Source organism: Salvelinus namaycush, unplaced genomic scaffold (genome assembly GCF_016432855.1).
Source record: "Salvelinus namaycush isolate Seneca unplaced genomic scaffold, SaNama_1.0 Scaffold724, whole genome shotgun sequence".
Taxonomy (NCBI): Eukaryota; Metazoa; Chordata; class Actinopteri; order Salmoniformes; family Salmonidae; genus Salvelinus; species Salvelinus namaycush.
Window position 1 is genome coordinate 33,356 of NW_024061447.1, and position 72,089 is coordinate 105,444.

General features: G+C 43.5%; 3 long non-coding RNA genes across 4 annotated transcripts; all 3 read right to left on the bottom strand.

Moving 5' to 3' along the window:
• Nucleotides 1-9,313: 9,313 nt before the first annotated feature.
• Nucleotides 9,314-24,478, bottom strand: LOC120042590. The gene is made up of 3 exons (XR_005476170.1): nucleotides 23,744-24,478; nucleotides 22,168-22,322; nucleotides 9,314-9,435 (listed from the first exon to the last, which is right to left on the bottom strand). It is a non-coding gene; the product is annotated as an uncharacterized LOC120042590 (long non-coding RNA).
• Nucleotides 24,479-29,586: 5,108 nt separating this feature from the next.
• LOC120042589 lies at nucleotides 29,587-35,577 on the bottom strand. The gene is made up of 3 exons (XR_005476169.1): nucleotides 35,557-35,577; nucleotides 35,153-35,431; nucleotides 29,587-29,766 (listed from the first exon to the last, which is right to left on the bottom strand). It is a non-coding gene; the product is annotated as an uncharacterized LOC120042589 (long non-coding RNA).
• Nucleotides 35,578-37,611: 2,034 nt separating this feature from the next.
• On the bottom strand, nucleotides 37,612-38,317 carry LOC120042591. Of its 2 annotated transcripts, none has more exons than XR_005476172.1 (2): nucleotides 37,930-38,317; nucleotides 37,612-37,832 (listed from the first exon to the last, which is right to left on the bottom strand). It is a non-coding gene; the product is annotated as an uncharacterized LOC120042591 (long non-coding RNA). The 2 variants fall into 2 exon arrangements; XR_005476171.1 differs by having other exon boundaries at nucleotides 37,612-37,896.
• Nucleotides 38,318-72,089: the final 33,772 nt, after the last annotated feature.

Sequence of the window (72,089 nt, forward strand, 5' to 3'; positions counted from 1 at the left end):
TGTGTGTTGTGATAATTGTGTTGTTTCTCTGTAACCTGTTAGTTTATAATATTACATCCTGTGTGTTGTGATAATTGTGTTGTTTCTCTGTAACCTGTTAGTTTATAATATTACATCCTGTGTGTTGTGATAATTGTGTTGTTTCTCTGTAACCTGTTAGTTTATAATATTACATCCTGTGTGTTGTGATAATTGTGTTGTTTGCTCTGTAACCTGTTAGTTTATAATATTACATCCTGTATGTTGTGATAATTGTGTTGTTGCTCTGTAACCTGTTAGTTTATAATATTACATCCTGTGTGTTGTGATAATTGTGTTGTTTCTCTGTAACCTGTTAGTTTATAATATTACATCCTGTGTGTTGTGATAATTGTGTTGTTTCTCTGTAACCTGTTAGTTTATATGCCTTGACACTGTGATATAGAAGTCTAAAACTGAGATTGTAAGAAGACACAGTGGCAGAATATATTCAACCATATTTTTGTTTCATCACAAAACCAGAGAGCAACATCTATCCTGTAAAGTCCACAAAACATATTACATGTAACAAACAGTTACATGACCTGCAGCATGGTCAAGCAAGGTCATGTTTCTGACATTTTCTGACTACTAAAAAACTATTGATTTAGAACCACAGAGTTACAGCAAGTCACAAAGACAACAGGAGCTGCCTCCACTATTCCAGCACCATTTCAACTTCAACATTTCAACATCATCAAATCACCTCTGCTTAGTCTAATACAGTTTGTGTGTGTGTGTGTGTGTGTGTGTGTGTGTGTGTGTGTGTGTGTGTGTGTGTGTGTGTGTGTGTGTGTGTGTGTGTGTGTGTGTGTGTGTGTGTGTGTGTGTGTGTGTGTGTGACTGTGTGTGTGCGTGTGTGTGTGTGTGTGTGTGTGCGCGCGAGTGCTTGTGTGTGTGTGTGTGTGTGTGTGTGTGTGTGTGTGTGTGTGTGTGTGTGTGTGTGTGTGTGTGTGTGTGTGTGTGTGTGTGTGTGTGTGTGTGTGTGTGTTTGCAAGTAGAAAACACATGTTGACTCACCCTACCTGTAGAGAAACACCAATGCCAACCTCCTCTTTTATGGATCTTACACATCTATGACTCTGTCATACAGGACACCATTTTAGTTTTTTTTCTCCTAAGGTACCTGGATAAAATGCTTGCTGGCTAGCTTAACTTCCTGACATGGGCAACGATGCGCCAGGCCAGCTAGTTAACATTAACCTACTACATCTAGCTACAGTACATGTTGAACTTCCATCCTCTCAGGCCAGCTAGTTAACATTAGCCTGCTACATCTAGCTACAGTACATGTTGAACTTCCATCCTCTCAGGTCAGCTAGTTAACATTAGCCTACTACATCTAGCTACATGTTGAACTTCCATCCTCTCAGGCCAGCTAGTTAACATTAGCCTACTACATCTAGCTACAGTACATGTTGAACTTCCATCCTCTCAGGCCAGCTAGTTAACATTAGCCTACTACATCTAGCTACAGTACATGTTGAACTTCCATCCTCTCAGGTCAGCTAGTTAACATTAGCCTACTACATCTAGCTACAGTACATGTTGAACTTCCATCCTCTCAGGTCAGCTAGTTAACATTAGCCTACTACATCTAGCTACAGTACATGTTGAACTTCCATCCTCTCAGGCCAGCTAGTTAACATTAGCCTGCTACATCTAGCTACAGTACATGTTGAACTTCCATCCTCTCAGGTCAGCTAGTTAACATTAGCCTACTACATCTAGCTACATGTTGAACTTCCATCCTCTCAGGCCAGCTAGTTAACATTAGCCTACTACATCTAGCTACAGTACATGTTGAACTTCCATCCTCTCAGGCCAGCTAGTTAACATTAGCCTACTACATCTAGCTACAGTACATGTTGAACTTCCATCCTCTCAGGTCAGCTAGTTAACATTAGCCTACTACATCTAGCTACAGTACATGTTGAACTTCCATCCTCTCAGGCCAGCTAGTTAACATTAGCCTGCTACATCTAGCTACAGTACATGTTGAACTTCCATCCTCTCAGGCCAGCTAGTTAACATTAGCCTGCTACATCTAGCTACAGTACATGTTGAACTTCCATCCTCTCAGGCCAGCTAGTTAACATTAGCCTACTACATCTAGCTACAGTACATGTTGAACTTCCACCCTCTCAGGTCAGCTAGTTAACATTAGCTTGCTACATCTAGCTACAGTACATGTTGAACTTCCATCCTCTCAGGCCAGCTAGTTAACATTAGCCTGCTACATCTAGCTACAGTACATGTTGAACTTCCACCCTCTCAGGTCAGCTACTTAACATTAGCCTACTACATGTAGCTACAGTATATGTTGAACTTCCATCCTCTCAGGTCAGGGGCACAATGTATGAATTTATGGTTGGATCAGAATCACCGTTATAATCATTGTCCAGTACCGAGAATTAAAACCACAAGTCCAAATCCCTCCATCCATGGCTAATATAGTAAAGGGACTATTTTAGCTAGCTGGACAACAACACAATGAGATGCATTCATGTTTTTTTTCTGTCAATTATGACGTCTGGCTTGTGATGTGATTGGTCTGAAGCCAAATCCAACATGGCTTCCCTTTACACTTTTATTTGGTGCGCCAGGACCAATCACAGCTGAGCGCACTCAGTTTAGCTCAACGCTGATGGACTATTAATTAATAAAACATTTATCAAGGGAGGCCAAATGCTCGCTGGCTTCCCTTTCATTCAATGCTGTGGGTGACAATATAATAAACCCACACAGTATCTAGAACTACACAATTATTAAATATTTACTGACTATAAATATAATAAACCCACACAACTATAAAATCTCAAAGTGAATTTAAATGCTGTTTGGCCCTAAACAGACAGTAAACGACTATCTGACCACTGTGACTGATAGAAAACAGAGAAAAAAAATGGACAATGTAGAGACAATGCGAGCATTGTGGGCCCTAGTGGAGCAGGCTGGCTGAGAGGGCCCTAGTGGAGCAGGCTGGCTGAGAGGGCCCTAGTGGAGCAGGCTGGTTGAGAGGGTCCTAGTGGAGCAGGCTGGCTGAGAGGGCCCTAGTTGAGCAGGCTGGCTGAGAGGGCCCTAGTGGAGCAGGCTGGCTGAGAGGGCCCTAGTGGAGCAGGCTGGCTGAGAGGGACCTAGTGGAGCAGGCTGGCTGAGAGGGCCCTAGTGGAGCAGGCTGGCTGAGAGGGCCCTAGTGGAGCAGGCTGGCTGAGAGGGACCTAGTGGAGCAGGCTGGCTGAGAGGGCCCTAGTGGAGCAGGCTGGCTGAGAGGGCCCTAGTGGAGCAGGCTGGCTGAGAGGGCCCTAGTGGAGCCGGCTGGCTGGCTGAGAGGGCCCTAGTGGAGCAGGCTGGCTGAGAGGGCCCTAGTGGAGCAGGCTGGCTGAGAGGGCCCTAGTGGAGCAGGCTGGCTGAGAGGGCCCTAATGGAGCAGGCTGGCTGAGAGGGCCCTAGTGAAGCAGGCTGGCTGAGAGGGCCCTATTGGAGCAGGCTGGCTGAGAGGGCCCTAGTGGAGCAGGCTGGCTGAGAGGTTCCTAGTGGACCAGGCTGGCTGAGAGGGCCCTAGTGGAGCAGGCTGGCTGAGAGGGCCCTAGTGGAGCAGGCTGGCTGAGAGGGCCCTAGTGGAGCAGGCTGGCTGAGATGGCCCTAGTGGAGCAGGCTGGCTGAGAGGGCCCTAGTGGAGCAGGCTGGCTGAGAGGGACCTAGTGGAGCAGGCTGGCTGAGAGGGCCCTAGTGGAGCAGGCTGGCTGAGAGGGCCCTAGTGGAGCAGGCTGGCTGAGAGGGCCCTAGTAGAGCAGGCTGGCTGAGAGGGTCCTAGTGGAGCAGGCTGGCTGAGAGGGCCCTAGTGGAGCAGGCTGGCTGAGAGGACCCTAGTGTAGCAGGCTGGCTGAGAGGGCCCTAGTGGAGCCGGCTGGCTGGCTGAGAGGGCCCTAGTGGAGGAGGCTGGCTGAGAGGGCCCTAGTGGAGCAGGCTGGCTGAGAGGGCCCCTGGTGGAGCAGGCTGGCTGAGAGGGCCCTAATGGAGCAGGCTGGCTGAGAGGGCCCTGGTGAAGCAGGCTGGCTGAGAGGGCCCTATTGGAGCAGGCTGGCTGAGAGGGCCCGAGTGGAGCAGGCTGGCTGAGAGGGCCCTAGTGGAGCAGGCTGGCTGAGAGGGTCCTAGTGGAGCAGGCTGGCTGAGAGGGCCCTAGTGGAGCAGGCTGGCTGAGAGGGCCCTAGTGGAGCAGGCTGGCTGAGAGGACCCTAGTGGAGCAGGCTGGCTGAGAGGACCCTAGTGGAGTCAGCTGGCTGAGAGGGCCCTAGTGGAGCAGGCTGGCTGAGAGGGCCCTAGTGGAGCCGGCTGGCTGAGAGGGCCCTAGTGTATTAGGCTGGCTGAGAGGGCCCTAGTGGATCAGGCTGGCTGAGAAGGCCTTAGTGGAGCAGGCTGGCTGAGAGGGCCCTGGTGAAGCAGGCTGGCTGAGAGGACCCTAGTGGAGTCAGCTGGCTGAGAGGGCCCTAGTGGAGCAGGCTGGCTGAGAGGGCCCTAGTGGAGCAGGCTGGCTGAGAGGGCCCTAGTGGAGCCGGCTGGCTGAGAGGGCCCTAGTGGAGCCGGCTGGCTGAGAGGGCCCTAGTGGAGCAGGCTGGCTGAGAGGGCCCTAGTGGAGCAGGCTGGCTGAGAGGGCCTTAGTGGAGCAGGCTGGCTGAGAGGGCCCTAGTGGAGCAGGCTGGCTGAGAGGGCCCTAGTGGAGCAGGCTGGCTGAGAGGGCCCTAGTGGAGCAGGCTGGCTGAGAAGGCCTTAGTGGAGCAGGCTGTCTGAGAGGGCCCTAGTGTAGCAGGCTGGCTGAGAGGGCCCTAGTGGATCAGGCTGGCTGAGAAGGCCTTAGTGGAGCAGGCTGGCTGAGAGGGCCCTAGTGGAGCAGGCTGGCTGAGAGGGCCCTAGTGGAGCAGGCTGGCTGAGAGGGCCCTAGTGGAGCAGGCTGGCTGAGAAGGCCTTAGTGGAGCCCTTCCCTTACTCTTTCTCTCTTCTCCACAAATCTATCTCCCCCCTCTCTTCCCTCCCTCTCTCTTCCCTTCCCTTCTCTCTCTTTCTCTCCCCTCCCCCCTCTCTTCCCTCCCTCTCTCTTCCCTCCCCTTCTCTCTCATTCTCTCTCCTCCACAATTCTCTCTCTCCCCTCTCCTTTTCTCTCCCTTACCCTCCTCCCTCCTCTACCTCCTCTCTCCCCTACCCTCCTCTGTCCCCTCCCGTCCTCTGCTCTCCCCACCCTTCCTCTCTCCTCCCTCTCGTTCTGCTCATCTCTCTCTCTAACTCTCTCTTTTCTTGACATATAGTGTTGGACTTGATGATCTTGACTCAGCTCATAGACATCTAGCATCTACATCCCTCCCTTCTCCTACTCCACCTTAAGACCTATCTAATATATTGTACATAATATATACTCTCATTCATTTACATAGAGACAGATACAATCAATCATTGACACACTGAATATACAACAGTCAGATGCATGACACCATCACAACTTAACTGACATTAGTGCCTGTCCCCAGATGGACAGTTAGGCTACAGTAAAGTACATTTACAGGTGATCACATCATTGTCCTGCTTTGAGACACATTTTTACTGTCTGCTTCCAGTTGCATGTTATTTTACTAGCCCTGCAAATTATGATATATCTTACAATATCAAAACATATCTCAGTAACTGTCACAAGTGTATATCAATATAACAGCCTCCTACCTGTGCTCTAGAACAGGGTCATCAGTATCACTGCAGGTATCATATCTGTCTCTAACTGGGGCCCCACTGACATATACAAGTCACTGTCATAAGGTTTGGACTGAAGAGTGGAACATACTGCTCGGCTATATGACTTCTATGTCATTAGTTCGTTAGGTCTTAGGCTACAGTAAAGTACATTTACAGGTGATCACAGGTCTTAGGCTACAGTAAAGTACATTTACAGGTGATCACATCATTGTCCTGCTTTGAGACACATTCTAACTGGGGTTACTGTCATGAAGAGTGGACTGAAGTGTGTAACATACTGCTAGGCTTTATGACTTCTATCTCATTACTTCCTTATTTCAATGATGTGAGATAAACTTCTTAGCAACTTATCTTGGATCAGTGGTTGAACACACTACAGCAAACTGAAAAACTCCACAGGAAACTGCTGACAGAGCAGCAAAGTTACACATAGTGTGTCCTATAATATCAGCTCTAACTTTCTACTGCTTGAGTTCACCTCTTATAGAATATTGGCTTAATGTTCCAGCACCTCAATATAAACAGTACCAGCACCCAAAATGAGTACTGATGAGGTCTCATGTTAGAGCAGGAGAAGGGGGGATGTGGTGTAGAAGCTAGAGGTCTGTTACCCAAGTCAACTCAACAGGCCTGATGCTATATGTCAGTGAGTATGAACTATCTCTCTCTCCTATCTCTCTCTCTCTCTCTCCCTCCTACCCTGTCTCCTCCTCAGTCTGTCAGTGGGTAAGAACTATCTCTCTCTCCTATCTCTCTCTCTCCCTCCTCCCCTATCTCCTCCTCAGTCTGTCAGTTAGTAAGAACTATCTCTCTCTCCTATCTCTCTCTCTCTCTCTCCCTCCTCCCCTGTCTCCTCCTCAGTCTGTCAGTGAGTAAGAACTATCTCTCTCCTATCTCTCTCTCTCTCCCTCCTCCCCTGTCTCCTCCTCGGTCTGTCAGTGAGTAAGAACTATCTCTCTCTCCGATCTCTCTCTCTCTCCCTCCTCCCCTGTCTCCTCCTCAGTCTGTCAGTGAGTAAAAACTATCTCTCTCTCCTATCTCTCTCTCTCTCCCTCCTCCCCTGTCTCCTCCTCAGTCTGTCAGTGAGTAAAAACTATCTCTCTCTCCTATCTCTCTCTCTCTCCCTCCTCCCCTGTCTCCTCCTCAGTCTGTCAGTGAGTGAGAACTATCTCTCTCTCCTATCTCTCTCTCTCCCTCCTCCCCTGTCTCCTCCTCAGTCTGTTAGTGAGTAAGAACTATCTCTCTCTCCCTCCTCCCCTGTCTCCTCCTCAGTCTGTCAGTGAGTAAGAACTATCTCTCTCTCCCAGCCTTCTGGTTGATTAAAGACCCCCCCCCCCCCCCTCCACAAAAGGGGGCATATTTGCGTATGTTGTGGTCTTGTGAATTCTGGCTGAATTCTGGTAAAGAGGATGCTCTTTAATCTCAGCATGTCTACAGATTCTCTTTTCTCTCTGTATTTGTTGGCTTGGAAATGTTGATACCGGAGACTGTTATCAGAAGAAACTGTGTAACCAAGCATTTATAGAGGCTGAGAAATGCATTATAATTAATTGGAAGGTTGGTTATCCTCCAACAATGTCACAATGGACGGCAGAAATGTCTCGTTATGTATCACTAGATTTGATTTACTGGTCAACGTTCATGAGGTCAGGATGCCTTATATGGAAAACTGTAGGACAAAAGGAGTCTGTATAAAAAACATGACCACTTCATGTTTTCAACAGCTGCTGGGTTGTTCAGTCCTGGTGGTCTGCTGTCCTGTGGGTTGTCACTCTGGCCTTGACCTAACACACCTGAAACCAACAATGAATGTTTCACTAAGATCCTAAAGCTGAGTGGGATGTGTTGGGTTGGGGTGGTGGAGGACGGGCCGACCCAGCTACACCTTACAGTAAATACAAAAGTATGTGGACACCCCTTCAAATTAGTGGATTCGGCTATTTCAGCCACACCCGTTCCTGACCTGTGAATAAAATCGAGCACACAGCCATGCAATCTCCATAGACAAACATTGGCTGTACAATGGCCTTACTGAAGAACTCAGTGACAATCAACATCATAGTATGCTACCTTTCCAACAAGTCAGTTCATCAAATGTCTACCCTGCTGGAGCTGCCCCGGTCAACTGTAAGTGCTGTTATTGTGAAGTGGAAACATCTAGGAGCAGCAGTGGCTTAGCCTCGAAGTGGTAGCTCACACAAGCTCACAGAACGGGACCGCGAGTGCTGAAGTTTGTCGCGTGTAAAAATCATCTGTCCTCGGTTGCAACACTCACTTCCGAGTTCCAAACTTCCTCTGGAAGCAACTTCAGCACAAGAACTGTTTGTCTGGAGCTTCATGAAATGGGTTTCTACAGCCGAGCAGCAGCACACAAGCCTAAGATCAACATGTGCAATGCCAAGCGTCTGCTGGAGTGGAAACACTTTCTCTGGAGTGATGAATCACGTTTCCCCATCTGGCAGTCAGAACCACAAACCTGGGTTTGGCAGATGCCAGGAGAACGCTACCTGGCCCAAAGCATAATGCCAACTGTAAAGTTTGGTGGAGGAGGAATAATGGTCTGGGGTTGTTTTTAATGGATCGTGTTAGGCCCCTTAGTTTCATTGAAGGGAAATCTAATCGCTACAGCATACAATGACATTATAGACTATTCTGTGCTTCCAACTTTGTGGCAACAGTTTGGGGAAGGCCCTTTCCTGTTTCAGCATGACAATGCCCCTGTACACAAAGCGAGGTCCATACAGAAATAGTTTGTTGAGATCGATGTGGAAGAACTTTACTGGCCTGCACAGGGCCCTGACCTAAACCCTATTGAATACCTTTAGGGATGAATTGAAACGCCGACTGTGAGCCAGGCCTAATCGCCTAACCTCACTAATGCTGTTGTGGCTGAATGGAAGCAAGTCCCTGCAGCAATGTTCCAACATCTAGTGGAAACCTTCCCAGAAGACTGGAGGCTGTTATAGCAGCAAAGGGGCACCAACTCCATATTAATACCCATGATTTTGGAATGAGATGTTAGATGAGCAGGTGTCCACATACTTTTGGTCATGTAGTGTACATTCCCCTTCCATGCAAATGTGTAACTCTCTTTGCAGATGAGATTAAATCTAATTACATTTTTTTAAATCATTTTTTAAATCATTAATTTCAGAGGTCAGGGTCAAGCTGAGCCGGACCAAGATTCGAAAAGGTTACTGGTTATGATGACATCACTGGTGAGAAGTCAGTAATGACAAGATATTCAGTTGGCTGCATGTTAGTCTGTCAGCCCCATCTCTGTTGACATCTCACTTTCTCCCCTCCTTCTAGCTCTCCTTATCTCTGTTGACATCTCTCTTTCTCTCCACGCCTTCTCTCTCTCTCTCCTTCCTCTCTCTCTGTTCCTCTCTCTCTCTTCCTGACAGATAGCATCAGACCTGTTGACTTGGGTAACAGACCTCTAGCATCTACACCCCCCCTTCTCCTACTCTAACATCAGACCAATATAATATATAATATGTAAAGTATTAGTAGTTCCATAAAACACTACTTGTTATTGGGTTTTAGAATGGTTTGTATGAACACATGACTTTCTTCATGTGGTATAATAAAGTTGACTAATATTGAACTGCTATAATCACTGTAGATTTATACTCTACCTACCTGGTGGACTGACGCTTTGAGCCTGGAGATCTGAGGAGAAAGAGAGAGACAGAGGAGAAAGAGAGAGAGAGAGACAGAAAGATAGAGAGAAAGGGAGGAGTCAGAGGAAGAGAGAGGCAGAGATTAAATCAACATAACATGACCTTTCATGATGTGATGGGGAAGATAGGCGTATCGTTGGTATGGTGCAACAACACCCATGTGTAAACACATTCCCCATCTCTCCTCCACCCTCCTCTCTCCTCTACCCTCCTCTCTCCTCCACCCTCCTCTCCCCTCCCCTCCTCTCTCCTCCACCCTCCTCTCTCCTCTACCCTCCTCTCTCCTCTACCCTCCTCTCTCCTCCACCCTCCTCTCTCCTCCACCCTCCTCTCTCCCCCCCCCTCCCCTCCTCTCTCCTCCAACCTCCTCTTTCCCCCCCTCTCCTCTCTCCCCTACCCTCCTCTCTCCCCTACCCTCCTCTCTCCTCCACTCTTTTCTCTCCTCCACTCTCCTCTCTCCTCCACCCTCCTCTCCCCTCCCCTACTCTCTCCCCCCCCCTCCTCTCTCCCCTCCCCTCCTCTCTCCTCCACCCTCCTCTCTCCTCCACCCTCCTCTCTCCTCCAACCTCCTCTCTCCCCCCCTCTCCTCTCTCCCCTACCCTCCTCTCTCCCCTACCCTCCTCTCTCCTCCACCCTCCTCTCTCCTCCACCCTCCTCTCTCCCCTCCCCTCCTCTCTCCTCCAACCTCCTCTCTCCCCTCCCCTCCTCTCTCCCCTACCCTCCTCTCTCCCCTACCCTCCTCTCTCCTCCACCCTCCTCTCTCCTCTCCCCTCCTCTCTCCTCCAACCTCCTCGCTCCCCTCCCCTCCTCTCTCCTCCACCCTCCTCTCTCCCCTCCCCTCTCCTCCACCCTCCTCTCTCCCCTACCCTCCTCTCTCCTCCGCAAATCTCTCTATCCCCTCCCCTCCCATCCTCTCTACTCTACCCTTCTCTCCTACCCTCCACTCTCCCCTTCCCTCCTTTCTCCCCTCCCCTTCTCTCTACCCTACCTTCTATCCCCTACCCTCCTCTCTCCTCTACCGTTCTCTCGTATCTACCCTCCTCTCTCCTCTACCCTTCCCTCTCTCCTACCCTCCTCTACCCTTCCCTCTCTCCTACCCTGCTCTCCCCAACCCTCTTTTCTCCTTCTCAAATCTCTCTCCCCAACCCTCCTCTCTCTCTCTCTCTCTCTCTCTCTCTCTCTCTCTCTCTCTCTCTCTCTCTCTCTCTCTCTCTCTCTCTCTCTCTCTCTCTCTCTCTCTCTCTCTCTCTCTCTCTCTCTCTCTCTCTCTCTCTCTCTCTCTCTCTCTCTCTCTCTCTCTCTCTCTCTCTCTCTCTCTCTCTCTCTCTCCCTCCTCAAATCTCTCTCCCCACCCCTTCTCATCTCTCTCTCTTTCTCTCTCTCTTCTTGACGTATAGTGTTGGACCTGTTGATCTTGACTCGGCTCATAGACCTCTATCATCTACACCCTCCCTTCTCCTACTCTAACATAACACCAATATAATATATACTCTCATTCATTTACATAGAGACAGATACAATCAATCATTGACACACTGAATATACAACAGTCAGATGCATGACACCATCACATCTTAACTGACATTAGTGCCTGTCCCCAGGTGGACAGTTAGGCTACAGTAAAGTACATTTACAGGTGATCACATCATTGTCCTGCTTTGAGACACATTTTTACTGTCTAATTCCAGTTGCATGTTATTTTACTAGCCCTGCAAATGGTAATATATCTTACAATATCAAAACATATCTCAGTAACTGTCACAAGTGTATATCAACATAACAGCCTCCTACCTGTGCTCCACAACAGGGTCATCAGTATCACGGCATATATCATATCTGTCTCTAACTGGGGCTCCACTGAGCGAAACAAGACTACTGTCATGAAGAGAGGACTGAAGAGTGAGAAATACTGCTAGGCTATATGACTTCTATCTCATTACTTCCTGACTTCTATGACGTGACAAACCTTTAAGCAGATAAGATCAGTTAAACCCACCTACCTACAGGAAACACTGACATTAGAAAAACTCCACAGGAAACTGCTGGCAGAGCAGCAAAGTTACACATAGCGTCTGCTATACTATCAACTCTAACTTTCTACTGCTTGAGTTCACCTTTTATAAAGGTATACTGGACAACATGAATAAGGTCTGGATGTCTTATATTGAAAACAGTACAACAAAAGGAGTCTGTATTGAAAAGATGCCCACTTCAAGTTTTCAACAGCTGCTGGGTTGTTCAGTCCTGCCCTGGGGGTCTGCTGTCCTGTGGGTTGTCCCTCTGGCCTTGACCTAATATACCTGAAACCAATAATGAATGTTTCACTAAGACCCTAAAGCTGAGTGGGATGTGTTGGGTTGGGGCTCTGCAGGGCAGTGGACACATAGGGACAGGACAGGGAGACCCAGCTATATTGTGTGGATGTTAAAGAGCTCTACAGTACTACTAGGTCATATGAGATTAATTGTGCTGTTTCTGTGTTAATGTACGTTTAGGTGTTTCCAATCCTTTCCCTTGGGATGAATACGTAATAAAAAAGTAGGAATGAAATTGTGTTGGAGAGAGAGTTGAGTTATGTACTAGACTGGTGGGGGTCGATGAGAAAATTGAGTTGTGTACTAGACTGGTGGGTCTCGGGGAGAGAATTGAGTTGTGTACTAGACTGGTGGGTCTCGGGGAGAGAATTGAGTTATGTACTAGACTGGTGGGTGTCGGGGAGAGAATTGAGTTGTGAACTAGACAGGTGTGGGTCGGGGAGAGAGTTGAGTTATTGACTAGACTGGTAGGGGTTGGAGGAAGAGTTGAGTTGTGTACAAGACTGGATGGGGTCGGGGAGAGAGTTGAATTATGTACTAGACTGGTGGTGTCAGATCAAGAGTTCAGTTAAGTACTAGACTGGATGGGGTCGGGGAGAGAGATTAGTTATATACTGGTCTGGTGGGGGTCGGGGAGAGAGTTGAATTATGTACGAGACTGGATGAGGTCAGGGAGGGAGTTGAATTATGTACTAGACTGGTGGTGTCAGATTAAGAGTTCAGTTAAGTACTAGACTGGATGGGGTCGGGGAGAGAGATGAGTTATATACTGGTCTGGTGGGGGTCAGGGAGAGAGTTGAATTATGTACTAGACAGGCAGGGCACGGGGAGAGAAATTAGTAATATGCTAGAATGGTGTGGGTCAGGGAGAGAGTTGAGTAATGTACTAGACTGGTGGGGGTCAGGGAGAGAGTTGAGTTATGTACTAGACTGGTGGGGGTCAGGGTGAGAGATGAGTAGTATACTAGACTGGTGGGGGTCAGGGAGAGAGTTGAGTTATGTACTAGACTGGTGGGGGTCGGGAGAGAATTGAGTTATGTACTAGACTGGTGGGGGTCAGGGAGAGAATTGAGTTATGTACTAGACTGGTGGGGGTCAGGGTGAGAGATGAGTAGTATACTAGACTGGTGGGGGTCAGGGAGAGAGTTGAGTTATGTACTAGACTGATGGGGGTCAGGGAGAGAGTTGAGTTATGTACTAGACTGATGGGGGTCAGGGAGAGAGTTGAGTTATGTACTAGACTGGTTGGGGTCGGGGAGAGAGTTGAGTTATGTACTAGACTGGTGGGGGTCAGTGAGAGAGTTGAGTTATATACTAGACTGGTGGGGGTCGGGGAGAGAGTTGAGTTATGTACTAGACTGGTGGGGGTCGGGGAGAGAGTTGAGTTATGAACTAGACTGGTGGGGGTCGTGGATAGAATTGAGTTATGTACTAGACTGGTGGGGGTCTGGGAGAGAATTGAGTTGTGTACTAGACTGGAGGGGGTCGGGAGAGAGTTGAGTTAGATACAATACTTTTGGGTGTCAGGGAGAGAGTTGAGTTGGGTTCAAGACTGGTGTGGGTCGGGGAGATAATTTAATTCTGTTCTAGACTAGTGGGGGTCGGAGAGAGAGTTGAGTTATGTACTAGAATGGTGGGGGTCAGGGAGAGAGTTGAGTTATGTACTAGACTGGTGGGGGTCAGGAGGGATATGAGTTATGTACTAGAATGGTGGGGGTCAGGAGGGATATGAGTTATGTACTAGACTGGTGGAGGTCAGGGAGGGATCTGAGTTATGTACTAGACTTTTAGGGATGATGGACAGAATGTAGTTATGTACTAGACTGGTGGGGATGATGGACAGAATGTAGTTATGTACTAGACTGGTGGGGATGATGGACAGAATGTAGTTATGTACTAGACTGGTGGGGATGATGGACAGAATGTAGTTATGTACTAGACTGGTAGGGATGATGGACAGAATGTAGTTATGTACTAGACTGGTGGGGGTCGGGGAGAGAGGACATAAGAGTGGAACATACTGCTAGGCAATATGACTTTAATCTCATTAGTTCCTTACTTCAATGATGAAAGATAAACTTCTCAGCATCTTATCTTTGATCAGTGGTTGAACCCAGCTACCAACAGCAAACTCATGTGTTTTGAAAACCCCCACAGGAAACTGCTCACATGGCAGCAACGTTTCACATAGCGTCTGCTATACTATCAACTCTAACTTTCTACTGCTGGAGTTCACCTTTTAGAAAGGTCTACTGGACATCTTGAATAGGGTCTGGATGCCTTATATTGAAAACAGTACAACAAAAGGAGTCTGTATTGAAAAGATGCCCACTTCATGTTTTCAACAGCTGTTGGGTTGTTCAGTCCTGTCCTGGGGGTCTGCTGTCCTGTCCAGTTATGTACTAGACTGGTGGTGTCAGATTAAGAGTTCAGTTAAGTACTAGACTGGATGGGGTCAGGGAGAGAGATGAGTTATATACTGGTCTGGTGGGGGTCAGGGAGAGAGTTGAGTTATGTACTAGACAGGCAGGGCCCGGGGAGAGAGTTGAGTTATGTACTAGACTGGTGGGGGTAAGGGAGAGATTTGAGTGATTGACGACTGGTGGTGGTCAGGGAGAGAGTTGAGTTATGTACTAGACTGGTGGGGGTTGGGGAGAGTTGAGTTATATACTAGACTGGTGGGGGTCAGGGAGAGAGTTGAGTTATATATTAGACTGGTGGGGGTCGGGGAGAGAGTTGAGTTATAAAATGGACTGGTGGTGGTCAGGGAGAGAGTTGAGTTATGTACTAAACTGGTGGGGGTCAGGGAGAAAGTTGAGTTATGTACGAGACTGGTGGGGGTCAGGGAGAGAGTTGAGTTATGTACTAGACTGGTGGGGGTCGGGAGAGAATTGAGTTGTGTACTAGACTGGTGGTGGTCGGGAGAGAGTGTTGAGGTTTATACTAGACAGGTGGTGCTCAGGTAGAGAGTTGAGTTATGTACTAGACTGGTGGGGGTCAGGGAGAGAGTTGAGTTATGTACTAGACTGGTGGGGGTCGGGAGATAATTGAGTTGTGTTCTAGACTGATGGAGTTCGTAGAGAGGGTTGAGTTGTGTACTAAACAAGAGGGGCTCAGAGCGAGGGTTGATTTGTGTACTATACAGGTGGGGGTCAGGGAGAGTTGAATTATGTACTGGACTCATGGGGGTCAGGGAGAGGGTTGATTTATAAACTAGACTGGTGGGGGTCAGGGAGAGAGTTGAGTATTTTTCTTGACTGGTGGGGGTCAGTTAGTGAGTTGAGTTATATACTAGACCGGTGGGGGTCAGGGAGAGAGTTGAAGTATGTACTATACAGGTGGGGGTCGGGGAGAGAATTTAGTTTTGTACTAGACTGTTGGGGGTTGGAGAGAGAGTTGAGTTATGTACTAGACTGGTTGGTGTCAAGGAGAGAGTTGAGTTATGTACTAGACTGGTTGTGGTCAGGGAGAGAGTTGAGTTATGTGCTAGACTGGTGGGGGTTGGAGAGAGAGTTGAGTTATGTACTAGAATGGTGGGGGTCAGGGAGAGAGTTGAGTTATGTACTAGACTGGTGGGGGTTGGAGAGAGAGTTGAGATATGTACTAGAATGGTGGGGGTCAGGGAGAGAGTTGAGTTATGTACTAGACTGTTGTGGGTCAGGGAGAGAGTTGAGTTATGTACTAGACTGGTGGGGGTTGGAGAGAGAGTTGAGTTATGTACTAGAATGGTGGGGGTCAGGGAGAGAGTTGAGTTATGTACTAGACTGATGGGGGTCAGGGAGAGAGTTGAGTTATGTACTAGACTGGTGGGGGTCAGGGAGAGAGTTGAGTTATGTACTAGATTGGTGGGGGTCAGGGAGAGAGTTCAGTTATGTACTAGACTGGTGGGGGTCAGGCAGAGAGTTGAGTTATGTACTAGAATGGTGGGGGTCAGGGAGAGAGTTGAGTTATGTATTTGACTGGGGGGGTTTGGGAGAGAATTGAGTTATGTACTAGACTGGTGGGGGTCAGGGAGAGAGTTCAGTTATGTATTAGACTGGTTGGGGTCGGGGAGAGAGTTGAGTTATGTACTAGACTGGTGGGGGTCGGGGAGAGAGTTGAGTTATGTACTAGACTGGTGGGGGTCAGGGAGAGAGTTGAGTTATATACTATACCGGTGGGGGTCAGGGAGAGAGTTGAGTTATGTACTAGACTGATGGGGGTCAGGGAGAGAGTTGAGTTATGTACTAGACTGGTGGAGATCTGGCGTCCAGGCGACCCTGGCAGAAGCAGTGGGTTCTGGGTAAATCACTGGGGAAGCCAGTCCAGAAAAAAGCCACATTACAACCTATGTGTTGTGATAATTGTGTTGTTTCTCTGTAACCTGTTAGTTTATATGCCTTGACACTGTGATATAGAAGTCTAAAACTGAGATTGTAAGAAGACACAGTGGCAGAATATATTCAACCATATTTTTGTTTCATCACAAAACCATAGAGCAACATCTGTCCGGTGAAGTCCACAAAGCATATTACATGTAACAAACAGTTACATGACCTACAGCATGGTCAAGCAAGGTCATGTTTCTGACATCTTCTTACTACTAAACAACTATTGATTTAGAACCACAGAGTTACAGCAAGTCACAAAGACAACAGGAGCTGCCTCCACTATTCCAGCACCATTTCAACTTCAACATTTCAACATCATCAAATCACCTCTGCTTAGTCTAATACAGTGTGTGTGTGTGTGTGTGTGTGTGTGTGTGTGTGTGTGTGTGTGTGTGTGTGTGTGTGTGTGTGTGTGTGTGTGTGTGTGTGTGTGTGTGTGTGTGTGTGTGTGTGTGTGTGTGTGTGTGTGTGTGTAAGTAGGAAACACATGTTGACTCACCCTACTTGTACAGAAACACCAATGTCAACCTCCTCTTTTATGGATCCTACACGTCTATGACTCTGTCATACAGGACATGATTTTAGTTTTTTTTCTCCTAAGGTACCTGGATAAAATGCTTGCTGGCTAGCATAACTTCCTGACATGTTGAACTTCCATCCTCTCAGGCCAGCTAGTTAACATTAGCCTACTACATCTAGCTACAGTACATGTTGAACTTCCATCCTCTCAGGTCAGCTAGTTAACATTAGCCTACTACATCTAGCTACAGTACATGTTGAACTTCTATCCTCTCAGTCCAGCTAGTTAACATTAGCCTACTACATCTAGCTACAGTACATGTTGAACTTCCATCCTCTCAGTACAGCTAGTTAACATTAGCCTACTACATCTAGCTACAGTACATGTTGAACTTCCATCCTCTCAGTCCAGCTAGTTAACATTAGCCTACTACATCTAGCTACAGTACATGTTGAACTTCCATCCTCTCAGGCCAGCTAGTTAACATTAGCCTACTACATCTAGCTACAGTACATGTTGAACTTCCATCCTCTCAGTCCAGCTAGTTAACATTAGCCTACTACATCTAGCTACAGTACATGTTGAACTTCCATCCTCTCAGGCCAGCTAGTTAACATTAGCCTACTACATGTAGCTACAGTACATGTTGAACTTCCATCCTATCAGGTCAGCTAGTTAACATTAGCCTACTACATCTAGCTACAGTACATGTTGAACTTCCATCCTCTCAGGCCAGCTAGTTAACATTAGCCTACTACATCTAGCTACAGTACATGTTGAACTTCCATCCTCTCAGTCCAGCTAGTTAACATTAGCCTACTACATCTAGCTACAGTACATGTTGAACTTCCATCCTCTCAGTCCAGCTAGTTAACATTAGCCTACTACATCTAGCTACAGTACATGTTGAACTTCTATCCTCTCAGTCCAGCTAGTTAACATTAGCCTACTACATCTAGCTACAGTACATGTTGAACTTCCATCCTCTCAGTACAGCTAGTTAACATTAGCCTACTACATCTAGCTACAGTACATGTTGAACTTCCATCCTCTCAGTCCAGCTAGTTAACATTAGCCTACTACATCTAGCTACAGTACATGTTGAACTTCCATCCTCTCAGGCCAGCTAGTTAACATTAGCCTACTACATCTAGCTACAGTACATGTTGAACTTCCACCCTCTCAGGTCAGCTACTTAACATTAGCCTACTACATCTAGCTACAGTATATGTTGAACTTCCATCCTCTCAGGTCAGGGGCACAATGTATGAATTTATGGTTGGATCAGAATCACCGTTATTATCATTGTCCAGTACCGAGAATTAAAACCACAAGTCCAAATCCCTCCATCCATGGCTAATATAGTAAAGGGACTATTTTAGCTGGACAACAACACAATGAGATGAATTCATGTTTTTTCTGTAAATTATGATGTTTGGCTTGTGATGTGATTGGTCTGAAGCCAAATCCAACATGGCTTCCCTTTACACTTTTATTTGGTGCGCCAGGACCAATCACAGCTGAGCGCACTCAGTTTAGCTCAACGCTGATGGACTATTAATTAATAAAACATTTATCAAGGGAGGCCAAATGCTCGCTGGCTTCCCTTTCATTCAATGCTGTGGGCGACAATATAATAAACCCACACAGTATCTAGAACTACACAATTATTAAATATTTACTGACTAGAAATATAATAAACCCACACAACTATAAAATCTCAAAGTAAATTTAAATGCTGTTTGGCCCTAAACAGACAGTACACGACTATCTGACCATTGTGACTGATAGAAAACAGAGAAAAAAAATGGACAATGTAGAGACAATGTGAGCATTGTGGGCCCTAGTGGAGCAGGCTGGCTGAGAGGGCCCTAGTGGAGCAGGCTGGCTGAGAGGGCCCTAGTGGAGCAGGCTGGCTGAGAGGGACCTAGTGGAGCAGGCTGGCTGAGAGGGCCCTAGTGGAGCAGGCTGGCTGAGAGGGCCCTAGTGGAGCAGGCTGGCTGAGAGGGCCCTAGTGGAGCAGGCTGGCTGAGAGGGCCCTAGTGGAGCAGGCTGGCTGAGAGGGCCCTAGTGGAGCAGGCTGGCTGAGAGGGCCCTAGTGGAGCAGGCTGGCTGAGAGGAACCTAGTGGAGCAGGCTGGCTGAGAGGGCCCTAGTGGAGCAGGCTGGCTGAGAGGGCCCTAGTGGAGCAGGCTGGCTGAGAGGACCCTAGTGGAGCAGGCTGGCTGAGAGGACCCTAGTGGAGTCAGCTGGCTGAGAGGGCCCTAGTGGAGAAGGCTGGCTGAGAGGGCCCTAGTGGAGCAGGCTGGCTGAGAGGGCCCTAGTGGAGCAGGCTGGCTGAGAGGGCCCTAGTGGAGCAGGCTGTCTGAGAGGGCCCTAGTGGAGCAGGCTGGCTGAGAGGGCCCTAGTGGAGCCCTTCCCTTACTCTTTCTCTCTTCTCCACAAATCACTCTCCCCCCCCCTCTCTTCCCTCCCTCTCTCTTCCCTCCCCTTCTCTCTCTTTCTCTCCCCTCCCCCCCTCTCTTCCCTCCCTCTCTCTTCCCTCCCCTTCTCTCTCATTCTCTCTCCTCCACAATTCTCTCTCTCCCCTCTCCTTTTCTCTCCCTTACCCTCCTCCCTCCTCTACCTCCTCTCTCCCCTACCCTCCTCTGTCCCCTCCCGTCCTCTGCTCTCCCCACCCTTCCTCTCTCCTCCCTCTCGTTCTGCTCATCTCTCTCTCTAACTCTCTCTTTTCTTGACATATAGTGTTGGACTTGATGATCTTGACTCAGCTCATAGACATCTAGCATCTACATCACTCCCTTCTCCTACTCCACCTTAAGACCTATCTAATATATTGTACATAATATATACTCTCATTCATTTACATAGAGACAGATACAATCAATCATTGACACACTGAATATACAACAGTCAGATGCATGACACCATCACAACTTAACTGACATTAGTGCCTGTCCCCAGATGGACAGTTAGGCTACAGTAAAGTACATTTACAGGTGATCACATCATTGTCCTGCTTTGAGACACATTTTTACTGTCTGCTTCCAGTTGTATGTTATTTTACTAGCCCTGCAAATGGTAATATATCTTACAATATCAAAACATATCTCAGTAACTGTCACAAGTGTCTATCAACGTAACAGCCTCCTACCTGTGCTCCACAACAGGATGGTCAGTACCACTGCAGGTATCATATCTGTCTCTAACTGGGGCTCCGCTGAGCGAAACAAGTCTACTGTCATGAAGAGAGGACTGAAGAGTTGAAAATACTGCTAGGCTTTATGACTTCTATCTCATTACGTCCTAACTTCAATGATGTGAGATAAACTTCTTAGCAACTTATCTTGGATCAGTGGTTGAACACACTACAGCAAACTGATATGTTAAAAAAACTCCACAGGAAACTGCTGACAGAGCAGCAACGTTTCACATAGTGTATCCTATAATATCACCTCTAACTTTCTACTGCTTGAGTTCACCTCTTATAGAATATTGGCTTAATGTTCCAGCACCTCAATATAAACAGTACCAGCACCCAAAATGAGTACTGATGAGGTTTCATGTTAGAGCAGGAGAAGGGGGGATGTGGTGTAGAAGCGAGAGGTCTGTTACCCAAGTCAACTCAACAGGTCTGATGCTATATGTCAGGGTCAGGCTGGGCTGGGACAAGAGAGGAACAGGTTACTGGTTATGATGACATCACTGGTGAGAAGTCAGTGATACAAATATATTCAGTTGGTTTCCAAATTGATGTTTTTTCTAGAAGCAACTTCACCAGCTTGTTGTTGTTGTCATGGTTATTCCTGTTGGGTAGCAACTTCACCAGCTTGTTGTTGTTGTTGTTGTTGTCATGGTTATTCCTGTTGGGTAGCAACTTCACCAGCTTGTTGTTGTTGTTGTTGTTGTCATGGTTATTCCTGTTGGGTAGCAACTTCACCAGCTTGTTGTTGTTGTTGTCATGGTTGTTCCTGTTGTGTAGCAACTTCACCAGCTTGTTGTTGTTGTTGTCATGGTTGTTCCTGTTGGGTAGCAACTTCACCAGCTTGTTGTTGTTGTTGTCATGGTTGTTCCTGTTGGGTAGCAACTTCACCAGCTTGTTGTTGTTGTTGTCATGGTTGTTCCTGTTGTGTAGCAACTTCACCAGCTTGTTGTTGTTGTCATGGTTGTTCCTGTTGGGTAGCAACTTCACCAGCTTGTTGTTGTTGTTGTTGTCATGTTTGTTCCTGTTGGGTAGCAACTTCACCAGCTTGTTGTTGTTGTTGTCATGGTTGTTCCTGTTGGGTAGCAACTTCACCAGCTTGTTGTTGTTGTCATGGTTGTTACTGTTGGGTAGCAACTTCACCAGCTTGTTGTTGTTGTCATGGTTGTTCCTGTTGGGTAGCAACTTCACCAGCGTGTTGTTGTTGTTGTCATGGTTGTTCCTGTTGGGTAGCAACTTCACCAGCTTGTTGTTGTTGTTGTCATGGTTGTTCCTGTTGGGTAGCAACTTCACCAGCTTGTTGTTGTTGTTGTCAGGGTTGTTCCTGTTGGGTAGCAACTTCACCAGCTTGTTGTTGTTGTTGTCATGGTTGTTCCTGTTGGGTAGCAACTTCACCAGCTTGTTGTTGTTGTCATGGTTGTTCCTGTTGGGTAGCAACTTCATCAGCTTGTTGTTGTTGTCATGGTTGTTCCTGTTGGGTAGCAACTTCATCAGCTTGTTGTTGATGTCATGCTTGTTCCTGTTGGGTAGCAACTTCATCAGCTTGTTGTTGATGTCATGGTTGTTCCTGTTGGGTAGCAACTTCACCAGCTTGTTGTTGTTGTTGTTGTCATGGTTGTTCCTGTTGGGTAGCAACTTCACCAGCTTGTTGTTGTTGTCAGGGTTGTTCCTGTTGGGTAGCAACTTCACCAGCTTGTTGTTGTTGTTGTTGTCATGGTTGTTCCTGTTGGGTAGCAACTTCACCAGCTTGTTGTTGTTGTCATGGTTGTTCCTGTTGGGTAGCAACTTCACCAGCTTGTTGTTGTTGTTGTTGTCAGGGTTGTTCCTGTTGGGTAGCAACTTCACCAGCTTGTTGTTGTTGTCATGGTTGTTCCTGTTGGGTAGCAACTTCACCAGCTTGTTGTTGTTGTCATGGTTGTTCCTGTTGGGTAGCAACTCCACCAGCTTGTTGTTGTTGTCATGGTTGTTCCTGTTGGGTAGCAACTTCACCAGCTTGTTGTTGTTGTCACGTCCTGACCTTAGTTCCTTTTTATGTCTCTATTTTGGTTTGGTCAGGGCCTGAGTTAGGGTGGGCATACTATGTTTTTCATTCTATGTTTTGTTCTGTGTGTTGTATTTCTATGTGTTTGGCCTGGTATGGTTCCCAATCAGAGGCAGCTGTCAATCGTTGTCTCTGATTGAGAACCATACTTAGGTAGCCTGTTCCCACCTGTGTTTGTGTTGTTTTCTGTTTTGTGTATTGCACCTTGCGGAACTGTTCGTCTGTTGTTTTTGTACAAGTGTTCATATTTATTAAACGTATTCTGAATACTTACCACGCTGCACCTTGGTCCTCTTCTCCTTATCCCGGCGACATTCGTTACAGTTGTTGTTGTTCTGAAGCATCTTGTGTGATGTAGGTCTTGAGGGTAGAGGGTGAGAGAAGATGGATTCTATTCATATGCTGTCCAGCTTCTGAGAACATATTGTGCTAGAATGGAGAGGAGATCAGTAAACAACAGAATATATGGTGCTAGAATGGAGAAGAGATCAGTAAACAACAGAACATATAGTGCTAGAATGGAGAGGAGATCAGTAAACAACAGAACGTATGGTGCTAGAATGGAGAGGAGATCAGTAAACAACAGAACGTATGGTGCTAGAATGGAGAGGAGATCAGTAAACAACAGAACGTATGGTGCTAGAATGGAGAGGAGATCAGTAAACAACAGAACGTATGGTGCTAGAATGGAGAGGAGATCAGTAAACAACAGAACGTATGGTGCTAGAATGGAGAGGAGATCAGTAAACAACATATTTCGATTCTCTTCACAACTAGACAGTACATTTGACTTATGTTGGTTCCATGAAGAACCCTCTGTTAAATGGAACCCAAAAGGGTTCTACCTGGAACTAAAAGGGTTCTTCAAAGGGTTCTCCTATGGGGACAGTGGAAGAATCCTTCTAGGTTCTAGATAGCACCTTTTATTTAAGAGTGTAGGCCTATATTCAAATCCCCGAGCTGCCCCTGAACAAGGCAGTTAACCCACTGTTCCTAGACCGTCATTGAAAATTAGAATTTGTTCTTAACTGACTTGCCTTGTTAAATAAAGGTTAAAACATAAATAATACAACTAGACAGTTAAATTACATTTGACCTTAAAGTAAAATCCTAATTGTATATGTACTTACCTATATAGACACACTTCCCATGGTTTGACAGAAACAAACCAGCTGTAAAGACTATTTTCCTGACTGTCTCTACTGATGGCCTCTAACAGCAGAATAAAATCAGTGGGATATTTAAACAGCACTGAAACAGAGTAGGTTGCTAGTTGACTATGTGTTGGAAATTGTTTCAATGCTGCCGTCTACAGATCTAATGTATTGTAATACCACATGTACCAATACAGTAGAATTGACAGGGACACTGTGTAATGATACAATGACCCTCCATCCAATGTTCTGCTGCTGTTGTGCAACATTGTGACACCACTGACATGTTTACAGGTTGCCATGCCGATGAAAGAGAAGGTGTTTTCATTCTGTAATAAGGCCTTCACTTCAGTCTGGATGGCTGGTTGACTGCAGACAGGTTACACAGTATCAGTGTAGGTGTTAGGCTGTTTCTGCTCTCCTCCCAACTACTAATGGAATTGTCCTGCCAATGCAACGTATGAAAATGTATCCACTCACTACTGTAAGTCTCTCTGGATAAGAGCGTCTGCTAAATGACTCACATGTTCTATGTAATGTTCAGTTTGACAATATCAATGGAATAGACCAAAGCAGAGCCATGTATTTAGATATGAATACATGACTCTGGGCAAAAACACAAACAGATCTGGGACCTGCCAGACTACACAGTTGACATCATAGGGAAACCCGACTAGCTTCTGGTCCAATACTTACTGACTCGGAGCAGGGCGACATGGAGGAGAAAGTTCCTGACCGAAGACACCACATCTTCATCTCTTCCGGGTCCATCTTCGGCCCGAGTCCCTCCATTTTCAGCATCTTTAGTTAATTATCTGGCGGTGATGTGATCTGATTAGCGGCTGTCTGTCAACCAATAGCCTACTATGCTGTGTTATTAGCTAGAGCTAGACAGTCTGAGTACACTACATCCTGAATGGCCACGAAGATGTGTGTCTGAAATGCACCTTTAAGTTCAGTTGGAGCTGAAACGACGGACAGATATCTCGATTGAGGATAATGTCAGTATTTAGCTAAGTTATTAGCTGTTTTGCTCACTAAAGGCGTAACAAAGTGAAACAGTAGATCGCAAAGCCTCAGTTCCGGGAGAGTAGTGGGTAAAACCATTCACCTCATTAAAAGGGGTGATGTAAACAAAGTTTCCTTTCATTATGTGTTACTGAATTCATACAAATATTTGCTGCCATTGTAGTAAGGTTGGTAATACGAGAGGTCTTCAGACTTACCATTTTTGTATTATTTTCTTTGAAAGAACAACTAGTGTGTTTTGAGTGCTTCTCCCCTATTTGGGAAGTTGGTCTGCCCGCTCCTCAGTCTGAGAGAGATTCTGAGAGCAGGTTCGAGTCCTCTTCCTCTGTACATAAAAACTGTTTAAAACTGTATAACACAATAGTGGTTTTGGAAAACTGGTTCATATATCCTAAAGTCAATAGCGAATGTGGCTATGTATATATTTATTTTTCCGATCCTGAATTGAAGACCTATTTCAGCAAGTTAACCAAGTTTTTGCTGTCTTAGCTAGCCGTGTTAATGACGAGCTAACTAGCACCGTTGGTCTCTGCACTACAATGTCACGCCAGCTATTGCCAGCAGGTGATTTACTAGCAGGTGACTTATTGAAATATGTGAATGTTTATTTTCTAACTACCTTTAAAGGTTTATATAAAAGGGTTGTACTTGTGCTCTGTATTTATGGATTAATATCACTTCACATTGAGGGTATGTATCAATAACGTTACTGTTGCTCCTATCTAACAGATATCTTGTGTCCTACCTAACCATGTATCACTACTGTTGCTCCTATCTAACAGATATCTTGTGTCCTACCTAACCATGTATCACTACTGTTGCTCCTATCTAACAGATATCTTGTGTCCTACCTAACCATGTATCACTACTGTTGCTCCTATCTAACAGATATCTTGTGTCCTATCTAACCATGTATCACTACTGTTGCTCCTATCTAACAGATATCTTGTGTCCTACCTAACCATGTATCACTACTGTTGCTCCTATCTAACAGATATCTTGTGTCCTACCTAACCATGTATCACTACTGTTGCTCCTATCTAACAGATATCTTGTGTCCTACCTAACCATGTATCACTACTGTTGCTCCTATCTAACAGATATCTTGTGTCCTACCTAACCAGTGAACATGTGGCTGTGACCGTACTGTCAGTGCCTGTCATCACTGTTTGATTTATTTTACTGCAGGTATACTTTTCTGTATTTTTTGTTATTTTCTAAACACATCGCATGTATACTATACAGTCACTTTGTCGATTCAGTCTGAGAGCAGTGAACATGTGACTGTCCTGTCAATTCCTGTCATCACTGTTTATATATTTTACTGCAGATAAAACCTAGTCAACCTGAAGTGTGGGTGTCCGTGTGCCTTTCTTCTGGGCGGCTATGTGAAGTTGGTTACACCAGGTGCCTGTACTACAGAAACACTGCTAATCCAACAATAGTGCTAGGTGCCTGTACTACAGAAACACTGCTAATCCAACAATAGTGCTAGGTGCCTGTACTACAGAAACACTGCTAATCCAACAATAGTGCTAGGTGCCTGCACACTTGAATTAAAGGGGAACTACTCTCAAAAATCTAGATTTTTCCCAAACCTCAATTGTAGTCTCCTGATGTGGTTTAAGCATTGTTATGGACTTAGAACATACAATTGTATTATTTTTCTGTTTAAAAAAAGTCTGACTTTGAGAACAAAAACCTGAAAAAAAGAGAAATTTTGAAACCTGTGAATTTCTAACTCAGTTTCTCTGTTTCAATAATAGTAATACTATTATCCTACTGACCAGTACAGCTTGGGTTGGTCTACTATTATCCTACTGAACAGTACAGCTTGGGTTGGTCTACTATTATCCTACTGAACAGTACAGCTTGGGTTGGTCTACTATTATCCTACTGAACAGTACAGCTTGGGTTGGTCTACTATTATCCTACTGAACAGTACAGCTTGGGTTGGTCTACTATTATCCTACTGAACAGTACAGCTTGGGTTGGTCTACTATTATCCTACTGAACAGTACAGCTTGGGTTGGTCTACTATTATCCTACTGAACAGTACAGCTTGGGTTGGCCTGACTGTGAAAGACCAATATGGGATTCATCATTTTAGGTCATTCAGAGTGTATATCACTGTTTCTCATGCTTTTCACACAGGGTGCCTTTCCTTCTCTGGGCCGTTTGGGAAATGTTTTACTAAATTAGAGTACTGTGTACCCACTTCTCCAGGCAGCACTACACCACTGACCTACACAACAGCTTTCAACATACCAGTATTTAGTTTGGAAACTTTCAAAAGAAATGCTGGTATAAATAATACAATATTAAAATACGTCAAATTATACATTTATTTGCTCCAAAAGTGGTTGCAATGCTGTGAAAAACAGTTGTACTGAACTACATTGCTAAAATAATCGATATTCTCAAAGTCGAGCTTGTCTTTCCAGGGGGACTCTTATTTAGAAGAAAATAATCTGCTGTTGTTCTGCCAGCATATTATCCTGCTGCTAGGACAAAGGTAATCCAGCATTTACTCTTGAATAATTGTATGGTGAGCTTCAAGGTACAAACTGCACATATACAGAGAGAGGTAGATCACTAAGAGGTTCTTTCCACAAGGGGGCGACGAATGCCAGTTAATATTCCAGAATAGAGCACCATAAAATGTATAGGCTAAGAAGTGGTTGCAATGCTGTGAAAAACAGTTGTACTGAACTACAGTGCTAAAATAATTGATATTGTCAAAGTTGAGCTTGTCTTTGCAGGGGGGACTCTTATTTAGAAGAAAATAATCTGATGTTGTGCTGCTAGCAGAACAGTAATATAGGCTTCTAACCTCAACTATTTGTACGGTGTGCTGCGAGGTACAAACTGCAGAGAAATCTATATAGAGTGAGATCATAAATAGGTTATTTCCACAAGGGGGCGACAAACGCCAGGTAATATTACAGAATAGAGCACCACATAATTTATAGGCTCCCTTTACCAAGTGGTCAATTTGGAGATCCTCAGGCCTGGGCCAGGGTTGCGTCCCAAAAGTATTTACTGCTTCCTGAAGTGTGCACTCGTTCACTACTCCCCATAAAGTGTAAAAGCATTGGATTGGTGAAGGTGTAGGTTATAGCATGAGTTTCCATACTAATCAATTCCTGTCAAATCCTGTCCATGAAGGGAAGTGAACAAGTGCACACTTAGGGAGGAAGGAGAGGTTATTGGGGCACAGCCCAGGTATGCAGACGTTTCCCCAGCCCAGGTATGCAGACGTTTCCCCAGACCAGGTATGCAGACGTTTCCCCAGCCCAGGTATGCAGACGTTTCCCCAGCCCAGGTATGCAGACGTTTCCCCAGCCCAGGTATGCAGACGTTTCCCCAGACCAGGTATGCAGACGTTTCTCCAGCCCAGGTATGCAGACGTTTCCCCAGCCCAGGTATGCAGACGTTTCCCCAGACCAGGTATGCAGACGTTTCCCCAGCCCAGGTATGCAGACGTTTCCCCAGCCCAGGTATGCAGACGTTTCCCCAGCCCAGGTATGCAGACGTTTCCCCAGACCAGGTATGCAGACGTTTCCCCAGCCCAGGTATGCAGACGTTTCCCCAGCCCAGCACCACTTCAACAAATACCTATCAATCAATATATCATCAAATCCTTGATGATTAGACAATTAGACAAACACTTCAACAAATACCTATCAATCAATATATCATCAAATCCTTTATGATTAGACAATTTGACTTCAGGCGTTTCACTGGTGGTCTGGAACAAAATCCTGCAAACCCTGTATCTCTCCAGGGTTGGTGGGTGACTGTATCTCTCCAGGGTTGGTGGGTGACTGTATCTCTCCAGGGTTGGTGGGTGACTGTATCTCTCCAGGGTTGGTGGGTGACTGTATCTCTCCAGGGTTGGTGGGTGACTGTATCTCTCCAGGGTTGGTGGGTGACTGTATCTCTCCAGGGTTGGTGGGTGACTGTATCTCTCCAGGGTTGGTGGGTGACTTCTGGACCCTGATCAGACATGGAGTAGTTGGCTCTGCATTTACACTGGGGCTCTGGGGCTCTGTTCACAAACACAAACAGACCCCACAGAGCCCCAGGACAGCAAACATATTAGACCCAACCAAATCATGAGAAAACAAAAAGATAATTACTTGACACATTTGAAAGAATTAACAAAAAAAAAGAGCAAACTAGAATGCTATTTATCCCTGAACAGAGAGTACACAGTGGCAGAATACCTGACCACTGTCACTGACCCAAACTTAAGAAAAGCTTTGACTATGTACAGACTCTGTGAGTTAGCCTTGCTATTGAGAAAGGCCGCCGTAGGCAGACCTCAAATCAAATCAAATTGTATTAGTTATGAGCCCCTAACCAACAATGCAGTTTAAAAAAAGAATAAGAATAGGAAATGAAAGTAACAAGTAATTAAAGAGCAGCAGTAAAATAACAATAGCAGGACTATATACAGGTGGGTACCTGGCTCTCAAGAGAAGACAGGCTATGTGCACACAGCCCACAAAATGAGGTGGAAACTGAGATGCACTTCCTAACCTCCTGCCAAATGTATGACCAGTTCATTCATACTGTATGTTGTAGTCTGTCCAAGAGGGGAATCACACAGACTGATCTCAGTTAATTCATACTGTATGTTGTAGTCTGTCCAAGAGGGGAATCACACAGACTGATCTCAGTTAATTCATACTGTATGTTGTAGTCTGTCCAAGAGGGGAATCACACAAGACTGATCTCAGTTAATTCATACTGTATGTTGTAGACTGTCCAAGAGGGGAATCACACAAGACTGATCTCAGTTAATTCATACTGTATGTTGTAGTCTGTCCAAGAGGGGAATCACACAAGACTGATCTCAGTTAATTCATACTGTATGTTGTAGTCTGTCCAAGAGGGGAATCACAGACTGATCTCAGTTAATTCATACTGTATGTTGTAGTCTGTCCAAGAGGGGAATCACACAAGACTGACAGCCTGTAATTTTATTAAAAACATTCAGTTGATTACATGGCAGTTTAGAGAGCAACATCATAACAATAATCTACATCATAATCAATAATCAATATCATAACATTTATAATCAATATCTATATACTACTAACAACATCATAACAATAATCTACATCATAATGAATATCATAACATTTATAATCAATAACATCATTATCTATATACTACCAACAACATCATAACAATAATCTACATCATAATCAATATCATAACATTTATAATCAATAACATCATTATCTATATACTACTAACATCATCATAACAATAATCTACATCATAATCTATATCATAACATTTATAATCAATAACATCATTATCTATATACTACTATCAACATCACAACAATAATCTACATCATAATCAATATCATAACATTTATAATCAATAACATCATTATCTATATACTACTAACAACATCACATGGCAGGAACTGCCTACATTATTATGCATATTATTTGTTAATTATGGTAATTAAGATAAGCAGGACATTTTTTAAATATATTTTCTTATAGCTATATAATAATGCTAATCGATGTGAGGGTGATGGAATGCTTTTGTCTGCTGATCTGCTTCTGTTCTGTGGGTTTCACTGTGGGGTCTTTTCAAAGGATGGGGGTGGTCTGCCGGTCACTGGGATGACAACCCAACTTAGGATGGGGAGGGGTTTTAGAGGACTGAATAGTGGGGAACAATTGGAGGGTTACTTAGTAACAATGCACATATCATGGTACAGCTATATGAACACTCAATCACTATGGTACTTTTTAACAGTGAGTTTACAAACGTATATTGATAAATATAATTGAAAGTTGTGTCTCATTATGGTAAGTGGTGAAATAAGTATAGACAGTTATAATTGTAATGGCTTAGCAGATAATAAGAATAGACAATCAGTATTTACCTGGCTGAAAGAGAAGGAATATAATATCTATTATTTACAGGAAACTCAATAAACAATTTTAGATGAAGTTGTGTAGAAAAAGAACTGGGGGGGTGAAATATATTTCTCCCATGGTCAACGAAATTCAAAAAGGTGATATTAATTAACAGTAATTTTGATAGATGGATGATTTTAAAGATAGATGGATGAAGGTAGATGGATGATTTTAAAGATGTTATTGGAACATAAACAGACAGGGCTCATTAACCTATACATTCCAAATAATGATGATCCAGGCTTCTTTGAAAATATATAGAATCATTTATCAACCCTACAAGCAACACGAGACTCTATTATTATGGTGTCAGATTATAATACGGTTTTAGATATCTCTATGGAATGTAAAGGAAATCACACTACAAACTATCACCCTCATTTACTTAAGGAAATCATGAATGTCATGGATATATTGGAACTAAAGGAAATATGGAGGTTAAATATCCTGACCTAGTGAGATATACATGGAGGAGGTTTAATGTCCTGACCTAGTGAGATATACATGGAGGAGGTTTCATATCCTGACCTAGTGAGATATACATGGAGGAGGTTTAATGTCCTGACCTAGTGAGATATACATGGAGGAGGTTTAATATCCTGACCTAGTGAGATATACATGGAGGAGGTTTAATATCCTGACCTAGTGAGATATACATGGAGGAGGTTTAATATCCTGACCTAGTGAGATATACATGGAGGAGGTTTAATATCCTGACCTAGTGAGATATACATGGAGGAGGTTTAATATCCTGACCTAGTGAGATATACATGGAGGAGGTTTAATATCCTGACCTAGTGAGATATACATGGAGGAGGTTTAATATCCTGACCTAGTGAGATATACATGGAGGAGGTTTAATATCCTGACCTAGTGAGATATACATGGAGGAGGTTTAATATCCTGACCTAGTGAGATATACATGGAGGAGGTTTAATATCCTGACCTAGTGAGATATACATGGAGGAGATTTAATGTCCTGACCTAGTGAGATATACATGGAGGTGGCTTAATGTCCTGACCTAGTGAGATATACATGGAGGAGGTTTAATATCCTGACCTAGTGAGATATACATGGAGGTGGCTTAATGTCCTGACCTAGTGAGATATACATGGAGGTGGCTTAATGTCCTGACCTAGTGAGATATACATGGAGGAGGTTTAATGTCCTGACCTAGTGAGATATACATGGAGGAGGTTTAATACCCTGACCTAGTGAGATATACATGGAGGAGGTTTAATATCCTGACCTAGTGAGATATACATGGAGTAGGTTTAATATCCTGACCTAGTGAGATATACATGGAGTAGGTTTAATATCCTGACCTAGTGAGATATACATGGAGGAGGTTTAATGTCCTGACCTAGTGAGATATACATGGAGGAGGTTTAATATCCTGACCTAGTGAGATATACATGGAGGAGGTTTAATATCCTGACCTAGTGAGATATACATGGAGGAGGTTTAATATCCTGACCTAGTGAGATATACATGGAGTAGGTTTAATGTCCTGACCTAGTGAGATATACATGGAGGAGGCTTAATGTCCTGACCTAGTGAGATATACATGGAGTAGGTTTAATGTCCTGACCTAGTGAGATATACATGGAGGTGGCTTAATCAAGCTAGTCATTTTGACTACTTTCTTATGTCGTTCTCTCTGGCACCAAAAGGTAAAATAATGTTGATGGGGGACATATATTAGCATATATATTACTCTAACATAATTTCCACGTGGGCGAGGATATTGGACATTTAATCAAAGCCTATTGGACGATAACTTGTTTTTAACAAGGACAGAAGAATTTATAACCTACTTTTTCAGACATAACATAGATAGAGCAGATCCCCTTATTGTATGGGCCACTTTTAAATGTGCCTTCAGAGCAAATGCAATACAGTAATCGCTAAAACAAAACAATTTAGGTCAAAATAGTTCATATTAACAAAGGAAATGGCAGGACTAACAGTACAGTTAGGTAGCAATACAAACTGTACCTTAGAGTCTCAGATTAAAATGGAGGAAAAACAAAAAGAAATGGAGGGAGGAACTTATTCAAGAAAGATCCAGTGTAACATATTATAAAAATCTTCAACATAGAAGTGCTGCCAAAAAATGTTTTATGAACCTTGCTACACATTACAGATTCACCCATGATTCACCAAATGTTACTTTGATAGAGGAAGTAAAGCACTTGATGTTTTCGTTTCAGTCTCCTCCATCTCCACTAACCGAAGCTACGTGTTTGGATATTTTTTCTATTCATAATGTCAAATGAACAGCTGTACTGTAACGGCTGATTTCCTCCTCTTCGTCTGAAGAGGAGGTGTAGGGATCGGACCAAGACGCAGAGTGGAAAGTGTCCATGATTTATTAACAATAAACTGAACACTACACGAAACAAAATAACAAAAGCAAATCAAACCGAAAGACAGTCCCGTGTGGCACGAACACTGACACGAAATACAAACACCCACAAACACACACGTGAAACCCCGGCTGCCTAAGTATGATTCTCAATCAGGGACAACGATTGACAGCTGCCTCTGATTGAGAATCATACCAGGCCGAACACACAAAACCCCAACATAGAAAACAACACATAGACAACCCACCCAACTCACGCCCTGACCATACTAAATAAATACAAAACAAGAGAAAACAGGTCAGGAACGTGACATGTACAGAAGACTCATGTGAAGGCCAAATTACAGAGGAGTAACTCCAGGCCTGGAGGGCCTACCAGTGGGGGTTATAACAAACCTTTTAGATATACTCAGAGGACCGTTATCAGCATGTTTTAACCACTCCTATAGAAATGGTCCATTATCAGATACTCAACAAGAAGGTCTGATTTCATTATTACTGAAACACGATCCAAGTGGTTAATATAAAGATCCAGTCCATTTAAAACATCGGAGGCATCTTACACTTCAGTTTTGAGATGCAAAAAATTATAGCAAAATGTGTAGCGCATAGAATTTAAAAGGTATTGTCAGATATTATTCATCCTAATCAGACAGGTTTTTTCATGGACGATACATTGGAGATAATATTAGACAAGTACTGGAAACAATAGAACGCTATGCAGAATCTGGGAAACCAGGCCTGGTATTCATAGCTGACTTTGAAATGGTTTTTGATAAAGTACAACTGGAATTTATATATAAATGCCTGGAATATTTACATTATGGAGAATACTTATACTATGGGTTAAAGTTATGTATAGTAACCCTAGGTGTAAAATCGTAAATAATGGCTACTTCTCAGAAAGTTTTTGTCACGACTTCCGCAAAAGGCGGTCCCTCTCCTTGTTCGATCGGCATTCGGTGGTCGACGTCACCGGCCTTCTAGCCATCACCGATCCACTTTTCATTTTCCATTTGTTTTGTCTTTGATTTTTACACACCTGGTTTCAATTCCCTCATTACATGTTCATTATTTAACCCTCTGGTTTCCTCCATGTTTGTGTGCGTGTTTGTTTTATTGTAAGGCTGTATCTGACAGCTGGTATATTGTTGCCCGGTTTTGTATTTACGCCCGTTAATTTCGTGGTACCAGTATTTTTCTAGCACCATAGCATTGTGTTTATACTGGTGTTTTCTTGTATTAAATACCTTGTCCACGCATCTCTGCTCTCCTGCGCCTGACTCCATTCACCAGTTACCCACAGCCTTGACAGTTTTAAACTATCTAGAGGAGTTAAACAAGGTTGTCCACTATCGGCATATCTATTTATTATGGCCATCAAAATGTTAGCTATTAAAATCCGATCCAATAACAATATCAAGGGGTTAGAAATCCAGGGCTTAAAAACAAAGGTGTCGTTGTACACTGATGATTCATGTTTTCTATTAAATCCACATTTTGGATCCCTCCACATCCTCATAAAGGATCTAGATACTTTTAATAACCTCTCTGGATTACAACCAAATTATATGATAAGTGTACTATATTAAAAATACAACTGTGACATTACTGTGTAGTTTACCAATAAAATGGTCTGATGCTGATGTGGACATACTCGGTATACATATCCAGAAAGAAACAAATTAACTCACTCTAATACATTTTAATAGATGTTTAGCAGAAATAGATAAGATCTTGCGACCATGGAAAGGAAAAAACCTGTCTATTAGTGGAAAAATCACCATGATTAACTCTTTAGTCATATTCCAGTTTACCTATTTTCTTATGGTCTTGCCGACACCTGGCGACCAGTTTTTTAAATTAAATGAGCAACGAATATTCCATTTGATTTGTAATGGTAAGCCAGACAAAATTTAACAGGCCTATTTATATAATGAATATGAATTCTGAGGGCAGAAATTATTAAATATTAAAGCATTAGACCTCTCACTAAAGGCTTCAGTCATACAAAAAGTATATTTAAATCCAAACTGGGTCTCTAGCAGATTAGTAAGAATGTCTCACCCCAAGTTCAGTTACCTGTGATGGTGAGAGGAACTCACTCTCAGAGGAGAAGTTATGAGAGAACATAAAACGTAGCGCCTCAACTACTTTCCTCATTTAGATATGACAATAACATGACATGTGACAGTGGTAGTGAGTAGAGACGTTCACTGAGATAACACTCAAATACGTAAGCATTCTGGGATATTTAACTTGTATTTGATTCCTACTTGACTGAGTGATCTATTTTGCAAAGCAGACTGACAAGCTAAACAGTCATCATGAGAGGTGCAGAGGAAGTTGTATGAATGAAGGAAATCAGTTGAATATAATTATAATATGTTGATATTTCCTGAGCAGATCACTGTGAGTCCAGGAAGGAGATATACTATAAGGCCAAAATAATGTGGATATCTGTAGCGAGTTTTGCAACTGAGGACACATGATTCTTACGCTCTACGCACTTCAGCACTTGCTGGTCCTGTCCCGTGTGCTTGTGTGGCTTCATTTTGCAGCTGAATCACTGTTGCTCCTAGGAGCGCCACGTTGAAAGTCACTGAGCTCTTCAGTAAGGCCATTCTACTGCCAATCTATGGAGATTGGACCGCTATGTGCTTGATTTAATACACCTGTCAGCAACAGGTGTGCTGAAATAACCAAATACACTACTGCCCACATACTTTTGGCCATGTAGTGTACCTTGTTATTACCTGAGCAGATCACTGTGAATCCAGAAAGGCGACCAGACGTTCTGGAACACTCCCTCAGTGCAGACTCAGACCCAGAACAGGAAACTCCATACACTCCAGTGGTGTTTCCAGGTAGTACTGAAACAGTGGAGCCACAACCCAGCTGTCTACACACTACAGCAGCTATAGCCTCCTGGTTCCAGTTTTCAGCTCCCACAGTCCTCCACTCTCCCTGGTCGTACCGCTCCACTCCACCAGCACAGCGACTGCCTCCTCCCACCAGCCTCACATCATCAGGCTCTGAGAAAAGAAAAGAGAGAGACAGTAATCTTACTATTTTCTCACTAAAACACACCTATATTGTCTCTCATATTCTTCACTCCAGGTGAGAAACAATGTTGATTGAGTGACAAACTGTTTCTTACCTGAGCAGGTGAGTCCAACAGCATTACCAGGTAGGCAGGTGTTGTTTTTTCTGTCTGAGGTGTCACAGTCCAGGAGAAGGGACTCATTGCCTTTACACTGGAAGTCTTTATCCCAGGTCTGACCCTCACCTCCTCCATAGAGCCCCCCCTGTAGAGCTGCAGGAGCCCCACAGCCAAGCTCCCTACAGACTACCTCTGCATCCTGCCGGTCAAAGTCAGGTTCACACACTGAGGCCCAGGACTGATTGGACTTCACCTCCACTCTCCCAGAGCAGAGACCAGCTCCATCCACAAGCCGCACAGACTCTGGAGAAAAAGAGTTGGTTGAACATTCAATCAGTTTTGTTGATGACACTGTCAAGGACTAAACACAAATATGTTGGATAAAAGATTGTAGTTTGCTATGTTTGATAGTGTAAGAGGTAGAAATGGGTTCTTAGTCACTCAGGATAGGGCTGGGAATAATGCAGGCAGGAGACAGGAATAAGTTCACTTCACTTTATAGAAAATAAACAGCTGGACATCCATCAGGCAGCTTCACTTCAGTACCATCTGAACTACAATGATCTGCCCATGAACATCTCCCATAAACCAATATGACAAACACAAATATAATGTTTAAATACATCTGACATCTCTCCCTCTATTTAAATGAAATAAAAACACATAAAACATGATACATGGTAATATTGTATAATGTACAAATAAATCTCTCAATATGACCAGTCTCTTACCTGAACAGGTCACATGATGATAATATTCACCATCACAGTTCTTTCTTCCTTCATCTTTGTAACACTGTCCAATAGACTCATCTCCATATAAACTGCAGCTAACATATATTCTTCTTCCATCTTCAACCAGAGGTCCTCTAGATACATCTACAAAATTCCCACAGTCCAGCTCTCTACAGACAACCTTGGCCTCTTTCATGCCCCACCACCCAGGACATAGTCCGAACCACTCTCCTCTGTTGAAGACTTCCACTGTCCCAGAACAGGAAGTGGTCCCATTCACCAGTCTGACTGAGAGTTCAGCTGTAAACAGCAGAGAGGAAAACACAGTGGTGAGGACAGATGATGACAGTGATTCTGTTATTCTAACAGCAGTAATGCTTTGTGGTTGACAAGTATTAGTAGTTCCATAAAACAGTACTTGTTATTGGGTTTAGAATGGTTTGTATGGACACATGAATTTCTCCATGTGGGATAATAAAGTTGACTAATATTGAACTGCTATAATCACTGTAGATTTATACTCTACCTACCTGGTGGACGGACGCTTTGAGCCTGGAGATCTGAGGAGAATGAGAGAGATAGAGGAGAAAGAGACAGAGAGATAGAGAGAAACAAAGGAGAAAGGGAGGAGTCAGAGGAAGAGAGAGACAGAGGAGAAAGGGAGGAGTCAGAGGAAGAGAGAGACAGAGGAGAAAGGGAGGAGTCAGAGGAAGAGAGAGACAGTGGAGAAAGGGAGGAGTCAGAGGAAGAGAGAGACAGAGGAGAAAGGGAGGAGTCAGAGGAAGAGAGAGACAGAGGAGAAAGGGAGGAGTCAGAGGAAGAGAGAGACAGAGGAGAAAGGGAGGAGTCAGAGGAAGAGAGAGACAGAGGAGAAAGGGAGGAGTCAGAGGAAGAGAGAGACAGAGGAGAAAGGGAGGAGTCAGAGGAAGAGAGAGACAGAGGAGAAAGGGAGGAGTCAGAGGAAGAGAGAGACAGAGGTTAAATGAACATCAACATGACCTTTCATGATGTGATGGGAAGACAGGCTTATCGTTGGTATGGTGCAACAAAACCCATGTGTAAACACATTCCCCTTCCAACTCTTTGCAGATTAGTTTATTTTTAATTAATACATTTGGTTTTGTCTGTTTTTTTTTTATTCTTCATTTCAGAGGTCAGGGTCAAGCTGAGCCGAACCAAGAGTGGAAGAGTGGAAAAGGTTACTGGTTGTGATGACATCACTGGTGAGAAGTCAGTAATGAAAAGATATTGAGTTGACGGCATGTTAGTCTGTCAGCCCCATCTCTGTTGACATCTCCCTCTCTCTCCTTTAAAAAGGATAAAACGTTATACATGCAAAATAATCTACAAATGAATCTTGGATAATACAAGTCTCTTCCCTGAACAGATCACATAATGACCAGTCTCTTCCTTGAACAGATCACGTAATGACCAGTCTCTTACCTGAACAGATCACATAATGACCAGTCTCTTCCCTGAACAGATCACATAATGACCAGACTCTTACCTGAACAGATCACATAATGACCAGACTCTTACCTGAACAGATCACATAATGACCAGTCTCTTCCCTGAACAGATCACATAATGACCAGTCTCTTCCCTGAACAGATAACGTAATGACCAATTCTCTTACCTGAACAGATCACATAATGACCAGTCTCTTCCCTGAACAGATCACATAATGACCAGTCTCTTCCCTGAACAGATCACGTAATGACCAGTCTCTTCCCTGAACAGATCACATAATGACCAGTCTCTTCCCTGAACAGATCACATAATGATCAGTCTCTTACCTGAACAGATCACATAATGATCAGTCTCTTCCCTGAACAGATCACGTAATGACCAGTCTCTTCCCTGAACAGATCACGTAATGACCAGTCTCTTCCCTGAACAGATCACGTAATGACCAGTCTCTTCCCTGAACAGATCACATAATGACCAGTCTCTTACCTGAACAGATCACATAATGATCAGTCTCTTACCTGAACAGATCACATAATGATCAGTCTCTTACCTGAACAGATCACATAATGATCAGTCTCTTACCTGAACAGATCACATAATGATCAGTCTCTTACCTGAACAGATCACATAATGATCAGTCTCTTACCTGAACAGATCACATAATGATCAGTCTCTTACCTGAACAGATCACATAATGATCAGTCTCTTCCCTGAACAGATCACATAATGATCAGTCTCTTACCTGAACAGATCACATAATGATCAGTCTCTTACCTGAACAGATCACATAATGATCAGTCTCTTACCTGAACAGATCACATAATGATCAGTCTCTTACCTGAACAGATCACATAATGATCAGTCTCTTACCTGAACAGATCACATAATGATCAGTCTCTTCCCTGAACAGATCACATAATGATCAGTCTCCTACCTGAACAGATCACATAATGATCAGTCTCATCCCTGAACAGATCACATAATGATCAGTCTCTTACCTGAACAGATCACATAATGATCATTTCTACCGTCACAGTAACCAGGTCCTCCTTCTCTGAAGCCACACTCTGTAATAGTAGACTCATGTCCCCTGCAACTCTTAATGGCGACTCCTCGTCTTCCATCTTCAACCAGAGGTCCTTCAGAAACAGCTACAGCATTCCCACAGCGCAGCTCTCTACACACAACCATAACATCTTTCATGCTCCACCACCCAGGACATAGACCTGACCACTCTCCTTCATAGAAGACTTCCACTGTCCCAGAACAGGAACTGCGCCCATTCACCAGTCTGACTGAGAGTTCAGCTGTAAACAGCAGAGAGGAAAACACAGTGGTGAGGACAGATGATGACAGTGATTCTGTTATTCTAACAGCAGTAATGCTTTGTGGTCGACAAGTATTAGTAGTTCCATAAAACACTACTTGTTATTGGGTTTTAGAATGGTTTGTATGGACACATGAATTTCTCCATGTGGGTTGACTTAAATTTCTCCATAAAGTTGACTAATATTGAACTGCTATAATCACTGTAGATTTATACTCTACCTACCTGGTGGACTGACGCTTTGAGCCTGGAGATCTGAGGAGAAAGAGAGAGACAGAGACAGAGAGATAGAGAGAAAGAGACAGAGAGAGAGAGAGAAACAAAGGAGAAAGGGAGGAGTCAGAGGAAGAGAGAGACAGAGGTTAAATGAACATCAACATGACCTTTCATGATGTGATGGGGAAGACAGGCTTATCGTTGGTATGGTGGAACAACACCCATGTGTACATACACCATATATACAAAAGTATGTGGACACCCCTTCAAATTAGTGGATTCTATTTCAGCCACACCCCTTCCTGGCACCCATGTGTCCACACATTCCCCTTCCATGGAAAGGTTAACCATATCTTTGCAGATTAGTTTATTTATAATTTATTACACTTGCTTTCGTCTGTTTTTCAATCATTAGTTTCATAGGTCAGGGTCAAGCTGAGCCGAACCAAGAGTGGAAAAGGCTACTGGTTATGATGACATCACTGGTGAGAATTCAGTAATGACAAGATATTCAGTTGACTGCATGATAGTCTGTCAGCCCCATCTCTGTTGACATCTCCCTTTCTCTCCTCCCCTTCTCTTCCACTCTTCTTCCCTTCCCTTCTTCTCTGTCCCATAGCCACTTGAAGTAGTTTGGGTGTGTAGAAGCTAAACCTAGGGTATGGCTAAATGGGGTGTGTCGAAATACAGCTAAACCTAGGGTATGGCTAAATGGGGTGTGTAGAAATACAGCTAAACCTAGGGTATGGCTAAATGGGATGTGTAGAAATACAGCTAAACCTAGGGTATGGCTAAATGGGGTGTGTAGAAATACAGCTAAACCTAGGGTATGGCTAAATGGGGTGGGTAGAAATAACCCCACCAGTTGAAGCTCATTTATTGTTCTTAAAAACTCTATAATACTATTTGGAGAACAGCAAAAACTAACATAAATTAATGCCCCCAGACATGAATTATCACTGCAATATTAGGTTTATATTAGGTTTATATTGGGTTTAAAGGTCTGTGGAATGGATGTACAATGTACTACTCAACCTCATCATACAGAGGCTACATTGACTCATTTAGTCTACTGGTGGAACAGTCCAATGAAATAGATGCATAATACACACTTCAATGCTGACTTCAAATACCCACATCGATGTGAAAGTAACCGGAGCATAAAACAGCTGACTGTGAATGTAAACTATGCCAGATAAATCCTAAAGGAATTTCTTAGGCCTTCAATCAACAAGGACACATAACGACAAACTGACTCAACCAAAGAATGAAGAAAATCATGAAATACAAGATGAAAATCTACACCACTCATTCCTTTACTTGACAGTGTTAAATAATACTTGTAAATAATACTTGTATGTGAGAACAAATGTTTCATTTTGGCGTTATAATAAGGTTGGTATCAAGATGGAAAATCGTTGAGGAAATCTGTTGCAGCTCAAGTCGACTACAACATCCACAATGCAATGCTCTCTGTCTGGGCTGGCTGGCTGGTATCTAAACGTATCTACACACAATAATCCCAAAGACAATATCAGCATGTGAAGTAGCTAACTAGCTGTTAAATCACCTAAACAAACTGCACTATCAATTTAGGAGTCTACAATCTCACCATATTCAACCTGCAGATCGATGTGCCTCACAGAGTGGAATCTAACATTCACAACTTCAGAAATACTTTTGCGGAGATGGGAAGGAAAACGTATACAACATTCATGGGACGCATGGTGCATTCTGGGTGATTCTGGGACAAGGAGAGAAGTCTTTCAAGGATTGAATGGGAGTCTATTGGGCACTAGCTCAAAAACCCAACATTAGCATGAATGGTCAACAAGAACAGACGCCTCACAAGTCATCAACTGGCAGCTTTATTAAATAGTACCCGCAAAACACCAGTCTCAACGTCAACAGTGAAGAGGCGACTCCAGGTTGCTGGCCTTCTAGGTAGTTTCTCTGTCCAGTGTCTGTGTTCTTTTGCCCATCTTAATCTTTTCTTTTTACTGGCCAGTCAGAGAAATGTATTTTTCTTTGCAACTCTGCCTAGAAGGCCAGCATCCCGGAGTCTCCTCTTCACTGTTGACGCTGAGACTGGTGTTTTGCGGGTACTATTTAATTAAGCTGCCAGTTGAGGACTTGTGAGGCATCTGTTTCTCAAACTAGACACTCTAATGTACTTTCCCTCTTGCTCAGTTGTGCACCGGGGCCTCCCACTCCTCTATCTGTTCTGGATAGAGACAGTTTGACCTGTTCCGTGAAGGGAGTAGTACACAGCGTTGTATGAGACCTTCAGTTTCTTGGCAATTTCTCGCATGGAATAGCCTTAATTTCTCAGAACAAGAATAGACTGACGAGTTTCAGAAGAAAGTTCTTTGTTTCTTGCCATTTTGAGCCTGTAATCGAACCCACAAATGTGATGCTCCAGATACTCAACAAGTCTAAAGATGGCCAGTTTTAATGCTTCTTTAACCAGGACAACAGTTTTCAGCTGTGCTAACATAATTGCAAAAGGGTTTTCTAATGATCAATTATCCTTTTAAAGTGCTAAACTTGGATTAGCTAACACAACGTGCATTTGGAATACAGGAGTGATGGTTGCTGATAATGGGCCTCTGTACGCCAATGTAGATATTCCATAAAAAATCAGCCATTTCCAGCTACAATAGTCATTTACAACATTAACAATGTCTGCACTGTATTTCTGATAAATTTCATGTTATTTTAATGGTCCAATTTTTTTGCTTTTCTTTCAAAAACAAGGACATTTCTAAGTGACCACAAACTTTTGAATGGTAGTGTATATATTAGTTTTTTATTCAGATTTGTCAGGGGGTTCTTCAGCACTCTCAGCACCCCTACTTCCTGCGGCTATGCTCTGTCCCCTCCCCTCCTCTCTGTCCCATCTCTCTCTGCTCTTCTCTACTCCTCTCTCTCTTCCCTCTCTCTGCTCCTCTCTACTCCTCTCTCTCTGCTCCTCTCGCTCTCTCTTCCTGACATATAGCATCAGATCTGTTGAATTGGGTAACCGACTTCTAAACCCTCCCCACCTTCTCCTACTCTAACATAAGACCAATATAAAATATAATATATACTCTCAGTCATTTCCATTAAAGGCATATTACGATCAATCATTGACACACTGAATATACAACAGACAGATGCATGACACCATCACAACTTAACTGACATTAGTGCCTGTCCACAGATGGACAGTTAGGCTACAGTAAAGTACATTCACAGGCGATCACATCATTGTCCTGCTTTGAGACAGATATTTACTGTCTGCTTCCAGTTGCATGTTATTTTACTAGCCCTGCAAATGTCAATACCTTACATTATCAAAACATATCTCAGTACCTGTCACAAGATGACTGTGTGATAATGCTCTCGGCAGCCGATGTAAACAAAACCTTTAAACAGGTCAAAATTCACAAAGCCGCTGGGCCAGACAGATTACCAGGAAGTGTACTCAAAGCATGTGCGGACCAACTGTCAGGTGTCTTCACTGACATGTTCAACTTCTCCCTGACTGAGTCTGTAATACCAACATGTTTCAAGCAGACCACCATAGTCCCTGTGCCCAAAGGAAGCAAAGGTAACCTGCCAAAATGATTACCGCCCCGTGGCACTCACGTCGGTAGCCATGAAGTGTTTTGAAAGGCTGGTCATGGCTCATATCAACAGCATCCTCCTGGACACTGTAGACCCACTCCAATTTGCATACCGCCCCAACAGATCCACAGATGATACAATCTCAATCGCATGCCACACCGCCCTTTCTCACCTGGACAAAAGGAACATCTTTGTGAGAATGCTGGTCATCGACTACAGCTCAGCGTTCAACACCATAGTGCCCACAAAGCTCATCACAAAGCTAAGGACTCTGGGACTAAACACCTCCCTCTGCAACTGGATCCAGGAATTCTTGACGGACCACCCCCAGGTGGTAAGAGTAGGCAACAACACGTCTTCCACGCTGATCCTCAATACTGGGGCCCCTCAGGGGTGTGTACTCATGTCTTCTCCTGTATTTCCTGTTCACCCACGACTGCGTGGCCAAACACGACTCCAACACCATCATTAAGTTTGCTGACGACACAACAGTGGTAGGCCTGATCACCAACAACGATGAAATGGCCTATAGGGAGGATGTCAGAGACCTGGCCGTGTGGTGCCAGGGCAACAACCTCTCCCTCAATGTGAGCAAGACAAAGGAGCTGATCGTGGACTACAGGAAAAGGCAGGTCGATCAGGCCCCCATTAAAATCGACGGGGCTGTAGTGGAGCTGGTCGAGAGTTTCAAGTTCCTTGGTGTCCACATCACCAACGAACTATCATGGTCCAAACATACGAAGACAGTCGTGAAGAGGGCACGACAAAACCTTTTCTCCCTCAGGAGACTGAAAAAAGGATCTACAGCTGCACCATCGAGAGCATCCTGACCGGTTGCATCCCCGCCTGGTATGGCAACTGCTCAGCATCTGACCGTAAGGTGCTACAGGGGTAGTGCGAACGGTCCAGTACATCACTGGTGCCAAGCTTCCTGCCATCCAGGACCTATATAATAGGCGGTGTAAGAGGAAGCCCATAAAATTGTCAGAGACTCCAGTCAACCAAGTTATAGACTGTTTTCTCTGCTACCGCATGGCAAGCGGTACCGGGGCACCACGTCTAGGACCAAAAGGCTCCCCAACAGCTTCTACCTTTAAGCCGTTAGACTGCTGAACAATTCATAAAATCACCTACATGTACAGATTACCTCAAATAGCCTGTACCCCTGCACACTGACTCAGTACCGGTGCCCCCTGTATATAGCCTCATTATTCTTATTCTTATTGTGTTACTTTTTATTATTTCTTTTTATTTTAGTCTACTTGCTAAATATTTATTTCTTCTTGAACTGCACTGTTGGTTAACCTGTTTGGGCTGCAGCCCGACGTCGGTACACTTATGACAACATCCAGCTCAAGTGCAGGGCGCGAAATTCAAAATATATATTTTTTTAAATATTTAACTTTCACACATTAACAAGTCCAATACAGCATATGAAAGGTACACATCTTGTGAATCCAGCCAACATGTCCGATTTTTTAAATGTTTTACAGGGAAGACACAATATGTAAATCTATTAGCTAACCACGTTAGCAAAAGACACCACTTTTTTACTCCACCACTTTTTTACTCCATCAGTAGCTATCACAAACTCGACCAAATAAACATATAAATAGCCACTAACCAAGAAACAACTTCATCAGATGACAGTCTGATAACATATTTATTGTATAGCATATGTTTTGTTCGAAAAATTTGCATATTTCAGGTATAAATCATAGTTTACATTTCAGCTACAATCAGAAATTGCACCGAAAGCAGCCATAATATTTACAGACACCAACGTCAAATACCTAATTACTCATCATAAAACATTTCTGAAAAAGACATAGTGTACAGCAATTGAAAGACAGGCATCTTGTGATTCCAGACAATATTTCCGATTTATTAAATGTTTTACAGCGAAAACAAAATGTAGCGTTATATTAGCGTAGCCACAATAGCCAGAAACACTTGGGCGCCGACGACCAGTTCACATGCACGACAGATATTAGAAATAGCATCATAAAATGTTTCTTACTTTTGGTGATCTTCCGTCAGAATGTTGGACAAGGTGTCCTTTGTCCAGAACAGTCGTTGTTTGGATCTGGAACGGCAAATATCCCTCTTGATTTAGCATGGGCACTAGCCAAGTGGCACGGATCTCTCCAACGTCAACAAAGTCAGAGAACGGAACACGGCAAAACTCCCGAAAATTTCAATAATCTGATTAAACTATATTGAAAAAACATACTTTACGATGATATGGTCACATGTATCAAATAAATTCAAAGCCGGAGATAGTAGTCGCCTATAACGGCAGCTAAACAGAAGGCAATCCCACTGTCCACCTCGCGCTCCCCAGAGTACCGGAAATGAGGGACACGTCATACAAAGAGCTTGTATTCCACTTCAGACCAAGATAAACACTAAATTTCTTCTCTCACAGCCTCTTGACATCCAGGGGAAGATCTATGAAGTGCACGTATACTCTTACGTATCATGCCCATTTATAGGCAGGAAGAAGAACAGAGCCTCGATTTCAGACTTTCCACTTCCTGGTCAGGAAGTTTGTGCCAAATGAGTTCTGTTTGACTCACAGATATAATTCAAACGGTTTTAGAAACTAGAGAGTGTTTTCTATCCAATAGTAATAATAATATGCATTTTGTACGAGCAAGAATTGAGTACGAGGCCGTTTGAAATGGGCACCTTTAATCAGAGCTACTCAATACTGCCCCTGCAGCCATAAAAAGTTCAGTTATGTACTAGACTGGTGGGGGTCAGTGAGAGAGTTGAGTTATGTACTAGACTGGTGGGGGTCAGGGAGTGAGTTGAGTTATGTACTAGACTGGTGGGGGTCAGGGAGAGAGTTTAGTTATGTACTATACTGTTGGGGGTCTGGGAGAGAGTTGAGTTATGTACTAGACTGGTGGGGGTCAGGGAGAGAGTTGAGTTATGAACTAGACTGGTGGGGGTCAGGGAGAGAGTTAAGTTATGTACTAGACTGCTGGGGGTCAGTGAGAGAGTTGAGTTATGTACTAGACTGGTGGGGGTCAGGGAGTGAGTTGAGTTATGTACTAGACTGGTGGGGGTCAGGGAGAGAGTTTAGTTATGTACTAGACTGTTGGGGGTCTGGGAGAGAGTTGAGTTATGTACTAGACTGGTGGGGGTCAGGGAAAGAGTTAAGTTATGTACTAGACTGGTGGGGGTCAGGGAGAGAGTTGAGTTATGTACTAGACTGGTGGGGGTCAGGGAGAGAGTTAAGTTATGTACTATGCGGGTGGGGGTCAGGGAAAGAGTTAAGTTATGTACTAGACTGGTGGGGGTCAGGGAAATAGTTCAGTTATGTACTAGACTGGTGGGGGTCGGGGAGAGAGTTGAGTTATGTACTAGACTGGTGGGGGTCAGGGGGAGAGTTGAGTTATGTACTAGACTGGTATCGGTCAGGGAGAGAGTTGAGTTATGTACTAGACTGGTGGGGGTCAGGGAGAGAGTTGAGTTATGTACTAGACTGGTGGGGGTCAGGGAGAGAGTTGAGTTATGTACTAGACTGGTGGGGGTCGGGGAGATAGTTAAGTTATGTACTAGACTGGTGGGGGTCGGGGAGATAGTTAAGTTATGTACTAGACTGGTGGGGGTTGGTGAAAGAGTTGAGTAATGTACTAGACTGGTGGGGGTCGGTGAGAGAGTTAAGTTATGTACTAGACTGATGGGGGTCAGGGAGAGAGTTAAGTTATGTACTAGACTGGTGGGGGTCGGTGAGAGAGTTAAGTTATGTACTAGACTGATGGGGGTCAGGGAGAGAGTTAAGTTATGTACTAGACTGTTGGGGGTCGGGGAGAGAGTTAAGTTATTTACTAGATGTCATGCCCTGGCCTTAGTATTCTTTGTTTTCTTTATGTTTTTTAGTTAGGTCAGGGTGTGACATGGGGAATGTATGTGTTTTTGTAGTGTCTAGTGTAGTTGTCTAGTTATGTCTATGGCTGCCTAGATTGGTTCTCAATTAGAGGCAGCTGTGGTTCATTGTCTCTGATTGAGAGCCATATTTAAGGCAGTCATAGGCATTGGGGTTTGGTGGGTAATTGTCTGTGTCTATGTTGCATGTTTGCACTTAGTCTTTGATAGCTTCACGTTCGTCTGTTTGTTGTTTTGTTTCGTTGTTCTTCTTCTAATAAAGAGAAGATGTATTTTTCACACGCTGCGCCTTGGTCCTCTCTCTCACCCATAGACGATCGTGACACTAGACTGGTGGGGGTCAGGGAGAGAGTTAAGTTATGTACTAGACTGGTGTGGGTCAGGGAGAGAGTTAAGTTATGTTCTAGACTGATGGGGCAGGGAGAGAGTTGAGTTATATACTAGACTGGTGGGGGTCAGGGAGAGAGTTGAGTTATATACTAGACTGGTGGGGCTCAGGGAGAGAGTTGAGTTAAGACTCGTGCAGCGGTGGAAAAAGTATTAAATTGTCATACTTGAGTAAAAGTATAGATACCTTAATAGAAAATGACTCAGTAAAATATTACTTGAATAAAACCCTAAAAGTATTTGGTTTTAAATATACTTATTAAGTATCAAAAGTAAATGGATATGTTCAAATGTACTTATCACAATTCTCTAGTTTTTTTTTTTTTAAATTGACGGATTGCCGGGTGCAAGCTCCAACACTCAACCATAATTTACAAACGAAGCATTTGTGTTTAGTGAGTGTTTGTGTTCTGCCAGATCAGAGGTCAGGGATGACCAGAGATGTTCTCTTGATAAGTGTGTTTAGTGAGTGTTTGTGTTCTGCCAGATCAGAGGTCAGGGATGACCAGAGATGTTCTCTTGATAAGTGTGTGAATTAGACCATTTTCCTTTCAAAATGTAACGAATACTTTTGGCTGTCAGGAAAAATGTATGGAGTAAAAAGTACTTTAGGAAGGTAGTGAAGTAAAAGTTGGCAAAAATATGCATGGTACAGTACAGATACCCTAAAAAACGACTTAAGTAGTACTTTAAATTAATTTTGCTTAAGTACACCACTGGACTGTTGGGGGTCAGGGAGAGAGTTGAGTTGTGTACTAGACTGGTGGGGGTCTGGGAGAGAGTTGAGTTATGAGCTAGACTGGTGGGGGTTGGGGAGAGAGTTGAGTTATGTACTAGACTGGTGGGGGTCAGGGAGAGAGTTGAGTTATGAGCTAGACTGGTGGGGGTTGGGGAGAGAGTTGAGTTATGTACTAGACTGGTGGGGGTCTGGGAGTGAGTTGAGTTATGTACTAGACTGATGGGGGTTGGGGAGAGAGTTGAGTTATGTACTAGACTGGTGGGGGTCTGGGAGTGAGTTGAGTTATGTACTAGACTGGTGGGGGTTGGGGAGAGAGTTCAGTTATGTACTAGACTGGTGGGGGTCTGGGAGTGAGTTGAGTTATGTACTAGACTGGTGGGGGTTGGGGAGAGAGTTGAGATATGTACTAGACTGGTGGGGGTCTGGGAGTGAGTTGAGTTATGTACTAGACTGGTGGGGGTCTGGGAGTGAGTTGAGTTATGTACTAGACTGGTGGGGGTTAGGGAAAGAGTTCAGTTATGTACTAGACTGGTGGGGGTCAGGGAGAGAGTTCAGTTTTGTACTAGACTGGTGGGGGTTGGGGAGAGAGTTCAGTTATGTACTAGACTGGTGGGGGTCTGGGAGTGAGTTCAGTTATGTACTAGACTGGTGGGGGTCTGTCGTCCAGGCGGCCCTGTTAGCAGTAGTGGGTCAAATCACTGGCGAAGACAATCCAGAAAAAAAATGTGTTGTGATAATTACGTTGTTTGCTCTGTAACCTGTTAATTTATATGCCTTGCGAACGTGATATATATGCCTAAAGGCCGAGACAATTAGAGGACACAGTGGCAGAATAAATTTGTCACCTTTGTTTCATCACAAAACCAGAGAGCAACATCTGTCTGGTGAAGTCCTCTAAACATATTACATGTAACAAACAGTTACATGACCTACAGCATGGTCAAGCAAGGTCATGTTTCTGACATTTTCTGACTACTAAACAACTATTGATTTAGAACCACAGAGTTACAGCAAGTCACAAAGACAACAGGAGCTGCCTCCACTATTCCAGCACCATTTCAACTTTAACATTTCAACATCATCAAATCACCTCTGCTTAGTCTAATACAGTGTGTGTGTGTGTGTGTGTGTGTGTGTGTGTGTGTGTGTGTGTGTGTGTGTGTGTGTGTGTGTGTGTGTGTGTGTGTGTGTGTGTGTGTGTGTGTGTGTGTGTGTGTGTGCAAGTAGAAAACAGATGTTGACTCACCCTACTTGTAGAGAAACACCAATGCCATCCTCCTCTTTCATGTATCCTACACGTCTATGACTCTGTCATACAGGACACCATTTTAGTTTTTGTTGTCCTAGGCTATCTAAAATGCTTGCTCGCTAGCCTAACTTCCTTTCATGGGCTAGTTAACATTAGCATACTACATCTACCTACATGTTGAACTTCCATCCTCTCAGCCAATGGATGAATTAATGGTTGGATCAGAATTGCTGTTATAATCATTGGCCTGTACGGAGAATTAAGTAAAACTCAAGTCCAAATCCCTATCTCCATCTATGGCTAATTTAGTAAAGGAACTATATTAGCTCGCTAGACAACAACACAACAAGATGCATTCAAATTATTTCTGTCAATGATGATGTTTTGGCTGATGTGATTGGTCTGAAGCCAAATCCAAACTTGCTTCCCTTGACACTTTTTTTGGTTGTTTAGCCAGGACCATTCACAGCTGAGCTCACTCAGTTTAGCTCAACACTGATTGGCTATTCATTTATTCATTTTTTATCAAGGGAGGCCAAATGCTCGTTGGCTTCTCTTGCATTCAATGCTATGGTCGACAACAATGTCATACTCTTTCTGACCAGACAGCGTCAGATAGATACGCTACACAAACTGAGACTAAGTCGCGCTGTTTTGTTTGCTCAGATGCTTTTTCCGGTGAGATACATTCATCATCTTGAGAATTGAAGGACATTTTTGAAACACAGAGAGACAAATATAAAATAAATAAACCATCTTTCCTCTGCATCCAGGAATACACGCCACTGCTAGGCGTTCTGGATTAAACTTGATACAGAGGATGTCTTAATAAAGACAATCAAAAGTTCAAGGGATACTTTTGGATTTTGGTGATAAGGCCCTTTAGCTGCTTCCCAGATGACCTTGTGGATATCATGTTTATGTTCCTGTGTCCAGTATCAAGGCATTTAGAGGTAGTTTAGATAAAGGGCCTCATTGCCAACATCCTGAAGTATTCCTTTAAGTCTTTGTCCTATATTTGTAAGAGTTGTTCATTTGTTAGACTACTGGTTAAAGATGCAACGCAATATTGATAATTTATTTACCCTTTGATCTAGTTAATTCTTATCAATCACTTAAACATACAGTATGTAATAATGATCTCTAACATAGCTTGATGACTGTGGGCATTTTAGCTTATTTTTTGTTGTTCTATAAAGAGACAGCTAGAAGGGTCATAGGTCATTAGATTGTTGTTCTATATAGAGACGGCTATAAGGGTCATGGGTCATATTAGATTGTTGTTCTAGAGACGGCTAGAAGGGTCATGGGTCATATTAGATTGTTGTTCTATATAGAGACGGCTAGAAGGGTCATGGTCATATTAGATTGTTGTTCTATATAGAGACGGCTAGAAGGGTCATGGGTCATATTAGATTGTTGTTCTAGAGACGGCTAGAAGGGTCATGGGTCATATTAGATTGTTGTTCTATATAGAGACGGCAAAAGGGTCATAGGTCATATTAGATTGTTGTTCTATATAGAGACGGCTAGAAGGGTCATGGGTCATATTAGATTGTTGTTCTATATAGAGACGGCTAGAAGGGTCATAGGTCATATTAGATTGTTGTTCTATATAGAGACGGCTATAAGGGTCATAGGTCATATTAGATTGTTGTTCTATATAGAGACGGCTAGAAGGGTCATAGGTCATATTAGATTGTTGTTCTATATAGAGACGGCTAGAAGGGTCATAGGTCATTAGATTGTTGTTCTATATAGAGACGGCTAGAAGGGTAATGGGTCATATTAGATTGTTGTTCTATATAGAGACGGCTAGAAGGGTCATAGGTCATATTAGATTGTTGTTCTAGAGACGGCTAGAAGGGTCATGGGTCATATTAGATTGTTGTTCTAGAGACGGCTATAAGGGTCATGGGTCATATTAGATTGTTGTTCTAGAGACGGCTAGAAGGGTCATGGGTCATATTAGATTGTTGTTCTAGAGACGGCTATAAGGGTCATAGGTCATATTAGATTGTTGTTCTAGAGACAGCTAGAAGGGTCATGGGTCATATTAGATTGTTGTTCTAGAGACGGCTAGAAGGGTCATGGGTCATATTAGATTGTTGTTCTAGAGACGGCTAGAAGGGTCATGGGTCATATTAGATTGTTGTTCTAGAGACGGCTATAAGGGTCATAGGTCATATTAGATTGTTGTTCTAGAGACAGCTAGAAGGGTCATGGGTCATATTAGATTGTTGTTCTAGAGACGGCTAGAAGGGTCATGGGTCATAGTAGATTGTTGTTCTAGAGACGGCTAGAAGGGTCATGGGTCATAGTAGATTGTTGTTCTATATAGAGACGGCTATAAGGGTCATGGGTCATATTAGATTGTTGTTCTAGAGACGGCTAGAAGGGTCATGGGTCATAGTAGATTGTTGTTCTATATAGAGACGGCTATAAGGGTCATGGGTCATATTAGATTGTTGTTCTAGAGACGGCTAGAAGGGTCATGGGTCATATTAGATTGTTGTTCTAGAGACGGCTAGAAGGGTCATGGGTCATATTAGATTGTTGTTCTAGAGACGGCTAGAAGGGTCATGGGTCATATTAGATTGTTGTTCTATATAGACATGGCTAGAAGGGTCATGGGTCATATTAGATTGTTGTTCTAGAGACGGCTAGAAGGGTCATGGGTCATATTAGATTGTTGTTCTATATAGACATGGCTAGAAGGGTCATGGGTCATATTAGATTGTTGTTCTAGAGACGGCTAGAAGGGTCATGGGTCATATTAGATTGTTGTTCCATATAGACATGGCTAGAAGGGTCATGGGTCATATTAGATTGTTGTTCTATATAGAGACGGCTAGAAGGGTCATGGGTCATATTAGATTGTTGTTCTAGAGACGGCTAGAAGGGTCATAGGTCATATTAGATTGTTGTTCTATATAGAGACGGCTAGAAGGGTCATGGGTCATATTAGATTGTTGTTCTAGAGACGGCTAGAAGGGTCATGGGTCATATTAGAGTGTTGTTATAGAGACGGCTAGAAGGGTCATGGGTCATATTAGATTGTTGTTCTGGAGACGGCTAGAAGGGTCATGGGTCATATTAGATTGTGTGGAAATGTAGGAAATTATCTTTCAATTCCCCAAAACATTCTAAGGTTATGTAAAACCAAAGTTGCTCCCCTGGGTGGAGGCATAGGCTAGCGCACCCCTTGGTCCCGAGGACCAGGTTTGGGAATCCTTGTTCTAGTCAAGCGTCTGTGACACAAGTTTACCACCTAGTGGCTATAAGAGGAACTGTCCTGTCAGTGTTGTTTTTACTGCTGGCTCAAAACAACACACGACCTGCATACATGATATGATTCATGTGTGAGTACTAAAAGCATATGAATATAGTATATTATAGTATATTTATTATATATGTGGGTCTGATATGTAAACACTCTTAATGTTTGCTGTTTTATCACTAAGAAGAACATTGGACACTATGTAACCAAACACATGTGAAACTTCATGATATGAGTGATAAGATGTGTTTAAAAATGTGAGTTCTGAACCCTGTAGACTACTGCACTACTTCTGAAGAAGACCAGAGTCATTTCAGAATGAAGACTAGTCTTCAGTCCTGCATCTGTGACACCAGATTATCACCTAGTGGCCATAAAAGGAACTGTCCTGTCAGTGTGTTTTTACTGCTGCCTCAAAACAACACATGACCTGCATACATGATATGATTCATGTGTGATCATTTTGCAGATCATTTTGCTTATTTTAGCCTAAATCCTCGATACAAGTGGGGTAAGATAAATTAATAAGATGTCTAACCAAGACAAATTGTCTAGTGCACTGGCAAATAATGGCAGATCATGTTGCTGACTTTAACATAAAAAAGGCTTGAAACAGGTCAGAATATCTTAAAACAAATCAACTTGATTTTCTGGGTAAGAGAAATGAACTAAAAACAAGTAAATACATTTTCTGGGAAAGTGAGACCGACTCAAAACAAGTCATTTTAACGTTATTATAACTCTAGGTAAGATTACATTTTTTTTGCATTGTGGCAACTCTTATTACCTGATTTCTGTGTCTTCACGTCCTCCAGTTGACTTTGCATGACAGCCTCTCTCTTTTCTACTCTCTGTGCCACCCCCATGTCTCTCAGCGCTCTCAGCTCAGCCCAGAGGTCCGGCTCAGAGTCTGTCTGTCCATCTGTTTTTCTGTCTGCTGGTGTTTTGACCTCGAATTCTGTCTTGAAATCTACAGCTTTAGTGACCTCTACACCTTGACCTTTGGTGACCCCTACCCCAGACAGACAGAGGAGCAACAGCAGAGGAACGACAGAGACAGACTTCTGCATCTTCATATCACAATCACAGCTTGCTAATGGAACTGGAGGTCTGAATATTGCTTAACCTTAAATACACACTGATTCAGAATTCACCCATCCCCCTAGTCATGTCAAGCCTCACTCCTCCTCATCACTCCTCCTCCTTGGTTGCTTCCCACTTAATGAATCATCCCACATTTCATCAGGATCTATGGGTTAAAAAACCTCTTGTTCACTTCTCAATCACTGGGACGACACACATGATCAAAACCAGTTCAGACCAAGGAGTGGTCCAGAATAAGGGGAGGGGTCTGAGGAGGAGGAATAACGAAGTCCTGAATATGTATTTCTGGACACGTAGATGAGGACACTCATGGTGGTGTTTACCAACGAACTGATAGTGAACGGACGTCTCTATTTGTTTAACTGAGAGGGAGGAGTGAGTGGGGAGCAGAACCAGGGTCAAGTTAAGTAAACTGAGAGGGAGGAGTGAGTGGGGAGCAGGAACAGGGTCAAGTTAAGTAAACTGAGTCTGTGTCAAAAATGGCACTCTATTCCCTCCATAGTACACTACTTCTAGAAACAGTGACTTATATAGGGAATAGGGCTCCATTGGGGATGCACCCAGACAGTCATGGTGATGGGAACTGGTTGGATCAGGGCCATGACAGGTTTACCGGCAGTTCTTGAGTTGAACTCAATTGAACCCAGTCCACTTTGTTTTTGTCCAGTAATGTTGGGAGACTTGCGGTCTCTCATAAAAACTGTTTTTGTTTATATATATAAACTGTTCTTATCTTTTCTTTCTTATAGTTACCTAAAAGTCTAAAGTTTTTGAAAAACCGAGGTAAATTAAAAAATCTTTGTACATTTCTGTAACTCTCTTCTGTAACTCTCTTTTTTTTAGTTGGACGAGCCCAACTAAAAGAAAACTCATCTTCAATACGGAAAAACACGCAGTTAAAATGTGTGTCAAGGTCACACACTGGCTAACACATGACTGCTCACCCTTGAAAGAAAATCATAAACCAAGTTGTCCTTACCACGGACATGTCTGACTTCATGGGGACGAGCAAAATGCCTTTCATGCTCGCTTTGAGGCAAGCAACACTGAAGCATGCATGAGGTCACCAGCTGTTCCAGACGACTGTGTGATCCCGCTCTCCGTAGCCGATGTGAGCAAGACCTTTACACAGGTCAACATTCACAAAGCAGCGGGGCCAGAAGGATTAACAGGACGTGTACTCAAAGCATGCGCTGACCAACTGGCAAGTGTCTTCACTGACATTTTTAACCTCTCCCTGGCCGAGTGTGTAATACCTACATGTTTCAAACACACCACCATAGTCCCTGTGCCCAAGAAAAGGAAAGGTAACCTGCCTAAGTGAATACCACCCCGTAGCACTCACGTCGGTAGCTATGAAGTGCTTTGAAAGGCTGGTCATGGCTCACATCAACACCATTATCCCAGAAACCCTAGACCCACTCCAATTTCCATACCGCCCCAACAGATCCACAGATGATACAATCTCAATCACACTCCACACAGCCCTTTCCCACCTGGACAAAATTAACCCCTATGTGAGAATGCTGTTCATTGACAACAGCTCAGTGCTCAACACCATAGTGCCCTCAAAGCTCATCACTAAGCTAAGGACCCTGGGACTAAACACCCCCTCTGCAACTGGATCCTGGACATCCTGACGGGCCACCCCCAGGTGGTAAGGGTAGGTAACAACACATCCGCCACGCAGATCCTCAACAATGGGGCCCATCAAGGGTGCGTGTTTAGTCCCCTCTTGTATTCCCTGTTGACACACAACTGCGTAGCCAAGTACAAGTCCAACACCATCATTAAGTTTGCTGACGACACAACAGTGGTAGGCCTGATCACCGACAACGATGAGACAGCCTATAGGGAGGAGGACTGAAGTTGAGCGGGTCGAGAGTTTCAAGTTCCTTGGTGTCCACATCACCAACAAACTATTATGGTCCAAACACACCAAGACATTTTTGAAGAGGGCACGACAAACCATTTCCCCCCTCAAGAGACTGAAAGGATTTGGCATGGGTCCCCAGATCCTCAAAAAGTTATACAGCTGCACCATCGAGAGCATCCTGACTGGTTGCATTACTGCCTGGTATGGCAACTGCTCGGCATCTGACCGTAAGGCGCTACAGAGGGTAGTGCTTATGGCCCAGTACTGGGGCCAAGCTTCCTCAAATCCAGGACCTATATAATAGGCGGTGTCAGAGGAAGGCCCAAAAAATTGTCAAAGCCTCCAGTCACCCATGTCATAGACTTTTCTCTCTGCTCCCGCACGGCAAGTGGTGCCAGAGTGCCAAGTCTATGACCAAAAGGCTCCTTCACAGCTTCTACCCTCAAGCCATAAGACTGCTGAACAACTAAACTAATCAAATGGCCACACGTACTATTTACATATACCCCCCACCCCCCCACTGCTGCTACCGGTACCCCCTGTATATATCCTCGTTATTGTTATGTACATTTCTTGTGTTACTTTAAATTTGATTTGTCTCAGGATGGTAAGTTGGTGGTTGAAGATATCCCTCTAGTGGTGTGGGGGCTGTGCCTTGGCAAAGTGGGTGGGGTTATATCCTTCCTATTTTGCCCTGTCTGGGGGTATCATCGGATGGGGCCACAGTGTCTCCTGACCCCTCCTGTCTCAGCCTCCAGTATTTATGCTGCATTAGTTTATGTGTCGGGGGGCTAGGGTCAGTTTGTTATATCTGGAGTACTTGTCCTGTCTTATCCGGTGTCCTATGTGAATTTCAGTATGCTCTCTCTAATTCTCTTTTTCTCTTTCTTTCTCTCTCTCGGAGGACCTGAGCCCTAGGACCATGCCTCAGGACGACCTGACATGATGACTCCTTGCTGTCCCCAGTCCACCTGTCCCCAGTCCACCTGGCCAACTGTTCTGCCTGCGGCTATGGAACCCTGACCTGTTCACCGGACGTGCTACCTGTCCCAGACCTGCTGTTTTCAACTCTCTAGAGACCGCAGGAGCGGTAGTGATACTCTTAATGATCGGCTATGAAAAGCCAACTGACATTTACTCCTGAGGTGCTGCACCCTCGACAACTACTGTGATTATTATTATTTGACAATGCTGGTCATTTATGAACATTTGAACATCTTGGCCATGTTCTGTTATAATCTCCACCCGGCACAGCCAGAAGAGGACTGGCCTCCCCTCATAGCCTGGTTCCTCTCTAGGTTTCTTCCTTGGTTTTGGACTTTCTAGGGAGTTTTTCCTAGCCACCGTGCTTCTACACCTGCATTGCTTGCTGTTTGGGGTTTTAGGCTGGGTTTCTGTACAGCACTTTGAGATATCAGCTCATGTACGAAGGGCTATATAAATACATTTGATTTGATTGGACTTTACTCTAGTGATTTTCCAGAGTGGAATGGCCTCAGGGAAATGAGTGGCAGCGTACATGATGTTTAAGAGAAACTAGTTGCCATTCTTTGCTTTGGGCACTGTTTGGTTTGGTTTAACCATCCGCTGGCAAACGTGAAAGGATTGGCAGTAAGCCACAACATGCTGTTCAGAGGAGGCCAGAAGAAGTTACACAAGATACAGTCATACGTCTTGTTGACCCCAAGATGGCCTGTCGTACTACCAACGTGAGCCAACCTCAGTATCTTGTTGAACTGTAAGTGGAACCACATTTGAAGATACACTGGGCCAATCGTCTTGCCCAGAAGAAACAGAACAGAATTACTGCCGCGAAAATCAGAACACCATCTCTGTCAAAGTATCCCACACAATCTTCTTCTCTGGACGAGACCAAAAAGAGGGGAGAGGAAATCATCTTTAGACATCAACTGTAGAGGCCCTCTCTTCCATCAGTGGTCCTACAAACTCACTCACCTTTGGGTTTTTATATTTCAGATTCTTTAAGTGTTTTACAGCGAAAACACAATTTAGCATTATATTAGCTTACTACAATAGCCAACCACACAGCAGCATTGATTCATGCACGTTAGCGATAGCGAATAAACCAGCAAAAGATATTACATTTTTCACTAACCTTCTCAAAACTTCATCAGATGACAGTCCTATAACATCATATTACACAATACATATATTGTTTGTTCGAAAATGTGCATATTTAGCGGCACAAATCATGGTTATACAATGAGAATAGTAGCCAAGCTGCAAAGAAAATGTCAGGAGAAATCTTGGGAGAGGCACCTAATCTAATCAATAACTAATCATAAACTTGACTAAAAAATACAGGTTGGACAGCAAATGAAAGATACATTAGTTCTTAATGCAACCGCTGTGTTAGATTTTTAAAATTAACGTTACTACGACATACAGCGTGCGTTAAAGCGAGACCGCACCGAAATTAATGGCGGTATAGTAGTGTAACATTTTTCAACAGAACAACGAATTAACATCATAAATAGTTCTTACTTTTTGATGAGCTTCCATCAGAATCTTGGGCAAGTTGTCCTTTGTCCAGAATAATCGTTGCTCCGGCTGTAGAATGTAGTCTTCAGCTTAGGAATTAGCAGCGAACATTAGCTATGTGGCCCAGACGTGTCCAACTCTTCATTACGCAGCACAAAGAAAATTCCGAAAATCGCAATATACTGATATAAAATGATATAACTCGGTTTAAAATAACTACATTATGACGTTTTTAACACCTATATCGAATAAAATCAGAGCCGGATATATCTAAGGCCTATAACGAGAGCTTTCCAGAATGCCATCCTGAGGTCTGTCTCGCGTCATGGCGAACGTTGAAAAGAGTGCACCCCACGTTCCAAGACCCTTTATATGGCCTCAGATCTGCCTAGCAACCCAATTCCAATTCTCACTGCTTGCTGACATCTAGGGGAAGGCGTATGCAGTGCATGTCGACCAATAGAATACATGCAAATTAATAAACTGACCCTGGAACAGAGTGCACGATTTCAGATTTCTCACTTCCTGACAGGAAGTTTGCTCCAACTTGAGTTCTGTTTTACTCACAGATATAATTCAAACGGTTTTAGAAACTAGAGAGTGTTTTCTATCCAATAGTAATAATAATATGCATATTGTACGAGCAAGAATTGAGTATGAGGCAGTTTAATTTGGGAACAGATTTTTACAAAGTGAAAACAGCGCCCCCATATTGACAAGAAGTTATTAAGATGAATGCACTAAATCTGGATAAGAGCATCTGCTAAATGACAAAAATGTCAATGTCATGCCCTGTACGGGAATAGGACTCTTATCAAAAGTAGTGCACTATACAGGGAACAGGACTCTTATCAACAGTAGTGCACTATACAGGGAACAGGACTCTTATCAACAGTAGTGCACTATACAGGGAACAGGACTCTTATCAACAGTAGTGCACTATACAGGGAACAGGACTCTTATCAACAGTAGTGCACTATACAGGGAACAGGACTCTTATCAAAAGTAGTGCACTATACAGGGAACAGGACTCTTATCAACAGTAGTGCACTATACAGGGAATAGGACTCTTATCAAAAGTAATGCACTATACAGGGAACAGGACTCTTATCAAAAGTAGTGCACTATACAGGGAACAGGACTCTTATCAACAGTAGTGCACTATACAGGGAACAGGACTCTTATCAACAGTAGTGCACTATACAGGGAACAGGACTCTTATCAACAGTAGTGTTGATACAGGGAACAGGACTCTTATCAACAGTATTACACTATACAGGGAACAGGACTCTTATCAACAGTAGTGCACTATACAGGGAACAGGACTCTTATCAACAGTAGTGCACTATACAGGGAACAGGACTCTTATCAACAGTAGTGCACTATACAGGGAACAGGACTCTTATCAACAGTAGTGCACTATACAGGGAACAGGACTCTTATCAACAGTAGTGCACTATACAGGGAACAGGACTCTTATCAATAGTAGTGCACTATACAGGGAATAGGACTCTTATCAACAGTAGTGCACTATACAGGGAACAGGACTCTTATCAACAGTAGTGCACTATACAGGGAACAGGACTCTTATCAAAAGTAGTGCACTATACAGGGAACAGGACTCTTATCAACAGTAGTGCACTATACAGGGAACAGGACTCTTATCAAAAGTAGTGCACTATACAGGGAACAGGACTCTTATCAACAGTAGTGCACTATACAGGGAACAGGACTCTTATCAACAGTAGTGCACTATACAGGGAACAGGACTCTTATCAACAGTAGTGCACTATACAGGGAACAGGACTCTTATCAACAGTAGTGCACTATACAGGGAACAGGACTCTTATCAACAGTAGTGCACTATACAGGGAACAGGACTCTTATCAACTGTAGTGCACTATACAGGGAACAGGACTCTTATCAACTGTAGTGCACTATACAGGGAACATGACTCTTATCAACAGTAGTGCACTATACAGGGAACAGGACTCTTATCAACTGTAGTGCACTATACAGGGAACAGGACTCTTATCAACTGTAGTGCACTATACAGGGAACAGGACTCTTATCAACAGTAGTGCACTATACAGGGAATATGACTCTTATCAACAGTAGTGCACTATACAGGGAATAGGACTCTTATCAAAAGTAGTGCACTATACAGGGAACAGGACTCTTATCAACAGTAGTGCACTATACAGGGAACAGGACTCTTATCAACAGTAGTGCACTATACAGGGAACAGGACTCTTATCAACAGTAGTGCACTATACAGGGAACAGGACTCTTATCAAAAGTAGTGCACTATACAGGGAATAGGACTCTTATCAAAAGTAGTGCACTATACAGGGAACAGGACTCTTATCAACAGTAGTGCACTATACAGGGAATTGGACTCTTATCAAAAGTAGTGCACTATACAGGGAACAGGACTCTTATCAACAGTAGTGCACTATACAGGGAATAGGACTCTTATCAACAGTAGTGCACTATACAGGGAATAGGACTCTTATCAAAAGTAGTGCACTATACAGGGAATAGGACTCTTATCAACAGTAGTGCACTATACAGGGAATAGGACTCTTATCAAAAGTAGTGCACTATACAGGGAACAGGACTCTTATCAACAGTAGTGCACTATACAGGGAACAGGACTCTTATCAACAGTAGTGCACTATACAGGGAACAGGACTCTTATCAAAAGTAGTGCACTATACAGGGAATAGGACTCTTATCAACAGTAGTGCACTATACAGGGAACAGGACTCTTATCAAAAGTAGTGCACTATACAGGGAATAGGACTCTTATCAAAAGTAGTGCACTATACAGGGAACAGGACTCTTATCAACAGTAGTGCACTATACAGGGAACTGGACTCTTATCAAAAGTAGTGCACTATACAGGGAACAGGACTCTTATCAACAGTAGTGCACTATACAGGGAATAGGACTCTTATCAACAGTAGTGCACTATACAGGGAATAGGACTCTTATCAAAAGTAGTGCACTATACAGGGAATAGGACTCTTATCAACAGTAGTGCACTATACAGGGAATAGGACTCTTATCAAAAGTAGTGCACTATACAGGGAATAGGACTCTTATCAACAGTAGTGCACTATACAGGGAACAGGACTCTTATCAACAGTAGTGCACTATACAGGGAATAGGACTCTTATCAAAAGTAGTGCACTATACAGGGAATAGGACTCTTATCAACAGTAGTGCACTATACAGGGAATAGGACTCTTATCAACAGTAGTGCACTATACAGGGAATAGGACTCTTATCAACAGTAGTGCACTATACAGGGAATAGGACTCTTATCAAAAGTAGTACACTATACAGGGAATAGGACTCTTATCAACAGTAGTGCACTATACAGGGAATAGGACTCTTATCAAAAGTAGTGCACTATACAGGGAATAGGACTCTTATCAAAAGTAGTGCACTATACAGGGAATAGGACTCTTATCAACAGTAGTGCACTATACAGGGAATAGGACTCTTATCAACAGTAGTGCACTATACAGGGAATAGGACTCTTATCAACAGTAGTCCACTATACAGGGAATAGGACTCTTATCAAAAGTAGTGCACTATACAGGGAATAAGACTCCTATCAACAGTAGTGCACTATACAGGGAATAGGACTCTTATCAAAAGTAGTGCACCATACAGGGAACAGGACTCTTATCAACAGTAGTGCACTATACAGGGAACAGGACTCTTATCAACAGTAGTGCACTATACAGGGAACAGGACTCTTATCAACAGTAGTGCACTATACAGGGAACAGGACTCTTATCAAAAGTAGTGCACTATACAGGGAACAGGACTCTTATCAACAGTAGTGCACTATACAGGGAACAGGACTCTTATCAACAGTAGTGCACTATACAGGGAACAGGACTCTTATCAAAAGTAGTGCACTATACAGGGAACAGGACTCTTATCAACAGTAGTGCACTATACAGGGAACAGGACTCTTATCAACAGTAGTGCACTATACAGGGAACAGGACTCTTATCAACAGTAGTGCACTATACAGGGAACAGGACTCTCATCAAAAGTAGTGCACTATACAGGGAACAGGACTCTTATCAACAGTAGTGCACTATACAGGGAACAGGACTCTTATCAACAGTAGTGCACTATACAGGGAACAGGACTCTTATCAACAGTAGTGCACTATACAGGGAACAGGACTCGTATCAACAGTAGTGCACTATACAGGGAACAGGACTCTTATCAAAAGTAGTGCACTATACAGGGAACAGGACTCTTATCAACAGTAGTGCACTATACAGGGAACAGGACTCTTATCAACAGTAGTGCACTATTAAGGGAACAGGACTCTTATCAACAGTAGTGCACTATACAGGGAACAGGACTCTTATCAACAGTAGTGCACTATACAGGAAACAGGACTCTTATCAAAAGTAGTGCACTATACAGGGAATAAGACTCTTATCAACAGTAGTGCACTATACAGGGAATAGGACTCTTATCAACAGTAGTGCACTATACAGGGAACAGGACTCTTATCAACAGTAGAGCACTATACAGGGAACAGGACTCTTATCAAAAGTAGTGCACTATACAGGGAACAGGACTCTTATCAACAGTAGTGCACTATACAGGGAACAGGACTCTTATCAACAGTAGTGCACTATACAGGGAACAGGACTCTTATCAAAAGTAGTGCACTATACAGGGAACAGGACTCTTATCAAAGTAGTGCACTATACAAGGAATAGGACTCTTATCAAAAGTAGTGCACTATACAGGGAACAGGACTCTTATCAACAGTAGTGCACTATACAGGGAACAGGACTCTTATCAACAGTAGTGCACTATACAGGGAACAGGACTCTTATCAACAGTAGTGCACTATACAGGGAACAGGACTCTTATCAAAAGTAGTGCACTATACAGGGAATAGGACTCTTATCAAAAGTAGTGCACTATACAGGGAACAGGACTCTTATCAACAGTAGTGCACTATACAGGGAATTGGACTCTTATCAACAGTAGTGCACTATACAGGGAACAGGACTCTTATCAACAGTAGTGCACTATACAGGGAATAGGACTCTTATCAAAAGTAGTGCACTATACAGGGAATAGGACTCTTATCAATAGTAGTGCACTATACAGGGAATAGGACTCTTATCAAAAGTAGTGCACTATACAGGGAATAGGACTCTTATCAACAGTAGTGCACTATACAGGGAACAGGACTCTTATCAACAGTAGTGCACTATACAGGGAATAGGACTCTTATCAAAAGTAGTGCACTATACAGGGAATAGGACTCTTATCAAAAGTAGTGCACTATACAGGGAATAGGACTCTTATCAACAGTAGTGCACTATACAGGGAATAGGACTCTTATCAACAGTAGTCCACTATACAGGGAATAGGACTCCTATCAACAGTAGTGCACTATACAGGGAATAAGACTCTTATCAAAAGTAGTGCACTATACAGGGAATAAGACTCCTATCAACAGTAGTGCACTATACAGGGAATAGGACTCTTATCAACAGTAGTGCACTATACAGGGAATAGGACTCTTATCAACAGTAGTGCACTATACAGGGAATAGGACTCTTATCAACAGTAGTCCACTATACAGGGAATAGGACTCCTATCAACAGTAGTGCACTATACAGGGAATAGGACTCTTATCAAAAGTAGTGCACTATACAGGGAATAAGACTCCTATCAACAGTACTGCACTATACAGGGAATAGGACTCTTACACTCTCCAATGTAAATTTAAGTATGATCTCTCTAATTCTCTCTCTCTTTCTCTCTTTTCACTTTTTCTTTCTCGCTCTTTCTCTTTCTTTCTTTCTTTCTTTCTTTCTTTCTTTCTTTCTTTCTTTCTTTCTTTCTTTCTTTCTTTCTTTCTTTCTCTCGGAGGACCTGAGCCCTAGGACCATGCCTCAGGACTACCTGGCCGTGCTGCTGCTCCAGTTTCAACTGTTCTGCCTGCGGCTATGGAACCCTGACCTGTTCACCGGACGTGCTGTTTTTTCAACTCTCTACAGACAGCAGGAGCGGTAGAGATACTCTGAATGATTGGCCATGAAAAGCCAACTGATATTTACTCCTGAGGTGCTGACCTGTTGCACCCTTGACAACCACTGTGATGTGATTATTGTTATTTGACCCTGCTGGTAATCTATGAACATTTGAACATCTTGGCCATGTTCTGTTATACTCTCAACCTGGAAATAAAAGAGAGCCGCACACTCTAGGAGCTCAGATGCAAAAATATTTAATTTACCAACGTTTCGACAGGCAAGCCGTCTTCATCAGGGTACAATCACAGACACTGCGGGATGACTCGTTTATATATAGTGTCAAGACACACAGGTGTCTGTAATCATGGCCAAGAGTGGCCTAATATCATTGGTTAATTTCTCATATTAAAATGGCATAGAAAGAGCAACATACAATAAATACAAATGGATAGCATACGATCATAGACTCAATAAAGACCACACAAGCCTACAAACAACCACAATGGCAAAGTCACAACAAACACAACAATCACAAGAATGGCTTCAGATCAAAGTCCACGTTAAGACCGAAGGGAGCAAGGGTCTTTAAATTAAATATCCAAGCAGCCTCTCGTCTTAACAATAAATGATCAAGGTCACCCCCTTTCCTGGGGAGGGTGACATGTTCGATGCCAATATAACGCAAAGATGAAATCGAGTGGCCTGCCTCCAAAAAGTGGGCCGCAACTGGGTAGGTCAAGTTTTTGCACCTAATGGTGCTACGATGCTCTGAGATACGTACTTTTAATTCACGCTTTGTTTTACCCACATAATTTTTACCACAAGGACAAGTTATAAAAGATAAATAACTGCCTTAGTGGAGCACGTAATAACACCTTTGATTGGGATCGATTTCCCTGTTTGTGGATGTTTGAAGGATCTACATTTATAAGTGCCATTGCATTGGGCACAGCCATTACACTTGTAGTTTCCATCCAGTAGGGGCGCAAATAGACGTTGTTCAGGAATATCTTGGGGGGTTAAATCAGAGTGTACCAATTGGTCTCTGAGATTTCTGCACCGCGAAAATACGACCAAGGGAAGGTCCGAAAACACATTACCGAGACTATCATCGGATTTTAGAATATGCCAATGTTTGTGAACGATTCCCTTAATTTGTTCAGAGCGCTTTGAATAGCGGGTAGTTAGAATGCAAGAATGCGTCTTTTTGTGAGACTGCCCTTGAAAAAGGTCATGTCTCGTTTTGTTTTGAATTTTTTCAATGGCATTATTAATCTGATCATTTTTGTACCCCCTCTCCTTGAACTTTCTTTGCGTCTCAGCCATATTTCTGTCGAAATCTGATTGTTTTTTGCAAATTCTTTTGATTCGACAGAATTGGCTGTAGGGCAAACTATTTTTCAAGGGAAGTGGGTGACAACTGTCAGCCCTCAACAAACTGTTACGATCAGTAGGTTTCCTGTAAAGATCAGTGTATAGAACATTATCTTCACACAAGATCAGAAGATCAAGAAAACTGATTTGACGTGTATCAGATTGCATAGTAAATCTCAAATGTTCAGAACAGGAGTTAAGAAAATCATGGAACGCCTGGAGCTGTTTTGCATCACCCCTCCATAGAACAAAAATATCATCAATATACCGTTTCCAAATAATGTTAGGCAAGAAAACATTTTTGAGAGGATTGAAAATAGACTGTTTCTCCATGTAACCCACATACAAATTAGCATAGTTAGGAGCCATGGGGGATCCCATAGCAGTACCCTTCGTCTGAATAAAGGAATCATTTAGAAACATGAAATAGTTGTGTGTAAGTACTATTTCAGCCAATGTTATAATGCATTCACTGGAAGGTAGTTTATTGGGGTCACGTTGCAGAAGAAAATGTTCCATAGCTTCAATACCGCCCTCGTGAGGAATATTAGTGTATAACGACTCAACATCAAAAGTAACTAACAATGTGTTCTCAGGGAGAGGATCAAGAGATTCTATGATAGAGATCATACTGCTGGTGTCCTTTACAAAGGAGGGGAGCTGTTCTGCGAGTGGTCTAATAAAAAAGTCAACAAAAGTAGAAAGAGGGGCCGTTACTGCATCAATGCCCGCTACAATAGGGCGCCCTGGAGGTTTTGTAACATTCTTGTGTAATTTCGGCAAAGTATAGAAAGTGGAAATTTTAGGGTGTTGAATAGCCAAAAAGTCATGTTCTTTTTTGGTTATCTGACCACAACCTAAATACCCATCTAGGACAGTTAAGATAGTATTCTGAAATTCAGAAGTGGGGTCACTTCTGAGTTTCTTGTAAAAGGTGTTGTCAAGCAGCTGTCTATGACACTCATAGCCTGGTTCTGGCCACCCCTCATAGCCTGGTTCCTCTCTAGGTTTCTTTCTAGGTTCTGGCCTTTCTAGGGAGTTTTTCCTAGCCGCCGTGCCTCTACGCCTGCATTGCTTGCTGTTTGGGGTTTTAGGCTGAGTTTCTGTACAGCACTTTGTGACATCAACTGACGTAAGAAGGGTTTATAAATACATTTGATTGATTGATTGATTATCAAAAGTAGTGCACTCTATGCAAGGAATAGGGTGGCTCTGGGGTGAAGTCTGCTGCCCCCTAGAGGTGGGATGTGGGAAACGGAAATGGATTGTCTTACTGTGGCTCTGGGGTGAAGTCTGCTGCCCCTACAGGAGAGATGTGGGAAACGGAATGGAATGTCTTACTGTGGCTCTGGGGTGAAGTCTGCTGCCTCCTAGAGGTGAGATGTGGGTAGGGGAAATGGAATGCCTTACTGTGGCTCTGGGGTGGAGTCTGCTGCCCCCTAGAGGTGAGAAGTGGGTAGGGGAAATGGAAAGTCTTACTGTGGCTCTGGGGTGAAGTCTGCTGCCCCTAGAGGTGAGAAGTGGGTAGGAGAAATGGAAAGTCTTACTGTGGCTCTGGGGTGAAGTCTGCTGCCCCTAGAGGTGAGATGTGGGTAGGAGAAATGGAAAGTCTTACTGTGGCTCTGGGGTGGAGTCTGCTGCCCCCTAGAGGTGAGATGTGGGTAGGGGAAATGGAAAGTCTTACTGTGGCTCTGGGGTGAAGTCTGCTGCCCCTAGAGGTGAGAAGTGGGTAGGAGAAATGGAAAGTCTTACTGTGGCTCTGGGGTGAAGTCTGCTGCCCCCTAGAGGTGAGATGTGGGTAGGGGAATTGGAAAGTCTTACTGTGGCTCTGGGGTGAAGTCTGCTGCCCCCTAGAGGTGGGATGTGTGTAGGGGAAATGGAATGTCTTACTGCGGCTCTGGGGTGAAGTCTGCTTCCCCCTAGAGGTGAGATGTGTGTAGGGGAAATGGAATGTCTTACTGTGGCTCTGGGGTGAAGTCTGCTGCCCCCTAGAGGTGGGATGTGTGTAGGGGAAATGGAATGTCTTACTGCGGCTCTGGGGTGGATTCCAAATTAACCAGATCCAGTCATTCAGTAGGCTTCACAATATTGTCCCATTCCCACATATTAGAATGTAAATCACATAGTGCACAACATGTTACTACATTTGCAATAGGAGGCCATTTCAGACATAATGACAACACTGATAACTAAACCAGACAAACAAGCTGTAAAACTGCTGAGCTCATATAATGATTAATGCTTAATTAAATGTGTGTGTAGCTGTAAAGTAAGTAAGTAAGAATGTGATTGAAGTAATAGCTATGTCGTTTTTGGGGGTATCTGTATTTTACCCTCCTATTTATATTTTTGACCACTTTAACTCCAATTAATTCAGATAAACGTTTTACTCCCGTACATTTTATCTGAAACCCAAAAGTACTTGCTACATTTTGAATGCTTTTCAGGACAGAAAAATGGTCCAACTCAGGCACTTACTGATAGAACGTGCGGTCATCACCACTGCCTCTGATCTGGTGGACTCACTAAACTAAAGAACTGAAATAGGACAGCACTCCGGTAAATAAACTTAAATTGAAATGTTCATTGCCGCACAAACGCTTCAGACATGAGCTCTTCTTCAGCGTGCAAGGCAATGGCAATCAATGTCACTTCAACAATACCACACAGGTGGGCATAATTATAAATTCACATTCAGTATTGGCCCTATCAAGTGATCCCAGCAGAGTGCGCTGTGGGGGAAACATGACAGTCATATTAAGACTGTGAGACAATACAAATTCATTATGATGTCATTACATGTCGTTATGATGTCATTATCTTTCATTATGATGTCATTAACCAAATGTTTGACCTATTTAGAACCTAGTACAAACAAAACAAGAAAAATAACATTCCTCATTGAGGCCTCCTGGGGCAAGATTGACCAAGCGGTCTGTCCAATATGTATCTCTTTGTAGAAGTCATTCATCCCTGTCTCCTCCCCTTTGTGGCGCCTTCACCAATCCAATGAACATATTAGGTACTTAGTTCATGATTATGTCTGTTGAAATATCCGGCAACAGGGGATGTTTCATCATGGTTGTGAATGGAGCTCTTATGTTCACATTTGCTCGTCTTAAGGTCACGTTTCAGTCTTAATAACCACATAATACAAGTTACAGGAACACTTAAGGAGATATACGACATATTTCGTGTTCAGTGGCAATTTTAGCATGTAAATATTGTTAGGGGAAAAAATATATATAGTGGGACGCAGCAAAGTCACTACACAACACAACACTAAACAATACATTCATTGCACTATAACGTTGACAAACGGTGCACACAAACGATTAGGGCCCACATAAAGCTGTCCCAACAGCAGAGTCCCAACATCTCACCACTGCTACACTTGGCTGTCAGTGGAGCCTTGTCTGGCAGCGAAATAGTTCATTCAGCCTCATTTACTGCCTTGATATGTGTAACGATAGTCATTTTCTTCCTCCTCCTCCTCCTCCTCCTCGGAGGAGAGGCGAGAAGGATCGGACCAATACGCAGAGTGGTTAGTTTCCATAGTGATTTAATATATAACAAAACAATATGCGATACAAAATAACAAAATAACTACCGTGACAGTCCCGTGTGGCGAAACACTGACACAAGAACAAACACCCACAAAACACACGTAAAACCCTGGCTGCCTAAGTATGATTCTCAATCAGGGACAACGATTGACAGCTGCCTCTGATTGAGAATCATACCAGGCCGAACACACAAAATCCCAACATAAAAATCACACATCGACAACCCACCCAACTCACGCCCTGACCATACTAAATAAATACAAAAACAAGGGAAAACAGGTCAGGAACGTGACAGAACCCCCCCCCCCCCCTTAAGGTGCGAACTCCGGGCGCACCTCCTAAACTCTAGGGGAGGGTCTGGGTGGCCGTCTGTCCGCGGTGGCGGCTCTGGCGCGGGACGTGGACCCCACTTAAACAATGTTTTTTCCCGCCTCCTTAATCCGACACATTGGTGCGGCTGGCTTCCGGGTTGGAGGCGCGCTGTGTTAAAGAAGCAGTGCGGCTTGGTTGGGTTGTGCTTCGGAGGACGCATGGCTTTCGACCTTCGTCTCTCCCGAGCCCGTACGGGAGTTGTAGCGATGAGACAAGATAGTAATTACTAGCGATTGGATACCACGACAATTGGGGAGAAAAAAAAAAAAAGAAAAAAAAAAAAGAATGTCAACTTGATTCATGATGATAACTGCTAGCTAAGATTTTGAAAGTTGGATGTTGACATGATCAGTCCAATCAAAGCTACTGTACATATAACGGGATTTGACGTCATTTTATCTGTGGCCAATGACCTTGAGCCTTCTTGGAAGGACCCAAAGGGCATACATGTTTGATGTCTACCCTTACTAAGGACTTAGACTTAGTGGTGACATAGTGTCCCCATGAGTGACAGAACACTGAGCCAATCACGGCGCATTGCTCCTATTTTCCACTGGCTTGCCCCACCACAGAAAGCAGGCTGAAACACCTGCATTTTGTATCTGCCTTACTCTAGAAAACAAAAAAGAGGCCATGTTTGTATGCGGCTTTATTAACTCAATGATATATATATATATATTACATTGTTTGCAAACAGATATGTGACATGTGTTAATGCCAAAATAACACGCAAAACAGGCTCCGCCCCCCAAAAATATATATAGAGTACCAGTCAAAAGTTTGGACACACCTACTCATTCAAGGGTTTCTCTTTATTTTTACTTTTTTCTACATTGTAGAATAATAGTAAAGACATCAAAACTATAAAATAACACATATGGAATCTTTTTGTAACGAATCATTTTAGATTATTCAAAGTAGCCTCCCTTTGCTTTGATGACAGCTTTGCACACGCTTGACATTCTCTCAACCAGCTTCACCTGGAATGCTTTTCCAACGGTCTTGAATGAGTTCCCACATATGCTGATAACTTGTTGGCTGCTTTTCCTTCACTCTGCGGTCCGACGAATCCCAAACCATCTCAATTGGGTTGAGGTCGGGAGATTGTGGAGGCCAGGTCATCTGACGCAGCACTCCATCACTCTCCTTCTTGGTCAAATAGCCCTTACACAACCTGGAGGTGTTTTGGGTCATTGTCCTGTTGAAAAACAGATGATAGTCCCACTAAGTGCAAACCAGATGGGATGGCGTATTGCTGCAAAATGCTGTGGTAGCCATGCTGGTTAAGTGTGCCTTGAATTCTAAATAAATCACTGAGTGTCAATAGCAAGGGACCCCCACACCATCAGACCTCCTCCTCCATGCTTCACGGTGGTAACAACACATGCAGAGATCATCTGTTCACCTACTCTGCTTCTCACAATGATACGGCGGTTGGAACCAATATTTTCAATTTGGACTAGTCAGGCCAAAGGACAGATTTCCAACTGTCTAATGTCCATTGCTTGTGTTGTTTGGCCCAAACAAGTGTCTTCTTTTTATTGGTGTCCTTTAGTAGTGGTTTCTTTGCAGCAACCAAGAAGGCCTGATTCATGCACCTCTGAACAGTTGATGTTGAGATGTGTTTGTTACTCAAATTCTGTGAAGCATTTATTTGGGCTGCAATTTCTGATGCTGGTAACACTAATGAACTTATGTTCTTGCCTTATGGACTTGGTCTTTTACCCCTTAAAATAAATACATCTCCTGTATACGACCCCTACCTTGTCACAGCACAATTGATTGGCTCAAACGCATTAACTTCTTATGGCTGCAGGGGCAGTATTGAGTAGCTTGGATGAAAGGTGCCCAGAGGTGCCCAGAGTAAACGGCCTGCTCCTCAGTCCCAGTTGCTAATATATGCATATTATTATTAGTATTGGATAGAAAACACTCGACGTTTCTAAAACTGTTTGAATGATGTCTGTGAGTATAACAGAACTCTGAGGTTGGTCGATTTTCAACCCATGCCCTATTGAAGTGGGATATGAATTATGTTGCACTTCCTAGGGCTTCCACTAGATGTCAACCGTTTTTAGAAACTTGAATGAGGCTTCTACTGTGTTGTGGGGCTGAATAAGAGCTGAATGAGTCAGGTTACTGGCAGAGAGCCATTTCCTGGTCACGCGCATTCCACAGGAAATCGACCTGCGTTCCATTGTTTCTCTAGACATAAAGGAATTCTCCAGTTGGAACGTTATTGAAGATTTATGATAACAACCTCCTAAAGATTGACTCTATACTTAGTTTGAAATGTTTCTTCAACCTGTAATATAACTTTTTGAAGTTTTTGTCCGAAGTTATGCGGGACCTGCACAAGCGTTTGGATATGTGTTCCTAACGCCCTAACAAAAATAGCTATTTGGACATAAATGATGGACATTCCCGAACAAAACAAACATTTCTTGTGGAAGTGGGAGTCCTGGGAGTGCATTCCGACGAAGATCAGCAAAGGTAAGTGAAGATTTATAATGCTTTTTATGAGTTTTGTTGACTGCACAATTTGGCGGGTAACTGTATGGCTTGCTTTTGTGGCTGAACGCTGTTCTCAGATTATTGAATATTGTGCTTTTGCCATAAAGGTTTTTGAAATCTGACACAGCGGTTACATTAAGAACAAGTGTATCTTTAATTCTATGTAAAACATGTATCTTTCATCAAAGTTTATGATGAGTATTTATGTTATTTGACGTGGCTCTCTGCAATTTCTCCGGATATTTTGGAGGCATTTCTGAACATGGCGCCAATGTA